Source organism: Dermacentor variabilis, chromosome 5 (assembly GCF_050947875.1).
Source record: "Dermacentor variabilis isolate Ectoservices chromosome 5, ASM5094787v1, whole genome shotgun sequence".
Taxonomy (NCBI): Eukaryota; Metazoa; Arthropoda; class Arachnida; order Ixodida; family Ixodidae; genus Dermacentor; species Dermacentor variabilis.
Window position 1 is genome coordinate 62,196,973 of NC_134572.1, and position 71,831 is coordinate 62,268,803.

The window sequence follows — 71,831 nt, forward strand, 5'->3', positions numbered from 1 at the left end:
TAACAGTAGCTTCATTCAGGCTCCAAAATGTACATTTGTGCCCACACCATCCTTAAAGGCCAACTGCAATGAAGCACAGCCATTACCATTTGCCAGAAGTGGTGCATTACCCAGGACATTGAGAACCACTGCGGCTACTCTGTGTGACCTCCGAGACCAGCAGTACAATGAGAAATGTCGTAGGCAATCTGCTAGGATTTACGTCATATCCACTAACCACCAGGTACATGCATCGTCTGCATAGGTGCTGGTACTTAAAGGGTACCGGTATGAAAGTTAGACAATTACGAGAGGTGCAGCTTTGCCAGGGTTGCTTCAATAGTATACACTGCTAATTTGTAACCAATTCAGCCAAAGCAAAATTTCGTTGTAGACGGCCTTTAATGACCAGCTACGGAACAATTGCACATAGTAGTCCCTTGCCGTTGCATTGAACAAGTGTTCCAATTATTTTTTTTTTCTGTTTGCCTTTCAATTTACGTTAATGGTACATTACTCATTTTCAATTCGGCATGGATTTGGTACAGTCAAACCTTGATACAACAAACACTGATATGACAGTTAATCAAATGTTTATTGCCATTGTCAGCCTGTAGTGAACTTACGCTTGCAACAAAAATCGGATATAACAAATTTATTTTACCCCATTATAAGATTTTAAACTATAGCGAAAGTTACACTTTTAAATGCACTCTGTAAGTTGGGTAGTTCCTATAATGGTTTGATAACCAGTGGTCTACTAGGCCAACAGAATGAGACCCAATAAAAGAAAAACGAAGCTGGGATAGTAGCAGACGATTAGGAAGTGATTAGCTCAGGAAATTCAGACTTTGGGTGAACTGGCCTCTCAAAGAACAGAGACCATTAAAGATGTGTGGAAGAGGCCTTTACCCTCCGGTGGGCTTTCAGTATGCCAGTGATTCTGAAACACGCTTTGTTCATATCATAAGGCTTGAAGACGCAAGCTGTAGCTGACAGTATCGCTGCAAGCTGTGCCGCATTTCACTACAATTTGTTCCCATGGCATTTGCAGCAATGGCATTCTTTCTGGTCCACATATCCCGGACATTGTCAACTTCTATAATGTGTTCAATTAGCCCAGTACAATTCACTTGTGGAATCTGGTGAAGTTTTGTTTCCCCTTATGTTGTTTATTCAACCAACTCACTAAAAGCACCTGAAATGAACGCCCTGTGTCAACTCGGAACAAGTACTATCCCTCTGGAAGCATTGTTGTAGTCCTAGCAGCGATAATGCTGGGGTGAAACGTATCGCATACACATCTGTTGTCTGAAGTTATTGTAGTGCCTCTGACATGGACACGAACAGCTGTTGTCTATGATGTGAAAGTTGTTGGTGAAAGAAGGTGCTTGTCTTTGTGATGAACGCAAATGGTCCTCCCTCCAAGATTTTACTGGTTATCAAAAACCCACACGGTTCTTTTACTATAGAGCCTCAGGTTGAGGTTCAAGACGCTGCAAAAGCAAACACATGTCAACTTCTATTGTTGCATGTAAAGGCCTGTACGTCTAGTCAGCACACCTCTGCAGCCAATCGCACTTCGAGTGTCATTTGCATTCGCATTGTAGATATTTGTCGGTCCTCTCATTTGCAGTGTTGTCAGGCGGTTAAATCAGCCGTGTTTTTATGTATAAAGGCCCATCCAACGTCACCCTCTTGCCATTGCACTTGACTGTAATACCCCTTCCATGCAAGTTTTCTAATGTAAGCTTGTTATGCAGGATGGATGTACGTAGTTGTACACGGAATAATGTTTTGCACTATTAGTGTAGGTTATCGCAGTTGATATTTCATGATGTGCACAACAGTCAGTGTACAGACCGGTCACTGTATTTTAGAAGTTCAACTCACTCGGTGTACTGTGTTGTTTTTTCATCGATTGCAGTCGCTTTGCTCGACTTTGCATGTAAATAAGCTTGGTGTAAAAGTGTTTATATAAGGTGGTGGTGCTGTACATATGTTGAGCAACATGCATCATGTGAACTGTTTGTTGTCAAGAAGCTGTTAATGTATCATATGCTCAAGCTCTTGTGCATGGTGAAGAAAGAGGCCTAGGCACTTTTGTAGATTACGTTATGGCCCCATGTGATTCTTTTGGTGCATTTTTGCATGGGACACTATGTTTGGGAAGTGATAATTTGACAAAAACGAGTGCTTCGCAATAAACTTTGCGTTTTATTCTGCTATTGTGTATGATAACGTCTGAATAAGACCTCTTTCTACCCATGCACTTACTTCATTAAAATGTACAGACACATTCTAGCCATCATAAAATGAATGAATGTATGTGCAGTGAGGGCCTATATATTTTACAAGCACAACAAAACCCATTTGTAATCTGGCCAAAAGATACTCAAAATAAAAAGCTCATGCAGTCATGTTTGCACTGTTTTTATTTTATGCAGACATGTCTTGAGGACTGTTCAATGTCATTACGCATTTACACTGGCAGTATGTGCAAAAATCGAATAGTCAGAAATGTTCTGGCTGTCACATCAAAATAAATGCACTTTGTCTTTGCATATTTGCATGTCACAAACATAAAATATGCACAGGTGCCATAACTGCACTCGTAAGCCAACTGGTGCTATGCTCTGGATCACTTCTATCCCAACAGATGTACGCATTACCAGTGCCGTAAACACAGTGTTCATATTTCATGTACTCTAAACAAGCATGTATTACAAAGGCGACACATATACACGACACCGATGTGCCAGGAGCTTCATTAGCCTTGCGCAATTGCAAGCTTAGAAGCAGACTGTTTAAGTCGTCGATAGCATTTCATGTTGGTGCTTGCGTTCAACCACCATGGATGGTTGCAGGAAAAGCAACTGGAATCCATAGAGTGTGTACGCAGTGAACAAGCCACGAAATCTGCCCGGCGGCTTTAGCTGTGTGAGTCGTAAGAGTGGCTGTTGACGTGCAAACCGTACGGTGCCGGCTGCGGTTAGTAGGTGCCACACAGCACTGACATTGTGAACAATGTCTGGAGCACAGCACGTCCCCTGTGCAATTGTGCTCACTGGAAATCTGAATATCTTGTACATGAGAGAACACTTACAACCGGTGCTGACACCGGTTGCAGTGAGGGCGACTCCCCCTCCCCCCACAGTTATATGCGCCATTCCTGCTACCTCCAGATCAACTTACAATTTTAAGGGCTAACTTTCGTGCATAGTTGCGACCAGTGTGCAAAGTCCTTGAACAGCAGCGACAGCTACTTGCCGTCGTCTAAGCTTGGAAGACCGCTTAAAGCGTGCCCGTTTAGGAAAATTTTAAAATGATCGGTCACAAAACAGTGCGAAATAAATACGTACAAGGGAGGAACACGGGACAAGCGCTGCCATGTGTTCCTCCCTTGTCCGTGTTCATATCGTGTGTATATTTCAGCGATGGATTCGTACCAACCATATAGCTCGCATTCATAACCATTTTAAGACGACTTTCCCGGAAACAGGTCGTTCCACTGCTTCTTGCCCAATACTCGCGGAAACAGATCGTTTGGGCCACTTCTAGGCGCTTTCTTGCGCCACAGTCCCAGGGCACAGGGAGGCACGTCGGGGACCGGGCAGTGCGGTTTCTGCGAGGATATTTCTTCGGTTTCAGTGCTGAACAAGGGCCCCTCCTGTGCTTCGACAGCCGTTGCGCAGCGATTTGCCGCACACTGCGATGAAGTGGCAGCCTCGGTGTCTTCCGCGGGTGTTAATGTCCGAGTTGCCTTCGTGCCACCGCTTGCCACGGCTTGTTCCTCGGTGCGTGGCGCGTTGACTGCGGTGCCAGAAACAGTCCTTGGTACGTCCACGGCATCCGCGCTGCTACACCGCGAAGAAGCTTCACTCTCGAACGTATCAGTTCCAAGCGAGCTATCTCCGAACACGCAGGAACCTTCACTGCCGTAGACTTCTGCTTCGGCGGTGTATCTTTCTATCACAGGTTGAATAACTGATACAAGGGAGGGTAGCCGGAAGGCATAAGGATGTTGATCTTCAGACATAGTTGCTAAACGCGAGTCAACAGCATGCGAATAAATAGACCCGCCTGATTTGGAACGTACCGCTCGGCACAGCAGTCTGGGGTGGAACCGTCCGGCACGCCAAACCATAGAATGAAGAACCAGCTGAGCAGCCAAACCCTGCCAAACTACGATTCAAATTATGTGCATTTTGAGCACTCTGGCGATGGCGATACGGACGTCGTGTGAGAGGGCACCGTGACCATGACGACGTTGGTTACTAGTTTGGGACAATGAGCAGATTTAGTATGTCCTAAAAAATATCTATTTTTTTAATTGATAACGAACTTCTCTTGGTTATGCTGTGCAAATAAATGAAACGCATGTGAACAGCAACGTTCGCGATGACTCTCGCAAGTGCAGACGCTCTTTCGCTCGCGTTGGATTTGAATTCCCCACTGACGCTCTTGGAAAAAAGAAAAAAAAAATTGTTTCTCCGCCAGCACTTTCACCATTAGAAATAACAACAAGCTCGCCATTGAACTCTTGTAAGTTGGCATATAACGCTGTACCCATGGTTGTACCAGTTGGTTCTTTATTGTATGGCTGTACTGTCAGACGTGCTCAACACCGGGAAACGGCTTAATTGTTCACGTTAAACGTGCAAGCACAGCAATTAAGCGGCAAGCTTTTTGATGCAGTACCCGTTCAAAATAATTTCAACTGTAAGATCAGCGTTGGCTAGTGTGGTTACCTTCCTGAATTTTTAACTTTATGAGCGGGTTATTTTGAGCGCGCGGAGCCTGCAGCATCAACGAGCGAGTTTGTGAGCGCAATATGTAAATAATAACCCCTGATGAAATTGCCCGAAAGGGGTCTTTAAGGAAATAAAACGAAACAAAATACTCGCAACATAGTAATCAGCAGTCAACTGCAGTATTAATTTGCCGTATGTTCACTCCATACGTGGACATTAGGGGGCATACACGTAAACCGAGGTCTCAAAAAATACGTGTATATATCCTTTTCAATAGACTTATCTGGACACTGAATCTTGAATTCGTCGGCATTCATCTGCTCCTGGCCCTGACGGGATCTCGTACTCGTCTCTATCTCACCTTGGCAGGGCTGGTCGCACTGCACTGCTCACTTATTACAACGACACATGGGTCTCCGGTATTGTTCCGCAGCAGTGGAAGATCAGCCGCCTGGTTGCTCTCTTGAAGCCTGGAAAGACTCTTTATGAGCTTACCTCATACTGCCCAGTTGCGTTAGCCAGCTGTGTTGGAAAAGTTATGGAACGAATGGTCCTGGCGAGGCTCGAATGGTTTCTGGAAAGAAATGATCTTTATCCGAACATGATGACCGGTTTTCGGCGGGGTCGTTCTTCAGTTGACAGCGTCATTGACTTCGTTACGACAGTGGAACATGAAAAACGTCAACGCCGACTAGTCTCCGCTGTTTTCTTAGATATCAAAGGGGCCTACGACAACGTCCTTCATGAAGTCATTCTCGATGCCCTAGATGACTTGGGTATTGGCGGCCGGCTCTACCTGTGGATTGTGAGCTACCTGAGCGGCCGTTTCGTTTACATGTCCACGCCTGACGGAGAGACTAACCGTCATCAGGTATGCCGTGGAGTTCCTCAGGGAGTTCTCAGCCCAACATAATTTAATGTGGCACTGATTGGCCTGGTGAGCGAACTTCCACCTCACATCCACATCAGTGCATATGCAGATGACATCTGCATCTGGGCTTCTGGTACAACACGCCCACAAATACGTGCGAAATTACAACAGGCTGTGTCATCTACTTCACGATACATACGGCGTCAGGGTTTGCGCTTAGCTGCCAAAAAATGTGCTGTGGTTGCATTCACGCGCAAATCCGTCTGCCGCTACCCGATCTCCATTAACGGTGTCATAATACCTTATGTCTCCCACCACAGATTCTTGGGCATTATCATCGACCGCGATTTGTCATGGACGAGGCATGTTAATATGTTGAAGCAAAAACTTAATCTGTTTTGCCATGTTCTTCGCTTCGCAACAGGCATGAAATGGGGCCCCACGGAAGGCTCATTACTAAGACTTTATCAGTCTCTTTTCGTAAGCTACATTCGATACAGCCTTCCAATACTCTCAAACTTGAGCATTTCCTGCTTACGGACATTAGAGAGCGTCCAAGCGCAGGCACTCAAAATATGCCTCGGGTTGCCACGGCGTGCCTCCAACAAAAGCACAATTGAGGAAGCCCACGTATGCCCATTATCGCCGTATGCCCATTATCGCCTGTCCCACGAACCACTTCGTGTGTATTTACGCTTACTGACACGACACCATTGCCATCCATTGACGTCGGTTCTACATGAGCGGCCGGACAGCAGTTTCACAAGTGCACTCCGCTGCCATCTACCCCACATAACATCAGGCTATGTCCTTCCATATCACCCCGTCAAACCACCATGGGTGATGGTTCAACCTTCCGTATGCGTACATGTCCCCGGCATACTAAAGCAATCATTGGTTCCCGTCAGTGGACTACAACAACTTGCTCTCGCGTACATCTGGTCAGAATACTAGACATATGTTCATGTTTACACAGATGGCTCCGCATCACCAAAGGCATCGACAGCAGCTGTGGTGATACCAGCCCAACAGATGACTCGAGGTTTCATACTACACCATAATTCTACATCAACCGCTGCAGAGCTTGTGGCTATTTGGGAAGCAATTCGCCACATCTGCGGGGAAAGACCTCAAGAGTGGTGCATTTTCACGGACTCAAAACCCGCGCTGCAAATTTTGGGATGCTTCCTGCGCCACACCGCATATCAGGTTCTGGCACTGCAGATCACCGAGCTACTTTCATGCGCTCAAGAAAACACCACCGCATAGTGTTCCAATGGATCCCGGGACACTGTGGGCTCAACGGTAATGAGATGGCCGATGCTGTAGCAAGACGCGCCCTCAGCAATGGCCTGCGAACTGTAGTACCATTCTCCAGACCGGACATCACATGCCTCCTGTCGGAATTAATGAGGAGTGCGACGAGAAGATACTGGGCCCAGCCAGACGCTCGTCACGTCCGCCTTAAAAGGCTGGATCCCGATATGAAATTTCCTATTCTGCGTGGAATTCCACGCCCTCATGCATGCCTGATACGCAGACTGCGATTAGGCGTTGCCTTCACGCGCAAATATTTGCACATTGTTGGACGGACAGACTCCCCGGACTGTTCAGTGTGTGGTACTGTAGAGACTATAGAACATGTGCTCGTGGTGTGCCCTGAGTATGCGCGCGAAAGACTGACAATGGCAGACACATTGAGAAATTTACAAAATGGACCACTGTCGGAGGACCTCTTGCTAGGCGCATGGCCACAGAGTTGGCAGACGACAGAGACAATGCGTGCATTTTCACGTTTCCTAGGTGACACGGGCCTGGACTCACGCCTGTGATACCAGTTGTGTAATATGTCCTTCACTTCGTTCCTCCCATTATCATCCCCCATTGTGACCCTTTTTCTTCCCCTCTTCCCCTTCCCTTACATAAAGTAGCAGGCCAGATGCTCCAATATCCGGCTGACCTCTCTACATTTTCCAATCATTAAAAATACTTCTTTCTTTGCATCTTGAATTTATGTATCCAAGCTGTCATAAGTACTTTGATCAACCAGTGTCTCCCATTGACTTGCCATTCAGTGTAACAGATGGGATAGTGAACAATTTCCTATCGTCTTGCAGCCATTCATTTATTCAGGCTGCAGGATATGCAGCATGACACCATCACTATGCAACTGCAGGAAGTTAAGTGTTACCAAGAATGGTTAGTGCCAGTGAAAGCATGCCAATATTCTCAAGCCTTTGACTGATAATAGAGGCCTGCAAAACAGAGAAACAGCAAATTCCAAAAAGGGGGTACCAGCAAAACAATTAAAGGACGCGCACACAAGGAAAAGGCATTAGACACGGACGGATGCTGGACGCCTTTTCCTTGTATGCATGACATTTGTGTTTCGCTGGTACCCCCTTTTTCAAGTTCATCCAAGCCCAAGACCTTGCGCTAAATCAAATTAAATTTTTATCATGAAAACCCACATCGCACAAACCAGAACTGAATAAGAGTCTGTGGTTCCCTTGTGCTTCTTCTGCCATAAGCACCAAGTCATCCAACTACAAGCTTTGCAACATAACTCTATGCTTTGCAAGGTTCCAAAACCAGCGAAAAAGAGAGAGAGAGACAGAAAAGAAGAAAACATTACGAGAGTAGTATAAAGAGTTATTGCACAAGTCAAGAGAATCTAATAAAATTTTAAGAAGTGTATTTCATCTTGAAATGCATTGTAATCAACATTCTTTCTTTTTTATTATTATTATCAGTGGTTCACCATGATATAGGCCTTTCTCTAGCCAAAATAGCTCACTTAAATTTAGTGCACTTACGTACAAGATAAGTACTGATGCAGCTAACTACATACATCTCCACTTTACAAACTGCTTAAAATATTCCCTTTTTCAACAAACCACAAGAGAACAAAATAGTCTTTTGTGTGTGCTAGTGAAAGCCAAATCAAATCAGTTTTTATTCCAACATGTGTGGTTTAAGACGCAGTCCGCGGTCAAAAAGCCGCCCAAAGGACTTGACGAGGCCCACACACATGCATACATGGCAGGAATAATGCTGCTGGCGAGCAAAGACTGTGTTAGTTTTTCACAACAGTGCTGAAGTAATAATAAAAAAATGAAAATAGAGTCAATGCAAGGAAGTAATGGATGCAAAGAACACGTAAAATTTGCAAGCATGATACATAATGTTAGTACTAGTAACATCCATCATAAAGTTTGACGCATGCCAAAGAATACATACACAGAGCATTAGCATTGGGTGTAAAATTGACTCATTTCCCGAGAACAGAGCAGTGAGGCATTATATTCAACAAGGTGGGCTTGGCAGATAATTTTAATGAGTTACGAGGTATGATGTTCAGCATTTGGGCCTTCCGTAATTTGTTTTTGTGTGCAGGATAACATATACTTCAGGGTAGAGGGTGTTTTATTTCTGACACTTCTGTTTCAGCTTAGCAATGCTACCCAAAAGATTTTGTTTTCTGAGGCCATTAGGATAGTTTCATAAAGGTAGTGTTGTAAAAAAGACACAAACTGCCATTTTCTGTACCTTTCGCTGTTTGTAAACATTTATGAACGAGGTCATGACTTGGACCAAATGACAATAATTTACACAAGACAAAAACAAAAGATTTACAAGAAAGACGTTTTATAGCCTTTGGGCAACAAAAATTGCACTTTGATGGTACACCAGGAATCTTGCAATACTAGAAGCTATTATTACTATGTGCACATCTCATGACCCATTTTCGGCTGTACAACACCAAGGCATTTTACACGAGGCACTGTCTTACTTCAGAATTGGTCGAGCTTTAATGCCACCTGAGAACCATGCAGTTCTGCAATATCTTGGTCTAAACATTAGTGCGGCCTTTCCATCACCGACCCCATTTCTATCTGCAATTGAAAGCGATATACTTACGTTACAGGATTTCTTTCTTATTAAGAGAACATTACAGAACTGTATGTGCACATCTTTCAAATTTTGTCAACCCCAACTAAATTGAAATGCCACATATGCCTGTTTAATTCTTTTTTTACATCCTACTAGGTAATTGAGTTGCCCTGTTATACATGCTCACTCCATCTTGTTAGTTTTTCTTTCCTGTTGGTGGTATTAGCAATTTTGCACGCAGTCAAAGTATTTGAACTGTACATATTTTTTTCTCATTACTATAATCTTGACCTGCTATGATGCCTTTGGGTAATGGGTACTATTTTTTCTGAGTTGTAGCATGGATCCTGTCCTAAATTGTCATTTCCTTTTTTACAAAATAAGGTACTGATCTAGGCTAGCTGGAATTACAGATCTATGGTAGCTTTCAGCACAGAATACACAAAACATGCGGCAACCAAAATCAGCAATGGCACATTAACAGTTTTATATTTTTAGTCGTACAGTCTTCATTTTATCAGTTTGTTTTGTTCCCATGTGTCTCATGTATTTCTTGCTGAATGCTACTACGGATTCCTGAAAAAGATTTTACTGTGAGTAAATGTGGCACTCTGGACACCTTGGAATGCCGATCGATCACAATAGCACATACAATCTTGTTAAATAAGTGAACAGCAAGATTATTAATGGCATCTACAGATACAGCATGGCTGGCTAAAGAAGCCTGGTTAATTATTGTAAGCATTAGAAAAAAACTCATGTGGGTGGTACCCTCATCACCATGCTCATGCAGGTGCCACTGCTGCCTTGCACTGAAATATGTAGAAATGCAATGCGCATAGAATGTCGTGAACATAAACAGCACTTTATAATATACCGAGAGCCACACTCACCAATTGTAAACATTGCAATGTTCCGATCATTACAAGAGGCTACAAATTTAAAACTGGAAAGGAAGAAGGGACTTCGAGCATTCTACCAACCCATAATCAAGTCACAAAAACCACTGCCGTCTCCCATCTCTTTTGATGATGGGCTATTGCAAATATTGACATTACTTCTACGACTTAAAAGGTAAGACAAAATTATGCATGGATGGGCGGTCTTCATCAAAGGCACAAACATTTTAGGAAAAATTTTATTGTATCACAGCGCGGAGAAAGGAGAAAAAAAAACATCTTCAGATGACACGTGTAGTTAACCTTCATATGGCCCACATTCACGCCTTGATGGGCTCTCCTGTTCCGTCAACTTTGAAGCCCTGCTTCTCAAGTTCCGCTCTGCAAAGTGTGAGAATTCATTAGCACAAAAATCAGCACGTGGAGTAACTACACAGCGTTACGTCATGCTTACGTACCTGAGTTGCTGACTGAAGTCATCTTCAATGTTGTCATCATCCCAGTTGTCTTCCCAGACGTTCACGTCTTGGGAATCTTCGGCTTTTGCCGTCCACTCTGCAAACAAATATATAGCCCGAACCGTGAGACAACGGAAATAACAAAGAGGAATTTAACATCCAATTCTTTCGAGTAGCACACGCGTTAGTAGTAGTTTTCACCGCATGAAATATTTTTTCTGAAGAATCTGCTTGGGCAGTGAAGTCCACCGTAAAAATGCTACGTAGCGAAGCTGTAACCAAAAGCGTCCATTCCAAAGAAGGCTGCAGCTAAACACGAACACAAACCAAGGGTATTGTAACGCCAGGCAAGCAGGTGATCGTCTAGCTGAACGCTGATCCAACGACGATGGGTTATTCTGCCGGTGATTTGACCACCCGCTGTTTCTCTAAGTTACTGCTGTGTATAGGCACTTGTAACAGGCACCACATCTTTTACTTCCTAAAGGACGGTCTAATCCTGCACAACACGTAGTACGACATGCACACGCACAGCGAAGAAAGCGTGACAAAGCGAAATGGTGCTACCCAACATTGAGATTCATCTCAGCGTGACAGCCATATAAAGGCACAGAAACATTCTCTTATGTTTTGTGTCGTGGTGTAGGCCTCACCTTCCGTAGGAAACTCCTCAAACTCGTCATCTTCTTCAAGAAGTCCCAGATCAACCTTTGCTTTCGCGTTCTGGTCAGCCATCTTGCAAACTAGCGCATATGACTAGCGCTTCAAATTAAGCGATGCACTCTGGGAGTCGTATTTGGTCAATTCAGCCTTACATTCGCAGTCGTTATTCGCACACTTGTTAAAGGCCACTTTATAGTTTACTTATTCAATAAGATATTTAATTTTCAAATTTTAAAATGTTTTATTTTTAACGTTCAAATATTTGCAATGTTGGTGCTGATGTTATTTGCGTTTACTTGCTCACCGAAACTGGCCGAAACTTCTTTTCCATGACACCGTAGTTTCACTTTTGCCGGCGAGGGCCATGTGCTTACAGTTCGTTCGCGGCTTTCGTTTGAAGAAAACTAGTTACCTCTGAAATTATTCCGGGCGAGTTCGCGCGACTTGTTGATGACATTCGCACGCGTGATTGCTATAAGAAGCTTTAGTTGCAGCACCGAGAGGCAGTTGTGGAAGGTCGTCTTTTACGGATCAGACAGCTTCTCTTTGAAGAGTCTCCAGCTATTGAACAAAAACAGGTACGCTACTTAATCCACCAGCTCGTCTTAGGCACCGTAACTTTACCGCAATAAGGCGCCGCGATAGAATACTACAGATGTGAGAACGTGCTTAATGTTGTCCAACAACCACAACAGTACTTACCTTGAGAATGTCGTCCTACTGTCACACTGAACCTTAGTGGAGGTTTCACCCGTTTACATCTGTTTGATAATCTTGAACGCACAAACTGGAAATGTAGGTAATGTTGGTAGTACAATACCAAGTGAGATGTAGCTCGCATCCATTGGGCAGCAGCTGGATAAGGAGGAGTCCCGCTTTTCCCTTATATGGGTTGTGCTTGTTGAGCATTAGTTAAACTCCTATTTACCCTAAATATATATGCTCGTCCACATCAACGCTTGGTTGCGTTCAGATTCTAAACGTTCATTATGTTTGGCTATATCAGTATTTCGCCACCCTAATGGGTGGATATATCTAAGGTAGATATATTTCTAATTGGCGCGAAGTGTGCTTGAGTTGGCGTTGTTTTCTGCATAAAAAAGCCGGTGGCACTGAAATGCTGAAAAGCAGGCTGGAGTTTCACACCAGCTTGTTTCAGTCATACAGTGCCCCGAATGTTTAATTTCTCTCACTCTCTCATTCGTTATAATGTATGTATGTATGTATGTATGTATGTATGTATGTATGTATGTATGTATGTATGTATACGAGGGTCGTTCAAGTCAGTTTTTAAAAACAAATAGAAGAACAATTTTCAAAGTGTGGAGAGTGGATTTATTTTTGCACATAACCTTCAAGTACAGTTATACGCTTATCCCTGCGTTTAACAAACGCCTGAAACGCTTCGGCATAGAAAGATTTATTATTACGATGGAACCATTGTAGGACACCATTCTTCACTTCGTCAGTGTTCAAATGTTTTCCTCCAAGGAATTCCTTCAGGCACCCAAACAGGTGGAAATCACTTGGTGCTAAGTTAGGACTATAGGGGGGGGGGGTAATATCTGCCAGCCAAGTTCCTGGATTGTTTGGAATAGGCGTTGAGAAGTATGCGGTCATGCATTGTCTTGCAAAAATACCGCACCCTTTATGATCAAACCCGGACGTTTCTTGCGTAAACTCTTGTGCACATCACGCAGAGCACGGCAGTGATACTGTTGATAGTGCCACCGTGTGATAAAAAATCAACGTGAATGATTCCCTCTTTATCCCAGAATACACTTCCCATCACTTTACCAGCAGACACAGCTGTTCGAAATCTCTTGAAAGGTGGTGATTCCATATGCTTCCACTGCATTGATGCTCTTTTGGATTCTGGGGTGAAGTGGTGAACCCATCTTTTGTCACATGCCATGATGCAATTCAGAAAATCCTGGCCTTCGCTTTCATAGCGTTCCTTCAGTTCTCTACAGACTTCAACTCTTCTCTGTCTGTCAAAAGCAGACAGCTGCTTTGGGACCCAGTGTGCACTCATTTTCCGGAACAACAAATGAGCATGAATTATTGTGTTCACTGTTCCTAACGACAGATTACACACCCTTGCAATTTCACGGCAGGTTATGCGACGATTGTCCACAATCAGCTGCCCCACGTGCTGAATGTTCTCAGGAATGACTACTGTGGGCTGTGATCTACCACGATCGCGATCGTCAGTAATAGAGATACGGCCATGTTTGAAGTGCTTACACCATTCAAATGTCTTACTGCGACTGAGTGTCACATCACCGTACAGAGCCTGAAGTCTTCTGTAAATTTCAGCAGGTTTTACGCCCTCGTTCACTAAAAACTTCATCACAACACGCTGCTCTACGTAGACATTCACACTGTTGTCCGCCACCTGGAATAACAGTCTAGCCAGAAGTGCGGGAAATGAGCGCCGTCTACCAGTAACAGGACACAGGTGCCAGTTTCTGTTGCATACAAAACCTCCAGCCTAGGCGTCCATTTAAACCGGGAAAGAAAAAAGTCCCGGATTGAGTTGAACGACCCTCATATATATATATATATGCGACATAAACGTTCAGTTGTACGAACGTCAGTTTAATGAATATTTCAGAATAAATAACTTTTAGAAAATCTCCAGCGGTTTTCCTATGCATTCTATGCAAAAATCTTTCAGTTAAGCTGAATAGTGAATATTTGAGTTGAACGAACTTGATCAGTGGACCTGGGCTCATCTTTTCAATCAGTTCAACAAAGTTTTGCGCTCTGCAGCGTTGGCATAGCCGATGCCCGCAGCCCCCAAATCACCTTCCAGCGGCGGCTATGTGCAGTATGACAGTTCGTTACCCGTGCTGAACTATCCGATCTGGAAATTGTTTCGAGTGATTGCCCTGAAGAGAAGAGTGCAATGAGGAAGATGCAATGTCAGAGGCAGATTCAAATCCTGTAATTTTACCTGAGGCTGTAGGGCGCCTTGGAAAGTTGGGAGAATTTGTGACTCTGCAACAAGCTGTGCCAGAGGAAATGCACAAAAACAGACTCTCTGGACACCTTTGTTGTTTCTTGTGCTTTAAGAGCACCAGTGCAAATGAAAATTAGATTTTGTTTTATTTAAAAATGAAATGGGTGGTAACGTAACTATTATGCACTTCGTATATAGTGATGTACGTAACTCCATAAATTGCATTTCACGCTTTTAACTCTATGTCTGCTGTGCCCTATGCCATTCCATGTTCTAGTGAACTTTCAGTTAAGCGAACTATTTCGTTAAGTCCCTTGAAGTTCACTCAAGTGAGAGTTTACTGTGTGTGTGTGTGTGTGTGTGTGTGTGTGTGTGTGTGTGTGTGTGTGTGTGTGTGTGTGTGTGTGTGTGTGTGTGTGTGTGTGTGTGTGTGTGTGTGTGTGTGTGTGTGTGTGTGTGTCTGTCTGTCTGTCTGTCTGTCTGTCTGTGTGCACTGAAAGATAAGCTGGGCAATATCATCAGAAATCTCGAAGGTATAGTAAAAGTAGCGGAAGAATTGTATACTGACTTGTACAGTACCCAGAGGACTCAGGATAACTCCATTCGAAACAGTAATGAACAGGATACAGAAACTCCAGCTGTAACTGGCGATGAGGTCAGGAGGGCCTTGCAAGACATGAAACGGGGAAGAGCAGCAGGAGAAGATAGAATAACAGTCAATTTAATCAAAGATGGAGAAAACATAATGCTTGGAAAACTGGTGGCTCTCTATACACAGTGTCTATCGACTGCAAGGGTCTCAGAAAACTGGAAGAATGCAAACATTATACGAATCCATAGAAATGGAGACATCAAAGAATTGAAAAATTATAGGCCCGTTAGCTTACTCCCAGTTTTATATAAAACATTTACCAAGATAATCTCCAATAGAATAAGGGCAACACTAGATTTTAATCAACCAAGGGAATAGGCAGGCTTCAGGAAGGGACACTCTACAATGGGTCACATCCATGTCATCAATCAGATATTCAAGAAATATGCAGAGTACAATCAGCCTCTCTATATGGCTTTCATAAATTACGAAAAGGCATTTCATTCAGTTGAGATATCAGCGGTCATAGAGGCATTGTGTAACCAAGTAGTACAGGAGGCATCTACGGGAATATATTGGGGAAATATCTAAAAGCAAAGATTCCACAGCTACATTAATTCTCCACAAGTAGGAAGATTCCTATAAAGAAAATGGTCAGACAAGGCGACACAAGCTCTCCAATGCTATTCACTGCATGTTTGGAAAAAGTATTCAAGCTATTAAACTGGGAAAACTTGGGAGTAAGGATCAACGGCGAATACCTCAGCAACCTTCAGTTTGTCGATGACATTGTTCTATTCAGTAACACTGCAGACGAGTTACAACAAATGATTGAGGACCTTAACAGAGAGAGTGTAAGAGTAAGGTTCAAGATTAATATGCAGAAGACAAAGATAATGGTGAATAACTGGGCAAGGGAACAAGAGTTCAGGATCGGCAGTCAGCCTCTAGAGTCTGTGAAGGAGTATGTTTACCTAGGTCAATTAATCACAGGGAACCCCGATCATGAGAAGAAAATTTATAGAAGAATAAAAATAGGTCGGTTCACATATGGCAGACATTGTCAGCTCCTGACTGGAAGCTTACCATTATTAAAAAGGAAGGTGTATAATCGGTGCATTTTACCGGTGCTGACACATGGGGCAGAGACTTGGAGACTGACAAAGAAGCTTGACATCAAGTTAAGGACTGCACCAAGAGTGATGGAATGAAGCATGCTAGGCATAACATTGAAAAACAGAAAGAGAGTAGTTTGGATCAGAGAGCAAATTTGTATAGCTGATATTCTACTTGACATTAAGACAAAAAATGGCACTGGGCAGGTCACGCAATGTGCAGGTTAGACAACCGTTGGACCATTAGGGTTACAGAATGGGTACCAAGAGAAGGGAAGCGCAGTAGAGGACAGCAGAAGACTAGGTGGTGGTGCGGTGAAATTAGGAAATTCGTGGGCACTAGCTGGGATGGGTTGGCGCAGGACAAGGGTAATTGGAGATCACAGGAAGTGGCCTTTACCCTGCAGTGGACAAAAAATAGGCTGATGATGATGGTAATGACAATATATATATATATATATATATATATATATATATATATATATATATATATATATATATATATATATATAGAGAGAGAGAGAGAGAGAGAGAGAGAGAGAGAGAGAGCAACATTCACAGCAGCTTAGTGAACTCGTCTATCAGCCAGGGCATGCAACAGTCTGCCGTTCATAGCATTCGCAGCTGTTAGAATCCATTGTCAAGTAGCCCTTGTTCCTGGACAGAGCCACAGTGGCTGGTTAGTATGAATGTCCACTGTAGGAGCTGGAGCAGCACACTTTGGGCAGTTCACAGGGTCTTCAGGGGTTGGACCCAAGGCCTATGATGACAGAAGGTGTAGGCGCTGCCCCAACCCATATTCTCCAAAGAGAGGTTCACTCATACACACAGACAAATGCATGCACACACACATAGTAAACAAACACTACAAGAAGCTTGCAGCAACAGCCAGCTGTTTCCTGTGAGACCATAGACAAGAATGGCACCGCCGAGCGGGGCTGTCGCGCCGGCGTGAGAGCGCCGCATGTGGGGCAGAATTCAACTAGCCAGGTGTACACGTCTCCCATCTCTTGTTCACACCGCCTTGATTGCCTCTTGCACTGCGCGTGTTTGGGCATGTTTCGTACTGTGCACAGTGTGTGCCTATGTGTGTGTGCGTAGACGCTTTATTCGAAGAACAATGTGAACGCTTCTATTTGCCTTTAAGATCGGTATACACTTGACGATTATTTTTGTGGCTGCAATGCAGCGAAAGAGCAGCATCTGCTTAGTCATGTAAGTGACACTGAGCAAGTAATTGGAAACGACGTCGTATGTGCCGCCGGAAAAATTGTTGGCTCATGCTATGTGTGTTAGCTAAAGTCATTTTTGCAGTTTCCAACAAAATGTTTGCTACAAATCTGTGTTGTCTCTGTTGGCGACAATGGACTTCCGTGGACACTACGTGTAAATAAACAAAATATATCGCCGCATAGCACAAATATGACATGCGCACACAACTTGAAATAGTACGTCCCCTACAATATAGAATAGAGGCAGCAATGCAAATAGCGTGGCCATTTTTTAACAGTGCTCAAGAGACGGAAGCTGAAAGTATTACTAATCATTTCTGCTTCAGCAATACCAGCGCGACCAAGACGTGAGTGTGTATCGTCTAGTAACTTGATCAATCGGTGCAGTGGTGATGCAGGAATGAACCCTGGTCATGTTCAATGCATCGTGCACATATTCAATTTCTCGGCAGGCGTGAACTCCAGCCACTGCTAGCGCATGCAACACAAGTGGTTTCCATTCTTGGGCAGCGCGCACACAAACGAAACACGAGAAAGAAGACGGGACAAGCGCTGGTCGAACAACTGAAAGTTTTTATTTGAAGAAAAGTATGATATACCCTGTATCATGAAATTCATGTGGATTACATGTAAAAACTGTCATACACTCCCGAGTGATTAATGAACAAGATTGCTTCATTTGCCAGTTGTTTATTTCGTTCGGCGCACCGCAGTAATTCATGTCTGTTATCTGCTTTTTTCACACCATTTTTATGTGAATCAGCAGAATTTCACTGGTGGCATCATTTCGGGTTTACATTGCTGTCGTGACAGTTAACAACAGAATAATAATTTCCAGTCATCCAAAGAGGCGCAGTCGCTAACAAGAGACATTTTGCGCACAATGTGAACTAAGTGCAGGCGCGACCTTGAAGGGAAGCGGTGGAAACGTACACCCATGGGAGGTGAAATCGTTCCGCCAGGGGAGAAACAAGCGCTGGTGTCTAGGCGTGTGGATGTCTATTACGTTGGGCAGCAAACATTACTTACACTTCTCTACTGTTTCACCTACTGGAGTTTGCCAATAAGTTGTCATCACATCAACTCGTCCTGTAGTAAATATCTCAACCTCTATCATAATGAACTCAAGCTGCGGCTGGATTAATTTTTACCATCATTCTGGTTTGGAAGAACTTAAATACTTTGATTCTGCTTTCTTAACTTGCAACAATTTGAAGCACGCAATATTTATTCATTCCAATTCCACATGGCAAAGCTGTTCTCACCTTAAATGTGTGGCTCTAGCACTGACATGTTGACCTCTTACTAACCCTTCAAAATGGTGCCACTTATAAATACCCTCCAAAAATGTTTTAAAATATTGTGCAGATCCCACGCACTGGGGTAATCGATGTAAGCGAAGCTTTTCATGCTGGATGCTTTGACTGACAATAATTAGCGGTGATGTTGACGGCTAAAGCTGAATTTCTTCAACGTTTAGGCTAACACGAGAGTGACGAGTTGATTTTAAACGTTACCTTGCATGCACCACTGCTCTTTGTCTGCATAGCACACAGAACACACAGGGAGAGGTGTTTGCTTGAGGCGTTGTTGTGTGCCATATTTTATAACCTCTGAGAGGGTTGAGCGTTGTCATTTCCTCACACGGCACATCGCATTGCGGCAGAAGTATTAAACTAGAATTCGATTATGGGGTTGTATGTGCCAAAACCACACTCAGGTTATGAGCCAAGCCGTAGAGGCAGACTCCGGATTAATTTTGACACCGTGATGTTCTTTAATGTGTCCCAAAATCTAAGTGCACGTGCGTTTTCTATTTCGCCCCCGTCGAAATGTGGCTGCCGCGATTGGGATTGGGATCAAATCTGCGACCTCTAGCAATACCATAGCTGTAAAGCTAATGCGGCAGGCACAGAAGTGTTGATTTGATGGTCGACCGCTTCCATAGTGTCTCCTGGACCTTGTGGTGCGCTTTAAGTAATGCGGCTCTGCTTCTGCACGCCCTGCATAAGTTGCCCGCTTGACATATTTGCATGGCGTTTAGTTTTCAGAAATAGCAGCAACGTACTGTACCGTACCTTGAACTTAAGCTTATCCTGTTTCCCCGCAACCACTGTTGTATAGTAGTGAGGTTTCCTTGCCTTCTCACATCACCTCCCCCCTGTCTTATATGGGAACTGCCTTTTCTCCCTCTCCTTCACCTGTTCTTCTCCTTCTACAGTTCTATCTGCGTCTCCTCTGGCCTCGCACATTAGTAAAAAGGGAAGCGTTAGTAGAAAGGGAAGCGCTGCAGTTTCTGCAATGCCTCTGAGGGGAGTCACTGCATAATTACAGCTGTCAAGCGGCTAATGTGGCGACAGCCAGGGAGCTCCAGAGGGCATTGTGCACATTGGACGCGGTGGGGTGAAAACAAGTTACTCCTGTCGCCTTTCCTTTCTTACTCGTGCTTGTCATCTATATACACGCTCTGAACCACCACCCCCGAGGCGGTGTGTGCGACAGCAGCCCACAGCAGCAGCAGCAGTGGGAAAGTCGACGGAAGAGGCAAAGAAAGCTTCGCTTCAATAATTACATTCTAAGGCATTACATGGCAAAACCACGGTCTTATTATGAGGCATGCCGTAGTGTAGGACTCCAGGTTAATTTTGGCCAGGTGCGGATCTTTAACATGCCCCCAATGCATGGGACATTGGCATTCTTGCATCTTGCCTCCATTGAAATGCGGCCGCCGCAGCTGAGATTTCATCCCGCGACCTCGAGCTTAGCAGTGCAGCACCATAGTCGCTGAGTCACCATGGCGACTGAAAATAATTTTAATTTTCTATCTAAATGTGCAAAACACGTCATGAAAGAGCGGGATTAACGAAAAAAAAATTATTTAGCAGAAACTTTTTCAGCAATAGAGAGGATACACTAGGCTCGAGACTGGAAGTAGGCTTGACCCCAGTCCACCTCTGGCTTCGTTTGTATTTCATACAAACAGCTCTCATCATATGTGAATCATAGGCGTACATTTCATTTGCTTTGTATTGTGTGTATGACACCAATGGAGCCGGAGATGTTGCATCAGTCTGTCTCCTCTAACCGTGCTTGCAAAATAAAGGGAGTCGCATGCCAGACTCCTTCTTTGTTCTGTGTTCCTGTTCTAAACCAACAAATGACGCTGACTATCATTCATTGTTGGCCAAAGATGTTTACCCAGGAACTTAGTACTCAATACTGAAACTAATCAAGAAAAGAAAAATGTCTGGTATGTTACGTGTAGGCAACATGTCAATTAAGGATTAAAGGCTTCTACACCTGTTTGCTTGTGCGGGAATGTGTGGTGCATATTTTGCAAATGCTTACTATGTACAGTCATGAACAGTTGAAATGCAAACAGAATGTATCTTATAACATGTTTCCGGGATAAATGGTTCATGCTTGCAGGTTTAGCAAGCACATACCTTATATGGGGCACAGTGTCTTGTGGCTACATCGCTGTCCTCTCTTACGGGTGGGCATGTTAAACCTGCAAGTTCAAGTATATGCGTAAAAGTGCCAAAATTTTGTTGGTAGATTTTATTTAAGGTTACAGTTGGTTTTTTACTACAAAGTAAGCTATGTAGCATGTCAAGGCTGTAACTGAGTACAAAAATGTATATTCTCTACCTGAAGCACAAACTTGCAATTGTGCTGTTCTGACCTGAACCTTTCCATCCGCTTTGTGTCGATGAATCTCACTTTGCGAAGGAGTTCGAGTAGGTTTAAAACTTCTGTCTATTTTGTCTATTCAGGCTGAAGAAGACTGAGACACCTCAAGTTATCGATTCAATCAAAGTTGTGTGTCCAAAGGTAAACCTTCTTGCTTCTTAACTGGGTGTTGATGCCCAACAGTTTAACCACAGCACAAGTAACAAGCCTGGTTGAGGCTATAGTGACAATAAGAAGCCTTGGACTTCAGCAAATAATCATTTTATAGCTCTTCTATCTAGCAAGGGGTATTAAAATTAAATAAATTGTAAGATTTAACATCCCAAGACTGCATGGCGTGCTACGAGGGATGCTGTACTGGGGTGCTGTGGATTAATTTTTACCACCTGGGGTTCTTTAATGTGCATGTAATTAAGTACACAAGCAGTTTTGCATTTCACACTCATCAGAATAAGGCTGCCGCGGCCGGGTATCAAACCCACAACCTCATGCTCTGCAGCAAAACACCATAGCCTCTAAGCATTCGAAGTTTATTTCATCGTATTTGATAATTAATTGTATGAATGTTTTGTTCTACCATTTCTACTAAGTATTACCAGAGTTCTTCCCATAAGAACTCTGATATTACTTTGTCTCTCACGTCTGTGTTAGAAGATATGTCAATCTTTTGTACAAATTACACCTTGTGAACACTTGGAGCTTTTTATCTGCTTTATGTTTCCTTATTTTTTTCTTTAGCTCAAGGGCGTAGTTTCGGATTATGCACTCAAAGAAGACCTTCCAGTCAGTGAATGGCCATACAGTGTGCCCGTCGACACATTTGACGTTGGAGTTGTGGTGTCATTTGGCCACCTGATTCCTGCTAGTAGCATCCACGCATGTAAATAGTAAGTGTCACATTGTAATTCACTGAAATGCTGCGCATGCCTGTTGTGCGCTATCACTCCATACCAGAGTGCATCAACCCAATGTACCTGACTTTCATCCATGGTTTCTCTTGGTTGCCACAATTGTAGACATTGTTGTACTGCCGTGAGATTGAATGTTATCAGCTTGGAAGCTAAGCCAAGGTGCCCATCAGCGACTCATGCTTCATACTTGCCCTGAAATTAATGTTGATAGCAAGCTTAAATAAAAAACTAAGGGGTGTGAATATGCAAAATTTTTTATAATAGTCTTTGCTATTAGATTCGTATTCAGTTAGAGAATCAGTTATTGGAGTCTGAAGGGAGAGAGAGTGATGCAAGTCCAAATTGTTATGAATTATTCTGCAGCAAGAGAGCCATGGTTGTTGCACAGAAGTACCACTTCTTGAGTGAACACACAAGGCAGTTACTACTGCTCAATAGTTTCCGATCATTCAAAAAGAATGTCTCACATTTTTGTAGCCTATTTAAAGATTTGTTGTCTCAATTTGGGTAAATTAATTTATTATTTGATCAGTCTCAACACGTTTGCATCATGTTTACATTGGTGATGTATTACGCTCCTCTCTTTCAACAAAGACAGCACTCACAGCTACTTGCTAGTGTACTGTTACCTTGTTTTATCATTGTCACTGTCGTGGTGCTCTGGATAACTGAAAACAGTTCCTCATATATAAGCACCTCGAGCAGATGTTCAGTTACTAATGGTGTTACATCTGCGACACAAATGATCTAAATAATCTTCACTTTCCTATGAAATGAACTCTATGCAACCTTTTATTTAACTTTGCGTAAAGGAGAAAATATTCTATATTGGATTCGAGATTCAAAGCACATTTTCTCTAATTGTCATATTCAGTTTGAATTAAAAGTATCACTTTCCGAACACCCCTGGTTTTTTAAGCACTCATTAAGGCAGCACTTATCCTCGGGAAACTCTAAAAAAAAAAACTGATTAAAGAGCTGGACTTTGCTACATATAAGGAAGATATAAAGAAGATATAAAGGAGTAGGAATCTCCTCAGTGTAACCTTTTTTGTACTATGCTTTTTGGCCACACACTATGAAGGAATGTATTGCCTGTACAACCAGACGCATTCATTATGTTGGTGTACTAACACAAAATTCTTGACTTGTTGGACAACTCTCAACCCAGTAATTGTGCACTAAAGCCTCCATTCCTCTATAAGAATTGAGGCTTTACAAATAATTAATTATGTTACCGTTTTAACGTGACCAGTTCATGATGTGCACCAAATTCAGTGCAGCTTCGGACATGAAGCAGGTTTCCAAAACCTGGTGTGGCTGTCTAGTGATACCACGTGACTGGCACCTCCGATTTCAGGGATGTGAATGTTCTCCTGCTTCACACACCGCACCCCAGTCTAACCAGAGAAGAGACAGTTGCTCTGCGGCGTCTCCAGACAAACTCCTATGTACATGGCATTATAATGCATAGAACGCACCCAACCCAATTCTCATAACTTTGCCTGTCCTACGGGGTGCCGGACTCCCTTTGCCACATGGTGATGGGGTGTCGTGATCTTGCTGAACTCAACAATCAAGAAGCCTCATCAAGAACCGAAAACAAAAGCATGGAAGAAGACCACCAAGAATCGTGGTAGGCCATGCTCGTGGCCCCAAACTTGGAGGACAAGCAAAAGCTGGTGAACCAGGCCAGGGAAGCAACAAAGCCCAGTGGCTACATGGACTGAGGAGGCCACTCGCCTTGGGTGAAGAAAGAACTCTTTCTCACCAATTCACATTATCAAATGTTTGTTCTCTCCCTCTCTCACACCCGAAGCTGCGCTCACTTGGCGTGCATGTTGAACTGGTCGCATAAAGGTTGATGTAATTAAATTACGCTATTGTGGCACTCTCAAGGAATTAAGGCATCATACCGAAATTATGGAATTGTCTGCTACTTATAAAAGCAGGAAAAACTGGAAGCAATATTTTCGTGTCAGTACTCCTTTAATGGAACACTAAAGGAAAATATGAAGTAAACATGGACTGTTTAGGTGCCATTCCAGAAACCTCGCAGCACTTGCTTTGTGCCAAGAAAAGGCAGTTAAGAGAAAGAGAAAATCGCATCTGAAGGGTGCGCATACCTTTAGCGCAATTCGTATGGCCAACCCCCAAGTGGGGGAGTGATCATGTTGCAAATGCCATCACCGCCCTCTTAATGCTGCTAGTGAGTAAAACAGAGGCCAACAGACGACCTTCCGATTTTTTTCACAAAGCGCAAATGTGCGGCCATAGAGAAATCGAGCTAGGACAGATAGTTGTATTTGCCGCTGCAGCTGCTCTTAATCAAGTCGTGTGGACCGTTTAGGCATCCCACGACATCACATGGACACGGCATTCTCTGCTAGTTGCAGTTTGTGTGTGTTTTGCAGGCCAGCAAAACCAGCGCAGGACTATTCGATAATGAAACTACTGAAATGCGAAAGCGCGGGAAGCACAGTGCCTAATGACAGCAAGCACTTCTTTTAGCTACTACATCGCTGTCAAGCTTAACATCAATGAGTTCTTTTTTCTAAAGATCGAATAGAACTGGACAGGTAGTATTTTCTTCCATCTTATAATGCAAAGCAATGATCTTTTTATTACGAGTGGTTGAGTGCTTGTGACACAATTATAATGAGGAGTGTTACATCGGGCCAGTACCTAAATGTCGTGGGGAAGTTTCATATGGTTTCCTGCATTTATCAATTTCTCGATTACTAATTGTTTGCTATAACATTGATGCCTTAGACATTCTTGAGTGTTAATATATCGCTTTACCTTGACTTAGTATTTGCCTTAGTACTTGCCTTTAGTATCCCTTTAAGAATATAATTTCAAAACTCAGCAGGGTTCGCTTTGTGTTGTGCCTTGTAGTGGGATGATCAATGTCCACCCTAGCCTGCTTCCGAGATGGAGGGGAGCTGCACCTCTGGTCCACACTCTTCTCGCTGGTGACACCGAGTCTGGCATCTCTGTGATCACAGTAGCACCAAAGAGGTACAACAAACACTTATTGGACATGAGCAGTCATTTATGTGGGGCTCAAGGCTTCTGTGCTGCCATGTTTAACCCTTTAATCCCAAGTCCCCAGCTGTACTCACCTTACCAATTTGTGCCAATATCACCAAGGACGAGTCCCGCTCATCCACGCAGCAGTTTCTATTGCTTTAATTGCCAAGAACAGGTCATGCACGTCTGCTCATCTCAACACCTACTGCTGAGTTAGGGCACCTGTGTGTATTACTTTGTAGCTTACATTTGTTTTGCTGTCATGTATTGAGAGAATATTGAATATTCAAGACCTTTTGTAGTCCTGTGAAAAAACTGTCTTTCTCAAAACACAGTTTATTATTCAATGCCTTATTGAGCAGAAGGAATAGAGCATATTTGTAATATTTTTATTTTTATTTTTTCAATGGGCACACTACATGCAAACCCTCAGGCAACAAATAGAACATTTTTCTAGGTAAGATATTGGTAGTCAAAGGGTTAATGGTGAAAAAACAGTGCAACGGAACATAAAGACAGCGAGCATGAAAGGAGCTACAAGAGTGCCTGTTCTGAGCTAAATTTAACTTTAAGGAAAAAGCACGGTCACAAAGAGACATTTAAGGTGGTTTTCCACTTAGTATAAATGCTTAGGAAGATTTTAATCTACAATCTCTGCAACATGTTATGAGGGCATTGAGCTACTGTGAGTGTGTATTTTTGGGGCACCATTTATTGTCCTTTGCACCTTGTGCGCTGTCAGTGGCATGTATGAACTACCAACTGGGAGCAAGGTGCTGTCAGCGTTTGTCATATTAGCTGATAAAAAAAAAAAGACTATTACTGGATGCTCCTTTAAGTAAGTGACATGTGCCACCACACTCCAGCTTATACATTTAAGTTCATATGCAACTTCAATATCATTAGATGTCTTTTACTTCCAACTCCTTGCTACCTCTAATAAAGGCACGATTAAATCACTCTGAGAGTACATACCAATTGTTATTTGACATCGCCCTGGTTCTTCTCTACCTATGTGCCACCAATATTTTGCACTTCTCTTGCTTATGTTCACTGCACTAATGTTTACCAGCACATTACTGTCTTTAATTACCATGAGTTCATGGAGACTGACCACTTTTTATCTGCTTTTAGTTGTATATTCTGACATTCCAGCCAAGTATGTTTAATTGTCTCCATGGCAGTTTTGCATGCTATGCACTTTTCAACTGCTTTGGTAAGTCTCCTTCTATACCAGAGCCATGTAGTGCCCTGGAGTTTTGCTCATACATGTTCAAATGCGAACTACCCTGTATGTTCTTTTGCACTATGGTTCCCTGGTTCTTATGATAGTGTTTGGATTCACTTTGGTTTCATTGCATAAGGCCTGGATTGTACTCTGCTAGAGATATTGCTGAAAGAAGTGCAGGCCGAGTCTCACATTAAGCTGCAGATCAGCATGCCACTCAAATGGATGGATGCCTTGATTTTCCTTTTGGCCACTCTTTTAAGCATAGTGTATACAGATCCTTTGACATTAGTGCGCTTTATCTTTACACACTATTAAACACAATTGCTGTAAATTTCAGTGCAGTGAATGGAGAAAAAAACAATTATGTAAACAACAACCAAGATCATGCATGCACTGGCATGCTGTTGGTGCATTCAATACAGAGTGAAGACTGTATCAACATTGTTGCAAATAAGCAAGCTTCTTTAATGTGAAGCACTGCAGAAGGGTGGCTGACTGACCATGTGATGCCCATAATTTTGTTTTTGCATACCTACTGAAACTGGTCCAGGGATCCCAAAACCTTTGTACCTTTCTTCCACCAGATATGACACAGGAAAAATTTTGGCTCAGAAGACAGTCACCGTGCCTCAAGGAATCCACCTCGCAGAGTATACCAGCATGATGGCCAAACTTGGTGCCAACCTAGTAAGTGCAGCAGACTTTCATGGCTTTCTTCGATGAGCGGTCATAGAAAGCTGTCTTCTATTGATTGCCAGGCATATAGCGCAGCAATAGTAGTACAACGTAAGGGCGGTGAATAGCAGTGTGTTTCACTGCTCTACGTGCTTGTGATAATTTGCATAAAGGCCTCTCTTGCAGTGCTTTGTTGGACACTGCAGTGGTTCGTTTTTTTTTTTTTTTTTTTCTACTGATCAAAAGGTCACAGGTTTGAATCACGGTTGCAGGTAGCCACATTTTAATGGGGTCACACTGCAAGAACACTCCTGTACTAAGATTCCAGTGCATGACAAAAAGCCCTGTTTGGCCAAAATATTCTTGAGCCCCTTACTACTGCATACTTTATGTCCAGACTGGGGCATTGGGCTGTAAAATCGCATCAGTTCAATATGTTGTTATCGCAGTCTAAAGTAATCTTTCTTTCTAAATTGTGTTGTTGTTCTCTGTCATATGCATTGTTCACATTGTGTTACAAGCGGGCAGCAAAAGAAACAGAGCTCTTGAGCAGGTCAAAAGTAGATGGCACACAAGTGTGCTGGGAATCAGCACTCTGCTGATGTACTACAAGTGCCATGGGCTACCTACTTGTCCTCCTACCTTTACAACATACTGGCGGCAATTCAAAACCTATGAAGTGCTTTGTTTAACTGTTGCTTTAAAAGGAACCCTGCAATAATTTTGGTGGTTGTGATCATCTGATCTTCTGTGATCGATGTGATCTTCTGATCATCAAGAGACAGGTTGAAGTGCCCTAAATTAAGTGTTTAATAAGCTTTAATAAGATTAATAAGTTTTACATACCTGCATCGCTAGGGATCACAGTGGTGCCGCTGCCCTTATTTCCAGCCATCTCGGCCTATTCAACTTAGAACGGGCGAGTGAGCGATCCGATTGGCTACCCGCGTGACAACACCAAGAATGCTTGAAACATGCTGCTCCATTGGGCTTATGTTTAACAGCATGCATTTGCATAGTGATTTGCATACTCTTAAAGATAAATACAGAAATGCATAAATGTAAACATCTTTTGGAACCAGTGGCACACTTCCACCTGAGAATGCAGATCGTCTGCTACCGCTGTTGTTTGTGCATGCACACCTTTCTTACAAAAAGTTGAGCTTCGTGGAATTTTCTTGAAGCTACATAGAGAAAGTTGGGGGGTGACAATGAAAGTGACAAAGGTTAGCACTTGTACAGCGGCAATCGATGAGATGTGGAGGGGTTCTCACATGAAAATAGCTGCAGCAATGACTTGTTTTGTGGCAGAAACATGAATAGTACCAGTGCTTTACTACACTTGTCTTGCACTAGAGGTGTGCACAGGGAGTAAACTGCAATGGTTGCATCCTGCAGAGTGTAGAAGATGCAAGGGCCACACATAAAGTTCACTTTGAGGCCGCCATCATCGTAGTAACGAGAAAAACTGCATAGAAAAGGAGACGTGGGAACAGACTCAGTCCAAATCATCCAAAGTATACAACATTTGCATTACCACATGACTTCGTGCCCATGAAGGCAGGACAACACAGTGCAAAAGTTGTCGAAGGCCATGGCTTGGGAAGAGGGTAATTTTTTACTACTCGTAGCTGTTTTATTATAGTGTGCTGGCTCAAAATTCTTGTGACAAAGCATCTCTTGATAGATTCTTTTTATTTTGAGGCGGTTTCTGGGACCCTTTAAAAGTTGTTGACTCATGCTACTTGTCTAGCTATGCAAGGGATTAAGTGGTGCAGTCAAATCTCGATAATTCAAACTCGAAGGGGCCTGAGAATTTGTTTGAATTAAAAGGAGGGCTTGTTCATGAAGTACTCGTGCACCATAGCACAATGGACGAATGGTGCGAGTCGTGACATCTCACGGCACGCAAGCACGCAGTGAGTGAGGACCACGAAACTGCTTGCACCAGCCAAAACTCGCATCCCCAATAACGGCACAAAACGAAACTTCAGGGTGCAGGCTAAGCTGGCACTGGGACAGTGCAGAAATGAGCTCGCACGGAGACCATCGAAGGCGAGGGATTTACGAGGAAGTTGAGAGGCAGGGCGAGGGGAGCGCAGTTGCAAGGAGGGGGGAGGGAAGAAGGTTCACTTTCCCCCCCAGCTTGATGGATGGCACTAATTACCTCTGTCACATAAGCCCCCTTACTGTCACCTAAGACTGTAACGGCGGAGTTGCCGAGGCCGGACTGGGCCTCCACCGCTGCTTCCCTCCATGTGCTCGCGTGATTTATCTTTAGTCTGCTGATAGATCGGCACTGCACTTACGTTCTTCGTCCTGCTTTCTTAACGTGTCATATCTTGTGAAGATGACAAACTCGTTGCCACTTATCATAACCATGTTGGTGTGCCCCCTTCTGTTCTGGCATCGCCACTTGCAAAAGATAAAGAGAATGAGGTACTGGATGTGACCCTTCATGTCCTTGTATGCAGGGTCTGTCTTGTTGTACAGAATCAGATGTGGCACACTGTCTCCGACGGCCTTTCCATCGGGATGTCTCGGTTTAGACACGTCATTGTAAAGAAAGTCGCAGTTTCGCTCGAAAGGCAAAGCATCGATTGCGATAGCAAATTAGTGGACAATTATGCAACGCAAAGATAGTACTGTAGTTTTATAGGCATACTAAATAAATTAAAAAGCGTGGTGTCATGTGCGCACAAGCAAACATGAACACATCTCACTCGATGACCATGGAAACTCGCTGTCACAGTGCTGGCGTGAGGAAATGCGGCAGCAGCAGTGAGCGAAATGACATTCGTGCTGTCTGTCGCTTCAACGAAAAGTGAGTGCCGAGAACACACAGCATGCACAAAGCTATGAGCCGCCAACGCACCTAGACTCTGCCCCCAATGCAGATCGCTCTCAAGATATGGCTGCGCACTTTCGTGCAGCCACCACATGCACATTTGCAGCCAGAGTAGAAGCCTCCCGGTACCTCGCAATGTTGGGTGCCTCGCGCACAACGGAAGACGGCGCGGTTCTTCCCCGCTCCATCTCTTTCACGCAGGCGAGATTGAGCCGTGATCGTTAGCTCCTCTCGCATGCTTTCACTCGCACATACAGCATAGGATGCGCAGCGATGATGTTATTGCCCTTGGACTTTACGCGGAACCTCGTGCGCGGCATCGAGAGGTCTCTCCTAAGCTTTTCCTCTATGTCAGGGTCAGAGCAATGCTGGTCGGGGATGCCGCGGTATGATTTGGCGCGCTGCTGAGAGCATTGTCGGAGCACGGTGTGTTCGAAGTAACTGTCACAAATACTTGCTCCTTCGAATTACCAGGCGTTTTCGCCCATTTGATTACACATAGCTTTCACGGAACCACAGCATCCTTTCAAATAAACCGGAAGTTTGAATTAAGCGTGTTTCAATTAACGAGATTCTACTGTACTATTGCAGAAAGCAACAAGTAATATTATAATCAAGGAAAATCTAGCTGTCACACCAGGTGCACGTCATAAATGCCCACTCTATGAGGTAAGCCGTTGCCACCTGTATTTTTTCTACACCTGCCCAGCGGCGCCAACACTGAGTCACTAAGAGGGTGCTGCTCTCCCAGTTATTGATCACAGTTTATGTTAATTTTCTTTTATCGAGGTCATCGCATGCACAGCACAGCAGCAGTGCCCGGTGAAAGTGGTCTATGCTGTAGTAGCCCTAGCAACGACAGGTATAGAATGCTTCGGAACACGGCCCCACCGCAGTGTACCACCGATTCCAGTGCATTGCAGAGTGACTGGGCAGGCATTGTAAAATATACATAAGGCTGTGGGTAAAAGATTATGCGAAACTTCTGTAATATTGTTCTCTCCTTTGGTATTAACAACTGTCTGCATTTTTATTCCTTTTGTATTAAGTGGGAAGACCTGCAGTTATAGTGCTTTGTCTTGTTGAATTTTTCAGTATGAATCAGCATACCTCCTTCAATGTGCACCATAATCAACTTCCACGAAGATAAATGTACGCTAGAAATTGTAAAATTGAAAGCCATAATCGACAAAGGTTACGTGTTCGTTAGTACACCATCTATTTTTTTTTTTTTTTGTCAAAAAAAAATATGCGTCTTAATCTCGACAGTAAGATAAACAAGTGAGTGTGACAGGGCTTGGGGATCATGTACCTGTATATGAACATGTGAAATTGTAGTAAACTTCAGTGGCTAATGCACTCCCATATGACTTTGTGTGCCTGACTATCAGTCCGCATCTTGTAGCGCATCCTCACACATTATTTGCTCCAACGATTTGCTCAGGAACTGGCGCCTCTGTGTAACAACCACAGCACTATTGGAGCCGGATAATTTGGATCAGCCCCCTTGTGCATTGATATTTTTTCTCCGAGACTTCAATAAGTGTTGCCATCTCATATATTTGAACAGAAACTAATGTTTGACAATTACAAATACTGAATTCTCGAATAGAATGAAAGTCATATGGAAAAGACTGTTTGATCTGTATTCGAAATTTTGAATATTTGCACACTCCTACTGAGAACCTAACCATCACTGAACTACAGTAGCAGCCCTTGCATAGTAATTGGTGCACGATGTGACTAAGTGGCCAAGTGAGTAGGGTTGAGAGTAAGTATGGCCCAGGTGCTTCTTTTTCTTTTCTTGCGGATGGATGTTCATTTTCTTCCTTTTTTGTATCAGCTGAACAGAACATAGGACCCAAAATCACAAGCCAGGTTTATTGGCACACAGGAAGCAAAGTTTGTTGGTATTTTGTACACAACATCATGTGTGTCACTACCGATGAGGTTTGCTACATAGCGGCTACAGTGGTTTATGACATAGAGTCAGAAAAAAAAAATGTTTTTCTGATTTTTTTTAAAGCTGTTGCAGTGCCTTCAAGACCTGCCAGGGCTGCTGTCTCAAGCTCATGAGCAAGGCTCAGATGGAGTGACTAAAGGTGCTCTTATCATTCAAAACTAACTTTTACTTCCGAGTGTGCCATTTCGCCTCGGCACAGGTTATGATACTCATTGTGAAGTGCAAACACTTTTCCTGAAGCATTCTCACACTGCTGGTAGTTTGATATATGGAACTTTGTTGAAACAGGAAGGTATGTGTGCTTGCTGATGTGTGCTCGTGCACAAGTGGCTGTACATGGGGTGCTGAGGTTGACTTGATCAACTCAAGCCTACGAAGCAGGTTGCCCCCTGAAAAGGTGCCTGATGAAGTGGCACAACTTGTAGGAAAGTAGCCCAAAACAAGTGGCGCATATAGAACAAGTGGAAGTGAGGGTTTTATGCAAAGAAACCTTTAAAGAATGCTGAACTGAACAAATGCATTTCTGAAAAAAACCCACAACTTTTCATGCACATTTCAGCTGATCATCGAGTCTGTTTAATCCAATCAGCAAAAACAAAAAACTGATATATTGATACAACATTGCTTTGTGCTAAGCAGTTGTGACAGCGTTTGGGTTGGTCTTGTTTCCAATGGGAGTTATGGATGTGTGTATGTGACGTCATTTCTTGTGTTAAAAAGACATGACAGTGGCATGTATTCCTGATCCAGCTGTGCCACTGGTCATGCTGACTGCACTGGACTGTAGACTGTATAGCATCGAATTTTTGCCAGCACAACATAACCACACAAACCCGATTGGTATGCTACCACCATACTCACACGAGTGAACATAGAGACTGTGTTTCATTCGACTCTCGGAAATTGTGTGATTGCCGTAGAGATCAGTGCGATAGGAAATGGTGCTACTCATGCCACTCGGTGCGAGAAAACAGCCACACATAGCAATCTTGTACACTGTAGCACAGCAAAGGGATGAAATACCTGCGAAGTCACCATGAACTCAACCGTAAGTTGAGGGATAGCCTCTGAGTTCGGCATGTCGTAGGCGCCAGAATGGGAAGTAGTGGCATGTACATGAGCACACAAAATCAAATTTTAACGGCATGTTATGGGGACGTTCAGTAGGCAGAGCATTGTGCTCACTGCCCTGCTCTGCCGTAGCCTTCACAGCAAAAGGCATTGAAGAAGGTGCGAGAGTACTGTAAAGAAGAGCAAAGGAAATATTTGATCGCCAATAACTCTGTTTCTACTGAACGCATTGAAGTACTTCTTGATGCATTCTGAAAAAGACTATTTTAACTTCAAATGCATTTTTCGACTTTGATAAAGAAGTGTTTCAGGGTCATTTTAATGCAGGAAAATTAATAGTTGAAAATATCACGTCGGTACTCTTTTGAAGGCCAACTGTAACAAAACAAAATTTTGAGCCACGTAAAAAGCTAGAGTCAGACAGTGTATATACTGAGCAGCCTCTGTGCAAAATTTTATGTTTTAAATAAGAGTAGTTGCGTCACAAAAGGCTCACAAAAGCAGACATTCTTGATGCTGAAACTGGAAAAAAAAACGCCACTATTTCCGCTCACCAGAAATGATGCATAATTCAAATTGCACAAGTCCGCAGCATGACCTGATTAGCCACCACCTGCAACTCGCCGCGGCATGCTGGAAAGCCTCGGAGGCGATGCGCTGGGACATGCGTCATAGCCGCTAACTACTAGGTGCATACGTCATCTGCTTAGGCATTATTTAAATGCTGCTAATAAGAAAAATAGGCAATTACTAGTACTGAAGCTTTGCCAACATTGCTTCGGTAGTATATTGTACTAATCATTTACAACTGATTTAGACAAGTGAAATTTTGTGGCAGTTGGCCTTTAAGCATTGTTAGTAAATTTATTCCTCAAGACATCTGACAGTTGCTTACTAACCTAGCCCATCTCATGGCGTTTTCCATGGGATGAACAACACTCAGAATTGCTCGAAAGATGCCTTTTATATCCTCTTGGCGGAGCTGCCAAGACCAATGCCAGCCCTGTGATGGAGCTTTTCAAGCAGTTCCGAGTGCTCTTGCTCACCCACTGGAAAGCGCCAGCGGCTTGTTTTCTAGTGCCCTTTGTCATGTCACGTAAATTTCTTTCAGCTTCAAAGATTTCTCCATCAATGGGTGCCGTGCACTGGGCTCAGCACACAGAAGATTACATTGACAGATTGTACAGGGCTGTCGGAAACTTTGTAGGTATATGTCCTGCTGTCTCCTTACACTGTTCTCAATTGTATAGTGTTCTTGCTGTAAAGTTTGTTGCTGTGGTAGAAACATTAATTTCTTTCTAATAAAGGCAAGCTGCTCTTTGTTAATGTGGTCATTATTTGGGCCTTCTTAGGCAGAAACACATGTTAATTCCTTCCTAATAATAGCACAGTTGTGCTTGCAAGATGAGCTGTTCTCTGTTTACATGACCATACCATGATGTTTTGTAGCCTTGGACTTTTCAGGTTGACTTTTATGTTTGGAATAGATGTTTTCATACTTCTGATGTGTATCTTTGTCCAGCGATTTCTACTATGCTGTGTTACTCGAAGCATAGGTGTCTTACAAGCACCCCCTTAATCTTTCTCTTTCCATTACAACGGCAGACGACACTGACCACCTTTTGGCGTGGCTGCAAAGTAAAACTGTTTGACATGGTGCCTCCAACACAGCTTGCCACTGCCAAACTGGAGGAGCTTGTAAAAACCAGGAATGTAAAGCCTGGTCACATCTACTATCATGCCAAACGCAAGATATTGTGCATCAAATGCAAGGTATGCCAATTCCTTGATAAAGCCTTTAGAGACAAAAGCTTGCTTCAGATCGCAAGGTATTCAACGAAGTTTGAAATTGGTCATAACACAGGCTGATTGTCCGGCATCTTTTTTTCTTGATAGTACTCTCATTCCCCAACATATCTCTCAGTGGGCATGTAAATATGCCTAAGAGACAAGGGCACCCAACTCGCCTACCTAGCTGTGTTGAGCAACTGTATTTCTCTAGTGTCATCTATAGTCAGCCAGCTAGGCCACCTGAAAGCACCACTGTAATTCCTATTTCTTGCCTTTTCAGGAAGGATGGGTTGCCTTCTCTGCCATTACTATAAAAGGGCACAAGAAAATGACAGCTACAGACTTCAACTGTGGTTTTCTTAGCAAAGTGCCTGAACATGAACAGTTATTTTCAGAAGAGAATGTCACATGTGAAGCAGCAGAGAATACATGACCAGTTGCTGTGAGTTCTGTGTGGAATAATTTAGTGACCTTGTGGTAACTGTGCTCTTTGTGAGAAGACACATTTACAATTAGTAAAGCACTCAATTTTAAGTGTTCGTTTTGTTATGGGAGTTCAATTCTGCACTGGAAGTAAGAACTTTTGTGGATTGAGATCCCTGCAGCTTCGTGCTATCTTCAGTACATCTGTTTGTTCATTCATGTTGTCACCTTTGCTCACCAGATGCTTCAGCTGTTCTCATAATGTTGTGTTGCACGCTGACAAAATAACTGCCTCTGCCTACATCACTAGTTTGACTCCATCAGTTGGCGAGACAAAAGGAAGCTTTATTATTCAGTATAGGCTTATCCATAGCTCATTGCCTTAATCATTCTGCACTTATGGTTTGGCTCCAAATAATAACAATTCATTAGACATACTATATGCATGTGGTTGTCGAATGTATTTCTTGGTCGCTACAAACCATCAAAAGGAATGACTTTTGAGGAGCCGGATTTAGTGGTTCGTTTGTGTGTCTGGCAACTTTTGCTGCATTGTCTTCATTTGCCATACCAGCGTGCAAGGCCAGAGAGTGCGCACGGAATTCGTGGCACACATGGCTTGTGAAGCCCATCTATGCACTGCACGTGCCAACTGATCAGCCAGCTGAAGGCCCAAGAGTGTTGCATTACTTTCAAAACTTTCAAAGGAAATGCTTGCTTTTGTGTTTTATTAGTGGCTTGGCAGTTTCACCCATGCAGCAGGCCTGTTTTTTTCATGGTTTCAACGGGATTCGCATGGCACAGGATCCGTTGCCAGGACCATACGCCTCTAAAGAAAGTGAAGTGTCAGGTCAGGGGACGCCTGTGCCCATTTGAAAACGGGTGGGTAACCGATGGCAGTGCAGTTTTCAACTCACGACCTCCTACAGCCGAGCTGGACGCACACATTTCCGAAGTGCATCAACTGAATTCGTTGGGTAACACTGACATCCTTCCAACCTCCATGCTACACGTGCAAAGTAGCAGCAGAGAGGCTTCCGTCACTGCATGTTGTCACATGGAGCTCACAGTGAACTTCTCTGTCATCTCAATAATGCGTTAACTGTAGAACGAGGAGGTGCAATTCTCTGGAAGAACTTAAGCGGTTTTCCGTGCGAATTGGAACCAGCGCAAGCTGGCCAACAGACCAACGTACCAATGCCTCAACTATTGTGCATTGCTGTCGTGACAGGCCGGCCTGCAGGCATTAGCAGTTTGTGAAAGGATGTTGTGTTTTATGCTAGCACACTTGTATAGTTTGGCCAAAGCTGCTTGTTTCTAGTTCAAATCTCTAAGCATTCTCACGTGTGGGAAGTTTTGGTTACTCCGCAACTGGTTATACTTTGTCCTAAGTGATGTACAATCACTGCCGCCTCAGCTGCCATACATTATTTTCATGATTGGCCAGCACACAAACACCACCAAATCACCAAGTGTTCTGTGTAGTCAGCACTGCAAATTTTGCCTCCAGGGCACCTGACAGTTATGTGAACATAAGCTGGTAGTAGCTCCAAGTGGAATTCACATTGCTGCTATATGTAAGTGCACTTGAGTTGGCACCAGATAAATAAGAACTAAATCCTTGAACTGCCTGCATGTAATTACAATTTCAATGTAAATATATCAGACAGAAATCTGTCTGGCTGTGTGCAGTAAAATAAAACAAGTAAAAAAAAAACTTCCCCATGCAAGTTTTGCAAGGGAGAGCCTCAATGTTTCAAGATAGCTTCAGCTTCTTTTTCAGGGGTCACTGTTTCTTTTGAGAACTTGCCTGGAGAAATTTTACATGGTTCTGTGATGCGCATCACTCCGACGATTGGTGCACTGTCACTGCATGATATCCAGTGATCAAGAGTTCCCACAAACAAGCTCGCACCCTCACACTCCAGCTGACATAAAATATTTCATACCGTGCTGCCGCAGTGAAATTGGTCAGATGCAGCACCACTGCGAAAGTTTTCAGCAAAAGGTACGAACTCCGCTGTCTACAGCACAGCTGCCGCCAATAACCGACTCATCAAGCAAACTACTATAACTACAAATTTTTAAAGGCTGCCTACTTCGTTTAGTATATAATATACGGAGTGAACTTCCTTTTCTTTTTTCAATATGTAACTGCATAAAGCATAATCAACTATTACAGCACACGAGCAACGAGCAATATGCTGCTTGTGTTTAAATTAAGCGTAGTCCAAAACACTCTGAACACGTTAGACTTTAGGTAACAGTCATCTGAGGCCCTGTGGTTTGAACGTTGGACCAATGTGATTTCTTTCTTTTTTGAGATCATTATATATGTTACCGGTTCATACATAAATGACACATTGTAGAACTAACAAGTACTGCACACTTACCAGGCAAAAACACTGTTTAAAATACTTCTTTTGCCAGGATAAAAAAAATCTCGTGTTTTTAAAAAAACAAATAATTCAACATTTTTGCCTATTTCTACCTATTTTTTTTATGCAAAGATGTACTACAATTATGCTATGGCCTGTAGCAACACTGCTCGGTCACGCCTTGATGATGCATGAGATAAGACTGACTGGAAACCAGTGACCAGGGAAATATTCACGTTTACTTCTCAGACCAGAGGATATACACAAAGCAGCTCAGCAGGAACATTAGTGTGCCTATAGTGCGCATGCGTGCAGCACTCTTGCCAGCAACCGAAGGCAGAATGCTGCAGCGTTGTTGGTGCGTCCACTCCGTTTCGTCAGTCATTTTTGTCATTGAGAAAGACAACTGGCAGGGAGCATTAAGCCAGCCTTGGCAAGCCAACTCCCCGTGAAACTGTTTCCTTCACATTTTTTTCCGTTGAAAAGTCGGGCCAACACGTGACCGCATGAGTGTGAGCATACTGGCATAGAACGTTAGGTTTCCAGTAGTATTGTGCACTTGTTCCGCCGCACGTTCTGATGTGACGATCACGTGTTGGGCCGATGCGTTTGGCTTCAGTTGTGCTGCGCAATGATCCCTTCTTTTCTTCATCCATGGTTTCGGAGGCAGACGGCACAGCACAACGTACGGCGCCAAAGGCACGAATGCACCTCAAGTGTTTGTGTAATTTATAAAAAAAGATCATGTACAGGACCGAACCACTGATAATCATTGTCAAGGACAGCTTTAGCCTCTTTCAATTCCTCTAAACTTCTGTTCAGCGGCATTTCATATAACCCACCTGAAGAGTGATGAACCCAGTACAAACGCACAACACAGCTAGAAAGAGAGTAGTGCGATACGCAGTCTTTGGGAATTGACCCAGTTTTTATCAAAAATTATGGGGCCAATGATAGTGCTGCCGTAAATTCCACACCACACATTAACCGACCACTGATATTGGTGATGTGTCTTCAAAACCCAGTGAGGGTTTTTGTCGCTCCAATAGTAAGCGTTGTAGATGTTAACTTGGTCATTACTTGAGAAGGTAGCTTCATCGGTCCATAGTTTTGTCCCCATGTGATTTATCCGCTGTTATTTGAGCCCTAAGGTTTAAAGTAAAGCATCATCGTTCAGTTCGAAAACTACTGACAGGTCATTGTACAAAGGCAAAATTGTAGCAGCCGTCATCGCCTTTTATCGTTCCCACGCACTTTGCCCTTTATTCAAGCAGAATCAAAGTGCTGCTTTTGTCTTTTCTTTTTCGTGGCCTTAAACGCTTTATCGCTTTGGCACCGCTCGGCCAGCAGCACGCATTTGCGCCGTCATGCGATAAAAGCTGCATGCCCAGATACCTACACCAGACATAACACCCTGTCGCGGGCCAGTCTCGCTGCAGCCGACCTTGTTCATCGCACGCTTGAGAGCAGCACAATAACAGTGCACAATCACGTGATATTTTTTCATATTTTGCAGGCTTTCTATGAAACGCAGAAGAAGGGAACATGTGCGATATATTGTGCTAGAAACAGTTTATTGAGAGGTTTGTCAAGGTGCTGTACAACTTTGCATATCACACTTGAAGTCTGCAGCCAATACTTAAAAAGTTGATTAATTAAACATAACTAATCCATTAGTTAAGGAGAAAATAAAAAATAGCCTGAGTAACTCTAGGCCAGTGCTAACATTATGCATTCCATTCAACTTGCATTCGGAGTGCCTTTCATTTTTAAAACTTTGGCTCAAGTTATGTGGGACAACCTATATAGTACATTCGCCGATTCATTATATGAGTACCATATCCAGTTTCTTAGCGCTTGTGGTCAGAGAACAAATTGGTTGAAGGATTGGATCTTCGTAAAGTAGTGAACACTTAAAAATATGTCTTAATGTGCACTCAAAGCACGATGCAGAAGCGTGTTTTTAATACAAAGCATTCCGGGCATTTTACGAGAGGTTGTTACGTATAGGCATTTCCTGTCTCGCCTCACTTTGGACATCATGTAATAAAAATGAATTCATGACCAACAGTTAGGCATGCAAGGGCTAGGAAAAGGGGTAACAATTGTTCCTTCTTTATTTTTTAAATTTTTTGGGGGGGTGGGGGGTGAACTGTTTGTTCTAATTTTCTTTCCAGGGCATAAAAAACGGGAACAATGATGCAAACTTACCCAATAAAATGAAGAACACTGATGTAACTCATGCGAGACTTAGGTTGGTGTCACTTTGCAAGTACAGTCGAACCCGACTATATCGAACCCGTTTACATCGAATTATTCCATATATCGAACAATTTTTGGACACGGTATAGTTACAATGAGTATATATAGCAAAAATTACGCTTACATCGAACAAAACTAGTAGCGACTCCCGATATATCGAACGTCAAGCGGCGGAAAGTGCCCCCGGAAGTTGGCTTTCCCTCGCGGTGACGGGAAAACCCGGCGGCGCGGCTCCATCCAACCGCTCTCCCTACGCGACCGCGCTACCTCGGAGCCGCCGACACCCCCCTACAAAAAATGATCCTGGCCCGCCCGCCCGCACCGCTTGCTCAGACAGCCAATCAGAGGCTCCTGTGCCCTCGTCGTGCAAGATGGCGAAAGTGCGAGTTGTCTCGCTGCTTATCTGATTCATTGTGTGCGCCTTCTCCCGCAGCGTTGCCGTGATGAAGCGGCAGAATTCGCCTTTCGTCGTGAAGCTCGAAATCATAAATCGGGTCGAACGCGGTGACAAGTCGGATGTCCCCGCAATGTACAAGATTCCGAGGTGCACTCTCGGCACGATCTTGAAGGGGGAAATTAGGGCTAAAGCGGCCTAACTCACGACCCGGTGCCCGTAGTGCCCGTGGCGTACGCGCGGCCGTGTACGAGTGGTTCATCCAAAATAGCTTCAGCCGTACCGACTTCCGCGTGCTCGGTGATGACTGTAAATTCTGATTAATGCGACAAAGCCGTTGTCGTTGTTGCCGAAGTTTGGAGCGAGCTGTCAGAATTTCCGGAAGCTGTTGACGAATCAACGGTGGACGAGTTTGTGAGCGCAAATGATGGTGTCGCAACCACGGGAGAGCCCGGAAACGAAGACTACATTGCCGACATCGTGCCGAGCACAAGTGAAAATGGGCACAACGACGAAAGCAACGACTGTCTTTGGCCCACATCTTTCGAAGTGACTGGTGCGCTCGCACTAGTCCGGTGCTTCTGCGCGAATGCGGAATGTTGCGGCCTCAGCTGCTCCGACTCCTTAAACAAAGTGGAAAAGTGTGTGCCTCGCACGCAGCGAAACTGCCCAAGCAGAAGAAAATGCAGGACTATTTCATGCGAAACTAAGCTAGTTTCATCAATAAAGTGATTTTATAAATGGTATGTGCTTTTATGACATCCACTTATTTAGCAGGCTTATATCGAATTATGCTCTATATCGAACTGATAGGCGTTTTTTGGCGAGTTCGATATAGCCGGGTTCGACTGTATAAGCATTATGGCTGCGTGTTGTTTCCTCCAGTCTGTGCAACATTTTTTATTTTGTGTTTTTCATCACCAGCGTTTGTTGTTCAGAAACACAACCTCGACATGCGTCACATACCGCAGGACACAGGATCCGATGTTTTGCGGATAAAAAAACAAGAACGACACTCCAGGAAAGGCTCTCATTCATAACGATAACGAAAAACCAGCTTTGAAAGCCAAGTTGGATGACTTGCCTAGTCTGTCAATGGGCATGCGAGTCAGTATACGCAGAACAGAATTTGCTGTTGTCTTAACCAGTGTGAAGCATGCGTAAGCGGAGAGTTTGGCAATTCAGTGCAGCATTTTTGAGCAGCTACCTCTGCACTTTTGCAAAAAAAGCGCACAATCCTATTAGCCCCGAGAACAAGCTACAGGGCCGCTGCGAGCGCTGCGAGGGTGACATCGGGGCACGGACTCGCGCCTGTCATCTGCTGCAGTTGCAATCTCTGGGCGATTTCTGTGGTGTTTTCGTTTGTTCGCTCTCGTTACCTCTGCTTGTATACTTATGGCGGTCGTTTCAAATATATATTTTTACGACGTCTTCATCAATCGCAAAATCTATTCAAAGAGCTTCTTTCTTAGACGACAATGCAGCTCTCAAAGGCAATGCTGCAGTGCCAGCCGAAGGAGCGTAGACCAGCCCATTGTGGGTTTTTCATGTGTGGATCGACAACTGCAAAAACATAGCATATAAGAATCCAGTTATGATACCTTACCTGCCATGGGGCAACAAGTATGTCACAAAGCCTGGCTATATGCGACTTGTAAAACAGTTACCTTGATTTTAATCAGCTAAAACAGGTTGGCTCACGCCGAGTGGTTCATGGCATAATACCAAATTTTTGCATTTCTTTACAGAAACGCTCAGCAGTAACATGAGGACTTAACTAACACTGCAGTTTAGATTCTATTAGAACCACTTGCTTCTTTTACTGCTTCTCAAAATTAGGCGATTCTTCATGTGTTTATATTGATTGGTGGTAATTTGAAGTAAAGCTAATGAAGGCTTACTGCTATTTGCAGAATACGAAAAGGAATGTACCGATATATATTCCCTTTTCCGTTCGACATGTTCAACTCACTTGAGAAATTTACTGGTGCTTCTTGCTTGAGGAATATACATGACGAATCTGTTTGGCGAACTGACACTGGCTGCTCAGCCCAAATTTTTTAGTGAAATATGCCTTTTGCACCGTATGGCTGCAGACAGAAAGAGGTCGTAGCATCAATCATTAGTAGTATGGGACATATTGAATATATCATATTTCCCCAGTGGAGGGTAAAAAAATCAAGTGAAATATGTAAGGCTTGTAGTGTTTTCTTTATGAAGGTTTGCGAGGTTCTCTTTTATGTTCCGACGGAGCGAATAGTTCTCTGTTTGTATAAGTAAACAACTCTGAATCGAGACTTGGTGAGGCAAAAAGTGTTGAACTTTCCTTTTCTAGACAATCTAAGCTACGCTCTAGCACCTCGAGAATACTTAAGGCATTCCAATTGGCGCTCTAAAAAAATGCTTTATGCTTTAAATTCAGAGTTGTAGTGAACTGATGGGTTTTGCGAACAATGCGTGCCTCATCATACCGACAGTCGCTTACTACCGTTGCGTGAGGGGTGTGCCATATTGTCGATAAAGACTATACTCAGGGCCACCATGAAACATTTCATCGTTTGCAATCGATTGGCTCTCGATCTTAAGCACGAAACTTTTCTCTAAGGTGATTGCTACAATGTTATTTGTGAATTAACTATGTAAATACTCTACATGACGCACCGTTGTGTTAGCAGCCATGAGCAATTAGTTTTTTGGAGGCTTGTTTCAGAGAGAGATTAAAGTAGCAGCAAACTTTTTTCATAAGAAATGCGCGCCTAACTCTGTCTCTTTCTAATACGGATAACATGTCGACGCCAATTACCAAGATTTTTCTTCCATGTAAAATGCAATGTCTCTCGTAGCTAAATACTAAGAAAATGATAAGTGTTTAGCGAAGCATCATACACAACTTCGCGTGTTGAATTTGCAGGCATTCTTTTTGTGCAATATTTGTAGACAGACATGGTGTGATATGCCTTGTAAAACCAGTAGACCCTTTCGACGCTACATAGCTTGCAATATCCAAGCCGCAAATTTTCTCGACTCAAGTGCTTTTGAAGAAGAAACTGTGGTTCACGCATGGCAGCAGGAAGAAGCCGACATACCCTTCAATAAGTACGACTCAAGCCACCCATACCCCTAGCATACACGAAGGGAACGAGCGCGCGCGGTATCCGAGCGAGACGCAGCGAGCGGCGCCCTGGCCGTGACGTCGCTCGCGAGAGGGCGCCACTCCAAATTCTCGCTGCTAATAGTAGTTCCATCTGATTTTAACGCGACAGCGTTAAGCAGTTCGTGTCGCAGAAAAGACGGTGTCATCGGCGGCGTTGGCCGTGCGCGAAAAATCCCGAAAGGCAATTCATAAATAAAAACTTGCAAGATGGGGTTGGTTGGAATCGAACCAGGGTCTCCAGAGTGTGAGATGGAGAAGCTGCCACTCAGCCATGAGTTCGATGGTTCAAAGCCGAACAAAAGCGCCTCTAGTGAATGCGGTGTTGCCTTAGAAACGTGCCGTAGAAAGTTATACTGCGGTGTATATCGGTAATTATGAGCATGTAAATTAAAGAAGTCGCAGTTAAACGAGTAGCGAAGTACGTTTCCGCTACATTTCTTCTGCGCTTGGCGCACACGCAGAGCCATCTTGCGGCAAACACAGAAGACCCCCTCCTCGCAATGTACGGCGTTGCCCCGACAGCTGGCGCGCCACTTGCCCGCTTGTCCCCCTTCGTCTCATTTGAGCGCATTGGGGCCATGCGGGGACCGGCGCGACGATGCCCCAAATACCCTTGCGTTTAATAAGTTTTCTCGCTCTCTACCCTTCCAACTTCCAGCGTGCGTCACTCGAACCGTCGTGTTTAGGCGACGCGGCTCTTTCCGCTCACAGCGTGATTCCTAGGTGCAGCGTCCGATGCGGGACGCCTCTGACGTGATCGCTGCGCCGTAGCGCGTCTGGTGGGAAAGCGTCCCCTGTGATGTGTGCCGTGCTGCTGGCGAGGAGTCATGCGTCTGTGTGGTGCTCCCAAGCGAGATAGAGGATGATCCCATCGAGGCGTCTGCCCCATGATCGCGTCCGCCTTGGCGCGTCGCGGCCCGGCTGCCCGTGCCGATCACGACGTTTGGCTCGCGTAGATCGTTTCTCCGAGAAACCGAGTTCGGTTCGTTCCGCTTGCTCAGGCGCACGTTTCGTTGCCGCGCCGAACGCTGCGTTGCTCGGCCCTCACCGCGTGATTGGTGGGTGCAAAGTCCGATGCGGGGCGCCCCATAAGTTGTGCTGTGAGCTTAGAAGTGTTGTATATGAAAACTATGTCTTTGTGTGACTCAAGTGCATGTCGAGCGAATTAGTGGGCGGTGTGAACAGGGTGCGATAACGCTATCGCGTTCCACACTTGAAGGCGAAGCTTAAGCGTCCTCCAATTTTTAACTGCGGTGGCGCAATTAAGTGACAGCATACCTTCTCCCTCCCCTTTGTTGTATTCTCAGAAATCTTTATTGCGATAGCGGTTATATGGACACTCCAGGCGAATTTGCGCCGTTGTCGACAGCGTCGCCGTGATGTTCTGTATAAAGTCCAAGTGCGATAACATCGCAGCCACGCGCTGTATGCTGTATTACAGACATTTTCATTGGGCTAGAAGGAAACGACACATGGCGAGCCTTTCCCCCTCTCTGACTTGTGTGCTGCTTGAATGTGCTGCCGTCGTGTGCTGCGGAACGATTCGTTCTTCGCGAAATTGACGTCGCGTCTATTCATACGAGGTTCTCGAACAACCACGTACTGTGTAGCCTTTCGCTGCAGCGCTAGCTACAGTAAGCTGAAATTTCTCTTGGTTGCGCAAACATGCGACCGCATCATCAGCCTCAGTGTGTGTGCGTGTTGTGAACTATTTTGGCTCTATTGGTTTCTACAATGGTTTTTACAATTTGCCAACGTGAATTGGAAAATCTCACAATCGAATCGCTTGGTGTAAGAACTAAAATATAAGAGTGCTCGTGTACGGCCAACATAATGCAACCCCGAAACATCAGCGGCAATTGTTACAAAATATTTGCAACAGCCACCAACTCCGTTCTCATGCATCTCAAGTCTATTAGACCTAAAATCACTATGCTATGTTCACTGTAGCCTCCTGTATGACGCCGATAACGTTGCTCAACACAGCGATCGTTGCGGTTGGTAAACCAGCGCATGATACATTTATAAGTTTGGTGTTTTGGCATTGTCTTTTGGTACTGTAAGGCAATAATTTCCGAAGGGGACCGCACCAAAAGAATTCGACGGCTATTTGTGAGGGCACAATTTCCGTAAAACGAGTGAGTGTGTCGTAGATGATGGGACGAACAAGCCCGAAAAAAGAATTCTACACTGGCTTACGCCACAATAAGACATTGCATGGTGCACGGTAAAGAGCGTGCTTCGACCACGCTCTTTATACATAAAGCACGAGTAGATCTATAACCCAGCATCTGCCACTACTTCAGACGCTCGGCGTTATTTGTACATTGCGCCTCACAAATGCCAAAAAAGCACCCTTTTACCGTGAGAAAACGAAAAAAAAAAACGGAAAAATTACATTCGGGTTGCACCTGACGTAACTCGCACTGGCTTGACAACGCTCACATTGACCTATACCTAACTGCTTTTCATTAAAGAAGGGCTATAGTCTACACTGCATTTTGGATTATAAGCAAATATAAGTTTTGAGAACTTGTATTTGGCGAATGACCCAAATATATGATGATTTGAAATTCGTGGCGTCAAATTTATGCCATGGCTCTGAGTTCTTGACTAAATATTCGAAAGGAAAATTTGGTCTCGATTTCTTCAGTTAGCATTTACAAACATTTGCTCAAAGAATAAAGGAATGAAGTTCTGCAACAATATTTACTATTGCTAGCGGGTTTCAAGCAGGTCGCAGAAGAGAACGTATATAGGTACTTACGGCTTACTTCTTTCCAGTCGTTCCGTAAGGGCACATTCACACCGGCGACTTGAGGAGGTCGCGCGACCATTTGCGACTCGCAATCAAAAAGCGACCGAAGGCGACTGATGTTCACACCGGCAAGCCCGGCTGAGCGCGACCCGCAAGTCGCAATCCCGGAGATTATCGTTCTCAGCGAGAACTCTCGGAATCTACGCGGAATTTGAACGCGGCGCCGGAGGAGGCCGGATGTAGACACACGAAAGATCACTTCCGGTGCGCCGCTGATTGGTTTATCAGTTTTGCGACCACGGTCGCGCGACTGAAAAATCGCGCAGAAAGCGACTGGCCCAAAATGGTCGCTTTTCAAGAAAGGCGACCGTTTGCGACCATTTGCGACTGGTCGCTTTGCGACCAACTTGGTCGCGCGACCACTGTCAGTCGCCGGTGTGAATGAGCCCTAAGTCTAAAGGCACGCTGACGTTTTACTTATAGTTTCTACCATGGCGAACCTGTAACATGTAACATCACCATGTGTCTTCTTCAATATCCGTACAACTAAAGTTCCAGAAGTGTACAAACAATACACCAGCCTCCCCTCGCTAATGGCGCAAATCAGCACAGACGAGAATTTCGAAAGCTACCAAGAATGTCCGTGCGAATAAAAACAAAATGAGGTTATTTGTTATAAAATGTCAATACCGAAAGGAACTAATAAAGTCAGCTGCAACCTACCGTACTACTTCGCGGAGTAACACGGGTGTGCAGAATCTCCTCCCAGCCATCGCTTCACATGCATCACGTGCCAGTTCCTCGTGTTCTTTCCTCATGGCTATTGGCCTCGAGCTCCACCACTGGAAAAGCTGGCGCCACCGTCGGCGTGACGTGCTAGGAGGGATCACGTGGACATAGCGGCCGCGTCGGCTGCTTCGGGCGCGCCGAAGCGAGCTGAAAACGAGAGTTTAAATTCCCTCGTACGCTGCGGTCCTCATTTAGTGGCGAGATTTGCCCGCTTCGAGTGTCTCCTTTACAACGCTTGAAAGCTCTACAATAAGTAGTGGCTGCCTTTGAAGGCGCACAACATGGTAGGCTACTGCTCGGTGCCGCAATGCCGGACGCACGCAACGGAGCACGGTGTCAGCCTGATTCACACGTAGCCGCAGGACAAGAAGCTGTGTGAAGCTTGGCTCGCGAAACATAAAACCGGCAAACAGTCATCGGCTACAACTCCGGTATGCAGCAAGCACAGACGCGAGGAAGATTTCTGCTACGGCGCCCCGTCTGCGATGTCCTGAAAACGCGCACTGAGACGCTCGCCCGAGTCCGCTTCCCGACTAATGTCATGACAGTTTGGTCTATGAACTTGTCGATGCTATATATACTGGCAAGTTCAGTGGAGTGGAAAGGCAGCGGTAAGAAGCACATTTAAAAAAAGCATGGCATATGGTGATGTTTGTGTTATGAATTAATGCACTGGATTACAAAAAAGGAGCAGCGGGGAATTGCACGCTGAGAACACCGATAAACATACAGTGCGACGCAACTCGAGAAATAGTATTGAAAGGTCAAAGAATTTAGCAGAAAAAAAAGATTGAATCGTCGCGACGGCACATCACAGTCCCCGTAGGCGTCGAAGTCTCTACAATGAAATTATTTTTGAACAGCTCTGATAGCGCCCACGCAACAATGGTTGCTTGTATAGTGTCAAATGCTCATATTCTGCGGCCTAAAGCTCATGGCACGGGGCGAAAACGCGCGCGCGGAGAAAGCGAAACAGTGCGCGGACAAGCATGCAGACGCGCAGTCGGTCGCTGCGAATCTGCGCGATCGCTTCATTGAGGCTTCATTCTATTACGCTTCATTTAGTTATACAAACACTATAAGAACATATTTCAGATAGTTTGCTCTCAGCGTTTACCTACCTTTCACGCAAGAAGTCGGTTCGGGAGACTCCATCGCGGCGACCGCGCGCAGTGGCGTTCACTGTACGTATACGGTAAAGAGATAGCGTCTGTAAACGATTGTGTGCTTTCAGTTTGCCCAAGATTATTATTTAGACAGTAAGAAACTTCTCTCGTTTCGAAAGTACTTAAAGAAATGTCCGGGAGAGCTCGCGCGTGGTGTTTTCAGTGAGCGCTGACAGCAAAACCTATGAGGAGCGCGCCACGTGATCCCTCATACTACGCCAGCGAGGCGCTTCCTATAGATGGCGACTCCGTAACTCCTCGCCGCCAATACTCCGCTTAATCGAATCGAGGCTCTTCTGGTCGGCGGAAAACGTCATGGAGGGGCTTTACTCGTGACAGCTCGTGCTTTGAGACGTCGTACGTGTTTGGACTGCACCGATCTCCGAGATCCGCTTACATTCTCCCGTGCTTTACTCGTAGCAGCTAACGCCACGTCGACACCGCCTTCATCATCGGCCCAGCTCAAACTAGTTTTAGCGTTCCATCGCCGTAGTGCTAAATCGCATCGTCGTTTTAACATACATGCATGATACATATTCATCGGTACGTACGACTGTATAACGCGTAGTCGCTGATGACGTCACAATTCGTGTTTCTCTCACTTACGCTTGTCCATGCAGTACCTATGTAGAATCCAAGAATCGGCATGTCATGAGCTCGCGTCGAACGGCCGGAGTAGAAATAATGCCATCGTCGTCACCATCGATTGTCTTGCTGCTGTCGTAACAAAAACGCTCGCGTCGGACACGTATAGCTTTTCGTCTCACACGAACACGTTGGTTCACTCAGTAATGCTTTGCGTAATACCAAACGATGCTGGGTAGTGAGCTACTAGCAAAGTGCTTCGCGTGACATCGATTCCCACAGTGCGCCGGATCATTATTTTTTTTTTCATTCCGTACTTATTGAAGTGCGTTCGTATCGCTTGGCCGCATTCGTTGTTGGGACCACGAATAAAAATAGAAGTATCACCGTTGCTTGAGTAATATAATACACTGCCGACCACCTGCACCAGCCAATTTCATCTGTAAAGATGCATATTTTTCACCAATGACACCTACGGTAGAGGCTGCATGCAAACTAGCGTGCTCGGCAACAGAGCGCTGTCTTTTCGCGAGGTATATAAGCGGGATGAGGAACAGCATATATGCGACATCACTCCTGCACCATTGAGCTGGGACGGGACCGTGCTCCAAAAAACGACAGAAATACGTACGTCTTATGAGACAGTAGAGGAATAAGCAAAAACACAACCAAGGTATAATCGTATATGTAAAGTTCCCGTAATTTCTGTCCAGAGCGAAGGAGCGCTACATGTGCAGCACAGTTAAGAAACACATATGGTAGGGCAAAATTAAGGTATGAGAGATGGTACTAGAGTTGAAGGGCTCAAGGATAGTCGTACGTATCTAGTACTGTAGCTTGAATGTTGTCTTTTGTTTGCGCTTTCGATATTGACACGAGTATTGGTATGAATATCTTTCTCCGGCGATCGCACCGGCTAACATATACGTTAAACGTCAGTGCTCGGCGCAGGACGTGCCTACTTGTATTGGAAGTCTCGAACGTTGTCGATGTTTCTGTCCGTTGTCTATTGTCGCCGTACCTTCTGTAATCTGATCGTATGTGCGACGGGAATTGCGCAGTACTTTCTGGAAGGCACGCGGGCAACACCGATTACGCCGGAACGCGTTGGAACCTTCCACGACTCGTGTATAAAAGCCGACGCGATTGACCGGCTGATCAGATTTGCGATAATCGCCGACTGAGAAGCAGTCGGGGATCTTTGAATGCCCAACTCCGACGCGGCCTATTCAAATACATGTCAAACGCAAAAACGTTTTTCTGAGCTAACCCCTGGACCGATTTTAATGAAATTTGTTGTATTTGAGAGAGAAAGTTATATTCTTAACGGTTGGAATACGAATTTAGATTTAGGGCCTGAATTTTGTTAGAAGAATTTTCAAAAATTCGAAGGGTTGAAAAAAATAGAAGCACGAAGTTTACAAATTAATAGCTCTTCATCAAGAAGAAATATCGCGGTTCTGTAAACGGCATCCATTAAATCATTAAAAGGGGACAAATTTGATTTGTCATTTTATATCTTACGTGAATTTGTTACGTTGTGTCCAAGGGTTCTGCAAGAGCTGTATTTCCATATTACTAATTTTTTTTCAGACTCATGTGTAACATATCAATTTTCTCCGCTTTAGATGTACCATTAAATGCAATTCGTAGAACTGTGATATCATTTTTCATTGCTGAGTTACAGAGTTGTAAACTTCATAGTTTCGTTTTCTGGTAATTTTCGATTTTTGCCAATTTTTTATGAAAATTGACGACCTAAATCTAAGATTCGAAACCAACAGTCACTCAATTTTAAACTCTTTTAAATACAACAAACCTCACCAAATTTGGTGCAGTGGTTGCCGAGAAAAACGAATTCTCCTTTTAGATGTATTTACATAGGAGCACCCGAGCTAAAGCTTCCTCCTAAAGGCGAAGCTTAAGCATCCTCCATTTTTTTTTCCTTAAATATACACGCGTCCACATGCCATCTCCTGTCACAGTATGAGCACCGACTTGCTTAATAAGTGTACTGGCAGGCCTTTTCGCATTTGCCTGTGGCGATTTCAGTCCCTAAAGGGCCCCTCACCAGTTCTGACCATTTTGAGCTGACAAGTGCAGAGCATACATTGCGCAATAACGATCGTGTCTGCACAGTATTACATCGCTACGCGCCGCGGCACAAATTGAGATTTCAAACCGAACTCCGTTTTCCCTTCTCGCGGCCGCCGCGCTCCGAGCTGTAGGATGACGTACACGTGTTTGCACTGTGACGTCGCTCGTGGTGACACGTGACTTAGAGAATTATTCAAGGCGACATCTGCTATTTCTGTAATATGCTGCTTGAATAGAGAAAGAAAAGCTTAGAGAACTAACAGAACACACAAACCGAATGTCTGCATGTTTTTGTTTTACTTCTAACCGCAGCAAGAGAGATGTACTTCTGTTTCGTCTGCTTGTTCCCACGTCGCGCAGTCACGCGCGCAGACGCCGAAACTATGTCGATTTCTACCGTGTTCCAGCACGGGATCATGATCTGTGATCAGCTTGTGTCTGCCTCAGTATTCGGGTTGCACTGACTTATACCGCTAGTCAGGTGCCCTCGTGCATAGCGTGAAAAATCGTGCGCTTCGCGAAACGAGACAATCACAACAGCTCGCGCGCGACCCCGTTAGCGGAGGTGCGCAGCGCCTCAAAAAAGCGAGGAGAAAAAAAAATGAAGGCGGAGCCCGTGACATTTGCGTCACGCGATCCTCGAGGTCTGGTATGGGAGAACGCAGGGAAAGAATTTCGTTTGCGGAGGCTAGACAGGGCGAGTGGCGAGTGTCTCGCTTAACAGTGGAGCTCGCCTCCTGAAATCATGGGTTCGCGGCACTGGAATATTTCTATACCGGGTATAAATGAGCCGATTTAAAAAATATTTGCCGCAGAACGCTCCCTAAAGGACACATAACAACTTCCAGCGTATAACGAAAATTTGCTATCGGGCCTGGTGAGGTACCCTTTAAGGGCAGTAAAAAAACGTGCATTAATTTTTTCGGACGTTTTCACGGCCCCTAGGGAGTCTGAAAAATCGGACGTTGACTGTACAACTGACCCAAGGGGATGCTTAAAATGGTCCGTAGGGCAAACGCGCGGTGGAAGGAGGACGAAAACAGAAAAGACCTACGCATTGAGGAATAAACGGGAAAGGCAGCGTGCCGCGGCTAATTTGAAGGAGCTTGAGCTCAAAAAACAAAGTGTTGACCGATGCCGAGATGCAGTTATCCCTCATCCAAACCAAAATGAACTCTTTAGAGTAGTGAAACGCAACTGTGAGGGGTTGTACGCGGCCTGAGAGTATGTCAGGACAGTTGAGGTTGACCTACCAGCTGGTGAGAATCCACGGCGTAAGACATTTAGGAGGTTAAACTCCCGTCAGGGCGAGCGAGCGCGGGCGACCAGATAAGGTTACAATTGTTGTATGCGCCGACGGGACCGTACGGGACCGTATACAGTGGCGGTGCCATGCGGCGCGTCGTAGAAGCCGCAGCCAAAAAAAAAAAAAAAAGATGCAACGCCCGGGCAGGCGGTTTCGGCGCGCTCTCAACGGCGGTAATTTCTTTCCAAGCCGCCAGGCGCCGCCAGCACGATAACGGCTCCGCGGGCATGTGACTTTTTCTGGTCGCCGCAAACAGCGGAGTTTCCACTCCTAAATGTTTCTTGCTCCGTGTGAGAATCTCACTTGTGACGCAGTTCGAACCTCATACCAATGGCCTTGCTATCAGTTGATAGAAATAGCTCATATTCGAAAATATTTGTTTCTGTATGTAGCTCCTTTTTATTCGCATTTGAGAATGTTCGACTCGATTTGCAATGAATTTTACCATTCTTCCTTAGATGTTTCGTTCGCTGTGCATTTTACTAATTAGTAAAATGCACAGCGAACAAAACAATCGGAAGGGAGGGATTATACCTCTCCTGATTTCTTTTTGAATAAAATAAACGCTACTCCTTACTATTCAAACAGGATTAATTCGCGTTTTTTTAGCATGCTTACTAGAGAGTGATAGCACCGGGCGACATGGTGTCAGCCCGTCTTGACAAAAACAAAATTCTGTGTCACTCAGGGAACTTTGCAAAGGCCACTCAGGGAAAACCTGGAAAACTCGGGGAATTTGGAAATGTCAACTTGGCAGACACCCTGACACAAGAGCTGACTACTCCGTCAAGACTACAAGGTCGCTACGAAGTCAAGACTACATGGGACGGCCCTCATATCCGCACAGCTGGAGGACACCTTATGACGCCGACTGATATCTGCACGGTAAGAGTTACAGGGCATAACCGGATTTCCTTATCCTGCAAGAGTGCTCATGCGACGGAATTTTCGGCATGCGTGGACTTTCTGAATCAACGCGGCGCAGTCATTGACCGAAAGTCCATAATGCTCTCCACAGACCAAGCGATACCGCCTGAGAGGACTTCTAGCTAGCGTGCCTTCAGCGTACTCGAAGACCAAGTCGGCATTGCGCATCGCGCCAGCACCATGATTTCCGTCGGGGCAGAAGCAGCCGAAGACGTGGAAGCCATCGTCGAGAACGACCAACGCCTTCTACTCGACCGGGAAATCGACGTCGCGAGCGATATCGTCGAGTTACACGGAGGAAAAGCACCGGCAATGGTGACTACAGCCAGGAGTACGAAAACCTGAAAGGCACGAAGATCGCATACATTGAGGAAGTCGCAGCCGTCGGCGATGCATTCGTCCCCTCGGATTCTACCGAAGCTACAACGATGGTGCACGCTCCTGAACCAACTTTTGATATTAATCCGAGTCTTCCCAGGGATAAGCAAGAAAAGTTCAAGGTTCTCTAGCAATACGAGGACTGTTTTTTGTCATCATCAGGGATTCGACAAACACCAGTTGCTAAGCGTCGCATAATCACCGAAGGTATCCCGTTTGGCCACTCCGTCAGGGCCCGTGCTGAATTTCGACGTGGGAAAGAAGCCATAAAGCAGTAAGTTGATGAAATGCTGAGCGACGAAATTATCCAGCCATCGAAGAGTTCGTGGGGGTCTCCTGTGGTCTAAAAGGATGGAACTCTGCGCTTCTGCATCGATCATCGCCGCTTCAATAAAATCGCGAAGAAGGACGTACACCTCCCACGGATAGACGATGCATTTGACAGGCTCTGCGATGCTAGGTACTTTTCGTCGATGGAACTCGAGGCTGGTTACTGGCAAATTGAAGTCGACAAGAGGGATTGAGAGAAAACAGCGTTTATCACGACAGACGGCCTCTTCGAGCTCAAGGTTATGCCATTCGAACTTGGCTCTGCGCCTGCAACGTTCCAGCGCGTGATCGACACAGTCGTGGCTGAACTAAAGTGGCAGACTTGTCTACTTGGATGATGATGTAGTCTTTGCCACACATTTCGACAATCACCTGTGGCGGCTTCAGACAGTATTAGGGGAGATCAAGTCATCTTGACTCACCCGAAGGCGTAAAATGCCGTTTCGCTTACGAAGAACTCTTCCTAAGCCACGTCATCAGCAAGTCTGGAGTCCGTCCCGAGTGGCAGAAAACTGCTACCCTCGCTAAGTTCATGTGGCCCGCCGACAAGAAGGCATATGACACAGATTCCTTGCCTTGTATTTCTATTACAGGCGCTTTGTCCGAGACTTTCCAAGCACTGCCGAGCCATTGACTCATCTCACGAAATCCAACGTCGACTTTAAATGGTAAACACGGCAGGTCGACGCATTTGAGGAGCTGAAACGACGTGCAGAGGCCGAGACGGAAATCTACACCGACGCAAGTAGCGCAGGCCTCGGTGCCGTGCTAGTTAAAAGGAAGGACTGATTTGAACGCGTAATAGCTTACGCTAGCCGGTCACTGTCGAAAGTGGAGGCAAAGTATTCTATGACGGAAAAAGAGCGTCTTGCGATCGTTGAGCTTCGGCGAAATTTCGGCCTGGTATATACGGCAGGCACTTCAAAGTGGTGAGCGACCACCACGCTTTGTGTTAGCTGGCAAACTTAAAGGATCCTTCTGGTCGCCTAGCAAGATGGAGTCTCAGACTCCAGGAATTCAACATCACCGTGGTCTATAAGTCCGGACACAAGCATTCAGATGCCGGCTGACTGTCGAGCTTCCCTATTGACCCACCGCCGCAAGGCGAACTGGACGACGACGCCTTCCTAGGAACAAAAGTTGACAGTTACTTTAGCATACGCGAAAGAGGATGAAGGCGAAAGCCTGCCCGCTCACGAGACATTCATTACATTAGTTGTCATTTTCATTCTAATGCACTGTTACTTCCTATTACTTGTTTTCTCCCACCAAAGGCCGTGGGTTCGAGTGCCTTAATTACCTCTAGCCTTAACTGTGACTTAAGTGTGCCCCTCATTGACACTAAAGATCGCTGGTTCTACTCCCAGAAAATGTCGTCGGGTTGAGTGCCCATAATTACCTATATCTTATTTAACCGTCCATAAAATTTGTTTTAATAACACCAAAGGTAGTGGTTTCGACACTCTACCTTCACGATGTCAATATCTCCACGCCTATATCTCCATGTTGGGCCGTGGGTTCGACGCTAGCTCGACCTTCACGATGTCAATTATTTGGAATCCAACTTGGAGATGTCGCCGGTTCGACCCTATCTCCAAGTGGGTTCAACTCCCATGAAAGGTCGATGGTTCGGCTCCCACCCAGAGGTCGCGGGTATGACTGCCTTAATTAACTCTATTAATTAACTGCACCTTAATTAACTTTGCCTTAACACCACTGGTGTGTGGGTACGGCTCCCACCAAAGGTGGGGGTTCTGGTGCCCTAATTAACTGTCCCTTAGTTAACTTCGCCTTAACACCAAAGGTTGTTGGTTCGATTCCCACCAAAGGTCGAGGGTTCGACCCCCAATTTTGCTGCCATAACGCCGGACGGTCAAATTTTCGTCGCATGAGCCGTCTAACGCTTTCGCCTCAATAACCGTATAGACGACTTCGTCGAACATCAACGAGCAGACCCGGAGTTACGAAGCCTTGCGGAATACTTGCAAGGCAAGACCGACGTTGTTCCGAGAGTATTCCTGCGTGGACTGTCTTCGTTTTCCTTGTACAACGACGTCCTCGTAAATAACTTTTCGCAAGTTCGTGCCAGCTACCTTCTCGTTTTGTCTTCAGCTATGCGGCCCGAGGTTCTACATGTATATCATGACCATCCGACTGCTATAAGCACCTTGGATTCGCCCGTACCGTTTCGAAGATTCAGGAGAAGTACTATTGGCCGCACCTCGCCGCCGACGTCGCCCGTTACGTCAAGACATGTCGAGACCGTCAGCGACGCAAGACATCCGACAGGGCCGGCGGGATTACTACAGCCGATTGAACCGGCTTGCCGACCGTTCCAGCACATCGGAATGGACTTACGTCTACCTTTTCCGACGTCAACATCCGGAAATAATTGGATCGTCGTGGCGACGGACTAGCTTACTCGCTTCGCTGAAACGAAAGCCCTGCCGGAAGGTATAGTGCTACCGAAGTGGAGAAATTCTTCGTCGAGAACATCGTCCTGAGACATGGTGCCCCAGAAGTCCTCATCACCGACAGAGAAACGGCCTTTACAGTAGAGCTCACCCAAGACATTCTAGAATACAGTCAAACAAGCCACTGGAGGACAACTGCCTACCACCCGCAGATGAATGGTCTTACGCAGCGGCTGAACAAGACCTTCGTCGACATGTTATCAATGTACGTCCACGACGAGCACAAGACGTGGGATGCCGTCCTTCCGTTCCTAACCTTCGCTTACAACACGGAAGTGCAAGAAGCAACGCAGATCACGCTGTTCAAGCCCGTTTACGGAACGAACCCGACGACAACTGTCGACGCCATGATGCCGCACTTCACCGTCGTATAGAATCTCGACATCGCCGCCCATCTCCAGCGCGCCGAAGAAGCCCGACAACTCGCCCGCATGGGCATCAAAAACCAGCAGAGGACCAACAGCCGACACTACAATCTCCGACGAGGCTGCGTGGAGTACTAGCCCGGCGACCGTGTTTGGATGTCGTATTTGGAGCCCAATACGTCGATGAGGGCCTATTACGACGCTATTTCGCACCATACAAAATCGTAAGACGGATTGGCGCACTGGACTATGAGGTCGTGTCAGGCACCATTTCGCAATCACTGCGGCGCCGCTTATGGCCTGAAATAGTACATGCTGTGCACCTTTAATTAAGCCCTTCTACCAGCGCTAACGAACTCTGGGACTTTGTTTTTTTGTTTGTTATCTTTGTCCACTACATGTGTTTTAGTTTCTTGCTCTCATGTTTGTGGCATCGGTAGGAGGAGAATGAGGAAAGAATTTTATTCAGAACCATATTAAAGTGGAACTAAAATGTCAGTTGGTGGGATGCCAGTTGTGGTCAGCCGGCTAGAAGTAAGTCACTGGATCCTGGCGGCTGCCTCTGCCCTCTGTGTAACCCAGACTCGCACGTCTGGGTTCGAGCTGAGCAGCGTGGCCTCCCACTGCTGAGGAGTAGGGATTCGCTAGCCCTGCGGATTGCAATTTCGGGGCATATGTGAGGGAAACCCCACAAAATGCAATAGAGATCTGCTCGTTTTGCTAGGCAGAGAGAGAAAACAAGTATAGAAAAGGCAGGGAGGTCAACCTGAAGAGCATCCGGTTTTCTACCCTGTACTGGGGGTGGGAGAAAGGGAAATAGAACGAGAAAAAAGGGAGAGAGTAAGTTTACAATAGCTATAGTGCATATGGAGGGCTTTATGTATGAGTAAATTAAAGGGGGCATGACACCTAATTTTCGATCATTATCTGTATTGTGTGAGGTAATCTTCGTGCGTTCAAGAACACGTTGGCAAAATTTTAGCGCATTTAAGCCAGCACGTAATTTCTAATTGAATTTTTATATTGCACTCGAACGGCATAACAGTGGGGCAACACCCACTGCTCCCGAGCCGTGACGTCGCAGGCTGTGTGTCAGCTGTACGCGCATGCGGGAAACTTATGCTTTGTTCAGTTTGCCATTGGAATAGTTCAACTTGTAGCGGCTGAAACAATGCCACCACGGCGCCTATGTAGAGCTGTTGGGTGCTGGAGCGAACGGAGCAAGGAGTGCTCCGTATCGTACTTCAGGTTCCCCAAGGAGCCGGTCGAACTTAAGGCTTGGAAGATTAATGTGGGCAGGATGGACTGGCGATTATCTGACGCTTTTGTTTTGTTCTCAGAACACTTCACGCCAGGCAGCTACATCAACGATTGGCGCTTGCTCGCTGAGTTAGGGATAACCGTGAAAAAGCTGAGGCCTCGGCCAGACGCGATGCCAACCGTGTTCGCGCACCGACCAATCCGGCAGGCAACGCCCCGACCAAACGTTAGCCTTGCTACTTGTTTTATGGATATCGGGTGCAATAAAGCAAGTTCAGGTGAAGGTTCAGCCAAAGCGTACATCGCGCCATATCCTTGCGCCGCGGACTCATGTGCGCGGGCATTTGTTTACATATGCTGCACGCAACTACAGTGGAAAAAAAGAACTGGTGGGAACGCACGTCTGCTTAACAACATCCAGGGGCATGGCCAGGAAGGTGGGGGGGGGGGGGCTTATGGGGCTTCAGCCCCCCCCTCCCGAAATTTTCTCGTGCTGTCGTGTGCCGCCGACCAAAACAACCCCCGGCGCTGGAAATCACGCTGGATTTTGTCTATAATAACCTTTTCACGCTCGAAAAGGCATTCCAGCGCGAACATAGCGAAATCGGGCTGGATTTCGCGGCAACGCCCATGTACCGGGAGTCACATATCGTAACGCAAAGAGCCCCATCCGAGCACAAAGTTTCAACGGCGTTTTGATGGCGAGCGGGCTCGTCGCGGCATCTCGCGGAGGCCGCGGAATCGACGGAGCGCATGGATTTCAATTCGGGAACTTCATGGGTATGAGGTTCTCATAAACTTTTGGTGGGGAAGGTGCATTGACATTTCCAAAGTATTGCTTTAGATTTTCAATTCCGGAACATTGTGGGTTTAGTGTTGTTATAAACATTTGACGCCAAAGGTGCGTTGACTTTCCGAAAGTCGTACATCGGACCATACAAAGAGACAAGCCAAATCAATACACTATAAGACAGTTGACAAGGCACGCAGCGGGGTCTGATGAGACATGGATGAGGCGAAACCTTGTGGTCGTTCATTTGTGGCATCATGTCACAAAAAAGAATGGTATGGTATGATGAACTTTATTTAATGTCCTGAAGATCAACCCTCAGGTTGACGCAGGCGGCTCCCACGTCGGGACAGTAAGGTTTAACCTTACCGCCGTATCATGGGCCTTCTGGACGGCCTGTACTTGATCGAAAAGACCTCCACTGTGTAGGACTCGCTGCCACCAGTCTCTCTCCTTGTCACAGTCTGTGAAAGTCACAGGACACTGCCAAAGCATGTGATCCAGAGTAATGATGCCATTACACTTCTCGCAATTGATTGGTATCTCTCTTTCAGGATATATCTTGTTAATAAAGTTTGGACTTGGATAAGTTCCTGTTTGCAACAATCTCAGAGTCACCGCTTGAGCTCTATTGAGCTTAGCGTGTGGCACTGGGAATTCCCTTCTGTTGATGTAATAATGCCTCGTGATTTCATTATATGTTAGTAATTGGTCCCTGTTCTCCTCCTGTATATTATTAAGGTCCTGGTCGCGTAGTGCACGGATAGTAAGTCCTCGTGCAGCTGCGTTAGCCATCTCGTTTAAATTCTTCCGAGATGGATCGACAGACCCCATGTGCGCAGGAAACCAGCGGATTTCGATCTCTTGGCTGTCCAACTCACCGATCAGCTGGGCAGCCCTTTTGGTTACAAAGCCATTGGTAAAGTGTCTAATAGCCATCTTAGAGTCACTGTAAATCTTCGTCCACTTATTATTCCTTAAAGCCAATGCTATCGCTACTTGTTCCGCGACTGTCGTGTCTTTAGTCATGATTGTAATAGCATCCCGAGTGAGACCATCTGCATCTACTACTACTGCCGTAAAGGCTTTCTTTCCTCTGACCCACGCAGCATCTACAAATGCCGCATGTTCTCTGTCGTGTTCTATCTCTTGCAGGAGAGCTTTGGCCCTTGCCTTTCGTCTTTCCAGGTTGTGCACCGGGTGCATATTTCTGGGGAAAGGAGTCGTCTTGATTACCTTTCTTATGCTATCTTTTAGTTCTACTGTGCCTTCACCTGAAATTTTGGATTCTGTTGGGCACCATCCTACCTCTTCTAGTATTGCTCTACCTGGCCTTGTTCCAGAGAGCCTCTCTCTGTGGGCAATTTGCTGAGCTTCAATTATCTCGGCTATTGTGTTGTGGAGCCCGAGTTTCATTAATTTGTTATCCGGAGTGTTAATCGGTAACCCCACTGTTGTTTTGACTAGCCTTTTAATTAATCTGTTCAACTTGTTTATCTCTGTCTGTGTCCAAGTGAGCATCCCAGCTACATATGAGAAGTGACACAAGGCGAAAGCGTGGACCAGTCTCATGGCGCTCTCCTCTCCCAGCCCTCTGTGTCTGTTAGTGATTCTCCTTAGCAGTCTTATTACCTCCACAGTCTTGCTTGTGATGTGTCGTATTGTTCTTCCATTTGCCCCGTTTGCCTCCAGGAATAACCCTAAGACTCTAATGGATTCTACTTGCTTAATAGATTCGCCTGCCTTCGTGGTCAGTAATAACCTGGGTTCTTCCTCGGGAACGTATCCCCTCGGTTTTCTACCCCTTCTTCTGTTCTTGAGTACAAGGAGTTCAGACTTATTAGCAGAGCATTTGAGTCCCATGCCTTCTAAAATAGACTCTACCTCATAAATGCTCTTCTGAAGTCTGCTTTCCACATGTCCCATACTTCCTTCAGCGGTCCATATAGTCACATCGTCTGCCTAAATGGTAAAGTGAATGCCCTCTATCCCTTTTAGTCCCTTTGCCACTTTTGACATGGCCAGGTTGAAAAGCATAGGTGACAAGACCGACCCTTGTGGCGTCCCTCTGTCACCGAGATCCATCTTCTTTGATTTAATATCCCCGAATCTAAGGTGAGCTGAACGATTGCCAAGAAAGGTTTTGACCACTTCGTAGAGTTTTCTCCCCAATCCCAGTTCGGAAATCACTTCAAGTATTGCTCTATGCTTAATTCTGTCAAAAGCTTTTTCGACATCCAACTCCAAGAGAGCTCGAGTGTTTTTTGGTTTAGCTAATAGCAGTTGATGTTTGATTAACAACATGGCATCTTGTGTGGACAAGCCTGATCTGAAACCAATCAGATTGTACGGTAGGATGTCATTGTCCTCCACATATTTCGTTAACCTGTTCAGTATGACATGCTCCATTGTCTTCCCTAGACATGATGTTAACGAAATTGGCCTCAGATTATCCAAGTTGAGTTGCTTGCCCGGCTTTGGTATTAAGATAGTACTGGCCGTCCTCCATTCTTCTGGATATACCCCATTTTTCCATAGGTCATTAATGTATGTGGTCAGATATTTTATTGAATCGTCGTCCAAATTCTTAAGCAATCTGTTAGAGATGCCATCCGGGCCAGCTGCTGACCTACTATTCAGATCATACAGTGCCGTGCGTACCTCACTTTCGGTGAATTCCTGATCCATATATTTGCATTCCACCCCTAAGTAATCGGGATAACTCACATCCTGATCTTCTTTCCTGAGAGGCAAGTATTTAGTAGCCAATCGCTCCATTATGCTCTCTGCGCTTGCAGTCTGACTCTCCTGGTGTACCAGTTTCGCCACTGCCGTACGTCTATTCGATTTAGTGCCTTTTTCGTTGAGCAGATGCCTGAGCAGACTCCAATTGCCTCCACGTTTTATCCTTCCGTCTAGACATTTACACACCTCATCCCATTTTTGTTTCTGCAAATATCGTGCGTGTTCCTCTATACTCTTATTGAGCTGAGCAATTCGTTTTCTAAGTCTCCTGTTTAGGCGTTGTGATTTCCATCTTTGTAAAATCGATTGCTTGGCTTCGATCAAATGCGCCAATCTACTATCAATTTGTTCAACCTCTTCCTCTGTCTCTATAGCCTTAGTTGCTGCATTCAAGTCGTCCCTAAGCTGACCCACCCACTCTTGTAGTGTGATGCGCCCCTTTCTATCTGTGTCTGCTCTGTCTTTTCTGATTTTTCTAAAGTGCTCCCAGTCTATGTAAGTGAAATGCTTTACCTCCCCCCCTGTCGTTTCGACCATTATGTGTAGTATGTAATGGTCGCTTCCTAGGTCCGTACCAGAGTTGATCCAGTCTGCCCTGGGTAAGTTATAAGTGAAGGATAAGTCCGGGGTAGTGTCCCTACACGTGGAACTGCCACACCTGGTAGGAAAGGCTGGGTCCGTGATAAGAGAAAGGCCTAAATCTGTGGCGAGATGCCAGATTCCTTCCCCTTTTTTACTACTCCAGCGGTAACCCCAAGATTGGTCTGGGGCGTTGAAGTCCCCTCCTATTATGAGTGGCGCAGTTTTGGCTACCCTCATGGCCTTATTAAAAATTGCTCTGAAGCTCTGTCTCATCTCTCTGGGACTGCTATATATGTTGAGGCAGAACAAGCTTTGCGCTTTACCTCTGTGCCTTTTTAGGACCATTTCTATCAATATGTATTCAATTTTACTCGCCCCTAATTTTAGATCGTGCTCTATGTAGGGAATTTTCTTGTCAATTAGGGTGGCAATTCCTCTGCCTGGTTCTTTGCCTTTGCAGACCGAGTTGAAGCCGGACAGCCCGATCTCCTCCGCTAGAGTTTCCTGCAACATTATTAATTTCGGCCTATTTTCAACCGTTTTGATTATCTGTGCTAGTGACGCTCTTTTTTGCTGAAATCCTCTGCAGTTCCACTGCCACACACTAAGTCTATTTCTATTATCCATTATTATTGTCGCTGCCCCCTGACTTGCTACCCCCTGTCACTGTTCGCTTGACTGTACCACCTACCGCTCCTGGGGGTATTCTAGCGCTTTCTGCTTCCAAGGGCAGATATTCTTCATCCTCTCCTTGGGCCTCTAGCCTTTTCAACCTTTTCTCGGCTATTAACTTCCACTTCCATGTTTTATCCACCTTAAGGTTAACGCTGTCTACCGTGTCCTTTAGGTCCCTAATCGCATTCCTAATCTCTGCCAGAACCGAGCACATCGATTCTGCCTCGGGAACTACAGCTCTCTTTTTGGGCGCCGGTGTGTCTTCTTCCTGGCTGTTACTTCTACACACCGGCTTAGCTATTGCCACACTGCCGCTTTCTGTCCTCAACCCTTTTTTCATTTCCTGAATCTGCTGCTTAAGTTCTTCATTTGCTTTCTTTAGTGATATAACCTCTCTGATCAGCTGTTCTACTCTGGCATCATTACTTTGTTCCTGCGAGGCTAGCGCATCTGTGACTTTCACAGTACCTTTGACTTTCTCGGCCCAGGTCGCTCCTGGCTCCTTTTTCTTGTTTGTCTTCAGCTCCTGCTCCTTGAAGCGCACCTGCGCCTCCCGAGACCTGGAACGGTTTCGTCCCCTCGATGTTGAGCGCTGTCTTGATCTTGATGTGCTTCTGGAGCGTGAGCGCCTTCCGGCGCCTGGAGGGGTTGCCTTTGTCGGTTGGGCCGATTCCATCTCGGTCTCCACTTTGGAGCGTTGTCTTCTTCTTATTCTTACTACATATGGTATTTGGTACCGCTGCTTGCAAGCCCTGTCACCTGTGGGGTGATCTTCACCGCAGAACTTGCATTTGGGAGAGCAGATATGAGCCTCACCTGGGTCTTGCATACCACATCCCCTGCACTGCACAACATCAGGTGTTGGACAAACGTCTGATCTGTGTCCGATTCTTCCACATGCGTAACATACGTCAAATTGCTTCCTGTACAGATAGCACCTCACGAGGGTTGACCCATATTTGATGAAGTTGGGCACCCTGAATCCGTCGAAAAGCACAATAACCGATCCCGTAGCTTTGATACGTTGTGCAGCCAACGCTGTTGGGTTGTATTCATGCACAATCTTTTTCGTGATCACACTCTGACTGTCATTGAGGTTCACTCTTCTAATAACCCCCTTGCACGTAGAGTGGGGGGCTGTTTCATAAGCACTCACTTCATATTCTGCCTCCATGATCGTAATGGACTTGATTCTCACATACCTTTCAGCATGAGAGGAGTCCGGTGTACTAACCACCACAATATTCTGTGTGAAGTTGGGGCAGACGATGTCTTCCTTCGCTTGGTCTGCTGTAAGCCCGGCTGCCTCGACGACCGCTTCTCCGATAGCTGTGCTGACCTTGTTCAGGTTGAGGCCTCCTCGAGGCCTAACGATGATTTTCCTGTGCTCCTCCGGCAGTTGCGGCATTCTTGACGCCTTCACAATCCGGCGTTTGAGCTTGTCGGCCCCGGCAGCACCTTTGTTGGCGATCTCCTTTCCTTGTGATTCTTGGATCAAATTGGCGGCTCCACCAGCTCCCCAGGTCTTTTTCGCAGATCGCGATCTTCGGTTGGTGACCACCTGCCAACCCATTCTTTCCTCGCCGTCTTCCGTCTCCGAGGAGAGTTCGTCGTCCATGCGCATATCGGCCATGCCGGCTTGGCGGGCTCGCTAGACCTACGTGGCGTTAGGCCCAGCGTGGCGCCCACTTGCGATGCACAGAAAAGAGGCTATAGAAGTCCAAAAAATGCTGGCCGACCTTGTCCAAAGGTGTCCACCGATTCGGGTTAACCTCACGAATCCGATGATGAGCTTCAATGCGTGGTCCTGCCAAAAGTGCCGGCAGAATCATTCAAAAAGACGGAGCCGATGCGGGGCACGTCCGCTTTCTTCAGCTTTTTTTCACCTGCGCCAAAGCATTCATGTCAAGACAATAAAGCCCGCAAAGGTAACTACGTTGTTATTTATTTTTCTACTTTGACTTATTCCTGAGGGCACATTGAGCCTCTTCAATTTTTTTTTCTTTTTGCTCTCGCTACCCGCGTCGGGAAGATCACCGCCCCCTGAGGTGTTCCCTTTGGTCCAAGCTGAATTTCGTTGGTCAGAAACTCATCAATCTTGAGTCTAGTGGAGCTCGAGGAAGGGAAGCAGCGCACGAAATTGTACGCCCGCTTGCCGACGTGAAACTCTGTCAGGCTCTTGGTCATCGACTGTGATTCCAAAGTCCTCAGCTACTATCCGCACTTCTAGTTCCAGTTGCAGAGCAGGTTGCAATTGCTCTTGCATTGACGGACAGTGTGCATGACACCATGCACTTATCCAGACTCCAAGGCCGCTGTCAGGGCCTTTCAGATGGGAATGGTGGCTCCCCAGGCCCTACGTATCGTCCAAAACGCCAAAGACCTCAAACATCACTCATTGACCTGGTTCCCTGCGCACCTTGGAACCATTGAGCGTGCCTGATGGCCCACTCGGGGGGCCCTAGCCAGGTGACGTTGAGTTTACTCGCGTCTATTATGGGCCAAATAAAGTTGTTTCACTCACTCTCGCTACTTGCGGACTGGCAGAGCCAGCCAGAGCGCATGTGTTTTTCTCTTGTTGTCCCGACCACCACGCGGCGCACTTCGATGCGCGTTCGTTTTTCTCTGGCCGAGTGGATTTTCGCCTGGCAGAGCTTTGGACGTTTTTTGGCTAGCAGACGAGAAAAAAACAATGCAGGGTTGCTCGCCGCCATCACTGCGGGGACTCGACGGATTGCAACGCGTTCGCTTGAGCGCGACCTCTCCGGAAAATTTTGTTTTGCCGGTGTAGGATACCGAGCAGTATGCATACATGGTTCTCTGCGGACCAAGCGCCTCACGTTTTCTTCAATATTCCTTCTATAGCCACATTAGGTGCCCAAAGTAGGCATTCGATTATGGCCAACATGATTTCTATGCGTTTCTTCATTTCCGTGCGTCCGCCCTACAAAAAAAAGAAAGACATTCTTGTGCGTCGCAAATTGTCGCATGGTGAAAGTTCGATTTTGTTGCTTCTTTTGCGGAAAGTAATGGGCCATGGGACGCTTCACTTGCCGGATACTCTTATGAGATTATTGCGATAGCAATTATGTGGATACTCCAGGCGCATTCCTGCCGTTGCCGTCGCCCTCATGTTCCATATAAAGTCTAAGGGCGATAAGATTGTGACCGAGCGCCCCATGCAATATGTGCGAGTGAAAGCGTAAGGGGGGGGGGGAGGGGGGTCATGGATGAGCCGACTATGGTTGCTCAATCTTGTGTGCACAACGGAGAAAAGAGGGGAGGAAGCGCGCCGCCTCCTGTCGCGCCCGATACATCAGAGGGATCGAGTGGAGGGAGGGGGGCTGTGATCTGTGAATCTGTGGTGGCGCAACATGTTTATTTGCCTTGTTTGACGCATTATATATAGCGACTTTTTCTTAGATACATAGATTTATACTTATACGTATACTTAAATATCTTGTTTCGAGGTTTTGTGTATACGTGAAATGAACTTTGTTTCCAGTGACACTTTTTTACCTTTTATCAAGCTGTATCTTCGCATTTGTATATTCCATTGTATCTTCGCATTGCTAATGCACGAGGGCGAGTCAAATGAAACTGAGCCACCCCACCCTGCGCAAGAATGGTTAGGTTGATTATCTGCGAGGCATGCGCGTAGCACAGAGGCAGATGCATCTCTCATTTACAAAAGTGACACGCAGGTGTTATGATAAAAGTTCTTTAATGCTCTTGTACATTGGGTTGAACTTGGTTTGGTGGCATAATGGACACCCCAAAAGTTTCACAGCGTGGTGTCGTGAGGTTTTTGACAGCTGAAGATGCTTCCCAAAAAGAAATTGGTAGCCGTATGGCTGCCGCGTACGTTGGACAGTGAATTTCATTGGCCACTGTGAAGCGTTGGAGCAAACGGTGCAAATAAGGACGTGAAAGTTGCGAAGACGATCCAAGACCGGGCCAAAGGTACCGTGCAATCACCCCAACACAATTGCGAAGGCTCAATAGACAAGAACGGAGTATAAGGATCGGTGAATTGGCAGGGCGTATGAACATCAGCCATGGTTCGGGTCACACCATAATTCATCAACATCTCGGTTATCGGCTCTTGTGTGCGCAATGGATGCCCAAGATTTTGAACTACCGCCAGAAGACGGAGAGGTTCGGCGCTGCCTTGACTCATCTAATCCGGTATCACAATGAGGGTGACGACTTTTTGTCTGCAGTTGTAAGCGGGGACGAATCATGGTGCCACTACTACGAGCCTGAAACAGGACGGCAAAGCTTACAGTGGAAACATTTGAATTCACAACCTCCAAGGAAAGCAAAGGCTGTCATTACTGCCGAAAACGTGTTGACATTTTTTGGGGTCGTCAGGGGCCATTACTGATCGAATTTGTTAAACCTGGAGTGGCTCAATCGTGTCCGATATTGTAAAATGTCGGATCGGCTGCGTGATGCAATCAAGAACAAACGACGTGGAAATTGAGGAATCGCGTCATTTTCTCCACGACAGTGCCTGCGCCCACGCGTCGCTGGTGTGATTAATACAAAACTGGCAAAGTTCAAGTGGGAAACGCTGAAACATCCGCCATACAGCGCAGACCTGTCGCCTTGTGACTTCCACATTTTGAAGCATTTGAAGAAAAGAACAGCTCAAGGGAACCAGATTCGTGTCGGACGGTGACGGGATAGAGTCACTTACCGACTTTTTGAAGCAGGAACCCAAGGAATCACGCGAGTCGTTAGTCAGTGGGATAAGTGTGTGAATGCTTATGGAGACTACTTTTAAACAAAGTACGCCGTTAGTTATATATTCGCATTGGATGACTTTCGTTTGAAGCAGCAGAAGCTTGATGTGGGCGAGTTGGTTTTGCATACTTGCGCCTTGTCCGTCGTACATGTTCCTCTTTTAGTCAGTGTCTTCGTAGCGCTCTTTTCTTCAAGTATGACTTCCATTTGACTCGCCCTCGTACATTTTGCAGAACTCCTGCTTTTTATATTTAACTTATTTATTCCGTACAGCTAGCCTGGTTGCCAGGCCTTAAGCGGGAGTGAGCATACATAATTTTTTTGGCAAAATAGTTGTAACATATAACATCACAAAGACATGGTGAAAGAAATAGAAAAATAACCAAACGCAGAGAAAAAAAAACATTGCATTATCTATAGTGAAATGCATCATTATACAACCAACACGATGAGAAAAAAAATCAGGATTGGTTCCTGAGCGCATTTATAAATAGTTCGAATGTTTCATATTCTACAACATCAAGTAAAGCAATGAAGGGGGCTAGTTGGTGAACGTTCATGGTTATATTGCGCTTAGTTTTACAGTGACGATATTAAGTGAAGGACAGCTAGACGTGGACGTACGCTGCGCTACGTACGTCCACGTCCTGTCCTTCACTTAATATCGTCACTGTAAAACTAAGCGCAATATAACCGTGATCTACAACATCAGCTGGTAGGCAATTCCATTTACGAGTTGTTCTCGAAAAAAAATGAATTTTTGAACGTATCGGTGGGATTTATAAAATCTACAACTTTCTTAGAGTGACAAAAGCGCATTTTACATTCTGACGATGGTTTCATATGCGATGTCTTATCAATTCCAATTTTGTCATGAAAAGCTAATTAAAAGAATTTCAGCCTTTCCGTACTTCTTCGTAGCCCTTGCAGTTCCGCTTTCTGTAAGACATGTGCTCTCTGTTGCGACTATAATTTCGATGCAATTAAAATTCACGACCGATGACAGCTGCTCCTGCACAATACATTCTAACAAAGAACTGCGTAATTGAGATTTTTCCCTGGTTGTTGCATATGTACAAAAATGTAAACAAAGTTCTTGTATGACAGAAAGAGAGAGAGAGAGAGATGCAAATGAGAGAAAGGCAGGGATGTTAAAGCTTCATTAAAATATTTGTCCTCAACTTGCTCATTTCATAGCCTTTACATTTTTCATATCAGCGGTATGCACTGTTTTGCTGGTTTCAAACTGATATAGTTCTAAAGTTCGTGTGATATTTTCTTTACGTATTAAATAGACAGAAAACATGGAAGCATTGATATCAATTATTTCGGGAACAATTTTTGAGACATACGAGTAAATTCTTTTATTATGACAAAATACATGTTTTACTTCTCTTGACAGTGCATAGCGTTCAAGAATTCGTTTGCAGCATCTTTCGCAATGGCAATGCAGTTATTGTTAATGTATTTGATCCCTCAACAAATTCTATAAGGAAGAGGCGGAGCCGCAACGCCAGCGAGTTCTAGCTCATATTTTGGGCAGAAATGTGCTTTTACTGTCAAGTTTTTATGCGTGTATAGCCGTAATAAACCCTCTGCTGCAATTTCTCGTGGGAAACCGCAAATTATTGGGTGACCGTGTCGTGCCCCCTTTAAGGGAAACTGAAGGTATTTGTAGTTGCCTCCAGACAATTTCCAGTCTTTTAGTGTTTTATCTGCGGGGATGGGGACTGGGGGAGTGAGTTGACGATGCTTTTTAAGACGATAGCATCGTGTACTTGTTTTTGCCTCCGGTAACTGCTTTTTATCGGCAAACAAATGTTAAACGTTATCGCTCGGCGCAGGACGCGCTTGCATGTAACGGAAGTCTCGAATGTTATCCACGTTTCTATCCGTTAATTGTCTGCTGTCACCGAACTTTGTGATTGTATGCGTGACGGTAATTGTGCAGTACTTACGGAAGGCACCCTGACACCAGCGATTACGCTGAAACCTTCGATGATTCACCTATAAAAGTCAGTCGACGCACTTGACCCGCTGATCAGATTTCCGACGATCGCCAACATTGCTCGCCGCTATCGTTGTGCCTGAGTGTTACTTATAATTGTTTTGTTCGACACAACTTCGTCGAATAAAGAGTTAGTAACGTCGTTCACAGTTCTCTTCTGAATCAAATTCGTTTTCATAATTCATAATTCATAACCGGGCCTCCAATCTGGAGGCCATAAGTTCGAATCCTCCTCCCGTCTACTACATCTTCAGGCCTTAAATGGCGTCTGACAGTGGCAAAAAAAAAAAAAAAAACTGCCAAGAGCCAATGGGGCTATACTGGTCCAGCTTTAACCAAATTAGGAAGGTCCACAAAGACAGCATTCGGCCACTACTTCCCTCATGACTCCTGCAATTAACCCGTCGCCCAGCGGCTGCGAAGCACCTGACCAAGGCGACGGTCAGTCCCGCGTCGTGGCAGAGGGTGCTAAGAATCTGCATCCGGACAGGCTGCCACGGGAAACAACCTGACAACGTTTAAAACGCGAACCCTATCGAGTGAGGCTAGCCTAACAGGGCTCTATGAGGAATGATCAGGCATTTCCTAGGATATTATTGGCCTTAGTGATGCTATAAGAACTGTTGAATTGAATTCTGGGGTTTTACGTGCCAAAACCACCATTTGATTATGAGGCACGCCCTTGTGGGAGACTCCGGATTAATCTTGACCGCCAAGAGGATCTTTAACATGCCCCCAGTGCACGGAACACGGGCATGTTTGGATTTCGTCCCCATGGAAATGCGGCCGCCGCGGCAGGGACTTGATCCCGCGATCTCGTGCTTAGCAGCGCAACACCATATATCGCCGCTAACCCACCGCGGCGGGTAGAACTGGTTAGGCTCACACACACACACACACACACACACACACACACACACACACACACACACACACACACACACACACACACACACACACACACACACACACACATATATATATATATATATATATATATATATATATATATATATATATATATATATATATATATATATACAGTGCTGACTAACGGCCACGTCCTCTGCTACATGCAGATGTCTTCCAGATAAGAAAGCATACAGGCTAGGACCTCTAATCCATAAGGACACAGCGGGCAACACTGGTGAACTCTACAGCATCAATGTGAGGATAGCAGTCGTCGTAATAAAGCTAGGAGGTAAAGAATAAAGGCTTAAGGTAGCAAAATCCTACGCCTCAGCCTCCACTCAGGATGGTGAAGAAATAAAACAGTTTTATGAAGATGTTGACTTAGTGATGAGAAAGGAGCAAACTCAGTATACTGTAGTCATGGGCGACCTCAATACAAAAGTCGGGAAAATGCAGGCTGGGGAACAAGCAATTTACAACTACTGCATCGATTTTAGGAAGGCTAGAATTCGTGCAACGAATAGGCTCCGAATAATGAATACCTTCTTCAGGAAGTTTAGTAAGAGGAAGTGGACCTCGAAAAACCCTAATGGAGAAACAAGAAATGAAATAGTTTTCATACTCCCTGCAGATCACAGCATAGTGCAGGATGTAGAAGCATTAGGTAGGGTAAAGTGCAGTGACTATAAGTTAGTGAGGCTTAGGACTTCTTTCAGTTTGAAGACAGAAAGAGTAAAGTTAGTCAAGAAGAAATAGGCCAACCTAGATGCAGCAAGGATAAAAGCAGACGAATTCAGGCCGGTGCTAATGAACAAATATGTAGCTTTAGAACAGGAAGGGCCGATCGTAAAGGGCTGATCGTATTGCCATTTCTTTCCAGAAACGGCAATATGATCAGCGGCGGCGTGCTGTCAAAGTTACCATTGCTCCAATTACTCTAAATTATTGCTAACGTCACTCTAAAGCAATAAAGCATTGCATACCCCCATCAGCAGTTGTAGTGGTGGTTCTTCAACAGCCTCGCTGGACATCCACTTTCGCAGGGCTCAGACTGGATTGGATAAACTTTGTTAAAGGTACTGCAGGACGCGCGTCAGCGCGCAGCGGGTGTCTCCCACGCAGGTATCGACAGGGAGCACCTGGCGGCTGCTGCGGGGGCCTGCTGGACGGCCCATTGCTGGTCTTGGTAGCAGGCTTCGTAGGGTCTTCTCCCACTTACCCGAGGTATAGATTCGGGCGGAGCGTTTCTGCACTCCCAGTGCACATGTGCGTGTGTCGACGTGTCACCGCACGAGGGGCACGCGTCGTCGGTGTAGAGACGTCCGGGTAGATGATGTGTAGCGTGGTGTGGTTTGGATGGGTGTCTGTAACAAGCGTAGCGTTAGCGCCTGCGGCCTGTTTAGTTTGGGGCGCGGGGGCGGAAAGAGACGTCGTCCCAGGTAAAAGTGTTTAGTGATATCGTGGTGCGTTACTGGGGCGTCCCTGTTCGCTCCAACTCGTCGAGACGCGGTTGCCCGGGGTAGCGCCGGCATAGGAGGAGGAGGGAGGAGAAGTTACTTGTTAGGGACTTTAGCCCGGGGGTTACGGCGCGCTCGGTAAGCGCGCGCAGCGTCGTAGGCTATGTCGTTGAGATTGGGCGGGGCGCCCGGGATTCGACCCAGGTGGACGCGGGAAAGCAGATAACGC

The 71,831-nt window shown here is 45.3% G+C and overlaps 3 protein-coding genes and 1 long non-coding RNA gene across 6 annotated transcripts in view; 2 read left to right on the forward strand and 2 right to left on the reverse strand.

The window, feature by feature from the left end:
- The window catches only part of LOC142582650 (uncharacterized), a 21,788-nt gene extending 19,391 nt beyond the window's left edge, over positions 1–2,397 (forward strand). The window contains exon 5 of the mRNA XM_075692572.1: positions 1–2,397. This exon is cut by the window's left edge and continues 9,013 nt beyond it. The gene's annotated coding sequence lies outside the window, so the exon portion shown is untranslated.
- An 8,223-nt stretch (positions 2,398–10,620) lies between these two features.
- Positions 10,621–11,601, reverse strand: Sem1 (Suppressor of exocyst mutations 1). The gene is made up of 3 exons (XM_075692573.1): positions 11,509–11,601; positions 10,856–10,952; positions 10,621–10,778 (listed from the first exon to the last, which is right to left on the reverse strand). Exons 1-3 carry the CDS (start codon positions 11,588–11,590, stop codon positions 10,718–10,720), a joined length of 240 nt encoding a protein of 79 aa, XP_075548688.1. The 5' UTR covers positions 11,591–11,601; the 3' UTR covers positions 10,621–10,717.
- A 235-nt stretch (positions 11,602–11,836) lies between these two features.
- Positions 11,837–35,177, forward strand: LOC142582652 (methionyl-tRNA formyltransferase, mitochondrial). Of its 3 annotated transcripts, none has more exons than XR_012828465.1 (10): positions 11,837–12,096; positions 21,199–21,256; positions 21,854–22,002; positions 24,925–25,047; positions 26,875–26,977; positions 30,405–30,482; positions 31,840–31,915; positions 33,959–34,054; positions 34,453–34,620; positions 34,919–34,965. XR_012828465.1 is itself a non-coding variant. In XM_075692574.1 (10 exons), exons 1-10 carry the CDS (start codon positions 11,969–11,971, stop codon positions 35,069–35,071), a joined length of 1,128 nt encoding a protein of 375 aa, XP_075548689.1. In that variant the 5' UTR covers positions 11,837–11,968; the 3' UTR covers positions 35,072–35,177. The 3 variants fall into 3 exon arrangements, 2 of the variants coding, with proteins under 2 accessions (XP_075548689.1, XP_075548690.1); XM_075692574.1 differs by having other exon boundaries at positions 33,959–34,050; positions 34,919–35,177; XM_075692575.1 differs by lacking the exon at positions 30,405–30,482 and having other exon boundaries at positions 11,839–12,096; positions 33,959–34,050; positions 34,919–35,177.
- LOC142582654 (uncharacterized) lies at positions 18,645–22,220 on the reverse strand. Its single transcript, XR_012828466.1, has 3 exons — positions 22,090–22,220; positions 20,869–20,933; positions 18,645–20,223 (listed from the first exon to the last, which is right to left on the reverse strand). It is a non-coding gene; the product is annotated as an uncharacterized LOC142582654 (long non-coding RNA).
- Positions 35,178–71,831: the final 36,654 nt, after the last annotated feature.

Bases quoted from the DNA above. Each gene is read 5' to 3' on its own strand.
- Sem1 (XM_075692573.1), bottom strand. From the start codon at position 11,590: ATGGCTGACCAGAACGCGAAAGCAAAGGTTGATCTGGGACTTCTTGAA. The intron at 10,953-11,508 runs GTGAGGCCTACA...ATTTGTTTGCAG, and splicing joins TGAGGAGTTTCCTACGGAAG to AGTGGACGGCAAAAGCCGAA. The intron at 10,779-10,855 runs GTACGTAAGCAT...CACACTTTGCAG, and splicing joins GACTTCAGTCAGCAACTCAG to AGCGGAACTTGAGAAGCAGG.
- LOC142582652 (XM_075692574.1), top strand. From the start codon at position 11,969: ATGACATTCGCACGCGTGATTGCTATAAGAAGCTTTAGTTGCAGCACC. The intron at 12,097-21,198 runs GTACGCTACTTA...TTGTCTATTCAG, and splicing joins CAGCTATTGAACAAAAACAG to GCTGAAGAAGACTGAGACAC. The intron at 34,051-34,452 runs GTAGGTATATGT...TTACAACGGCAG, and splicing joins ACAGGGCTGTCGGAAACTTT to ACGACACTGACCACCTTTTG.